Source organism: Gadus macrocephalus, chromosome 1 (genome assembly GCF_031168955.1).
Source record: "Gadus macrocephalus chromosome 1, ASM3116895v1".
In the NCBI taxonomy this organism is placed as follows: domain Eukaryota; kingdom Metazoa; phylum Chordata; class Actinopteri; order Gadiformes; family Gadidae; genus Gadus; species Gadus macrocephalus.
Window position 1 is genome coordinate 6,911,962 of NC_082382.1, and position 72,089 is coordinate 6,984,050.

The following is a 72,089-nucleotide window of genomic DNA, read 5'->3' on the forward strand; positions in this document are numbered from 1 at the left end:
TGAAGCTGACATGCAGCCATATAATGCACTCCTTTCTCAACCACTAAAACCTGTACCTGCACACCGAAACGACTCTGAGATCCATTGCAGATCACTGTCCTGGTTGAGGATTTGAGGAGGTTGAGGATGACGGTCCTATACCAATGCAAAAGAGGAAAGGTCCTTTGGCAATGTTGATGGAGGAAATGGAACAGGAGGAAGGTGAGCAGGAGGAAATGGAACGGGAGGAAGGTGAGCAGGAGGAAATGGAACGGGAGGAAGGTGAGCAGGAGGAAATGGAATGGGAGGAAAGTGAGCAGGAGACCCTGACCAAGAGTGGTCCTGATGGGACTGTTCCAGATCTATTATCTGATGTAGTTGCGGAGATTGGCTTGCACTCATTTATGACCAGAACTGGTGGTTTGCAAAGGCTGTCACTGTGGACGCTCATCATCAAAATGTGGAAGTGGAGTTTTTCCACCCTCCACCCACACGATTCTATCCAAAAGGAGGTGGAAATGATATGTGCTTAATACCATTTGACCATATTCTGGTCAAACTTGTGGAACCGTCATCACCAGGTCATGCAAGCAGGACGAGGGAGATATACAACCTGTCTGCTGAAGTCATGGACTTCATAGAGGAGAAACATGTACACCATATACTTCCTGGTAAAGCTAAATGAGTGGTGGAGTGACCATCTCACAGGAGTTCACATTTGAATTATTATTATTTTCATGCCAGATGTGTTTTGTGGTATTAACATAGAATGCTTTCTGTATTTTGAAACATTTCAGTCCCTTTTCCTAAAAAGTTTGTTAATTAGCCGCTTCTTAATTTAAGTATATTTTAATTAAGTTTGAATGACCCGGTCGTGTTTAACGAAGGATGGAGAAACACAACCCTATATTTAGTTGCTGCATTTCTGCTTCTGTCCCACTTTAGATCAAGGTGTAAATTCTGTCAGACTTTGTACAATGACAGCCCCGGGGCTACTTCGAGCCCCGGGGCTTAGGCCCGAGGCTGTCTGCAGGTCCGCCTAATGCCGCGTTTCCACTGCAGGGTGCGGTACGGTTCGGTTCGCCTCAGTCCGGGAGGGAGGGGGCGGTATAGCTTGTTTTCAATCACGTGACTTTTATGACGCGGGAATTTCAAGTGGAGGGCAGGAAGTGGAAATTCTAGGCGCAGCAGACTGATGGAAATGGAGGACAGGAGTACGTGAAGCACCGCGACGAACCTGCCCGCAGCAGGTATCGCGAAAAAAATCGCTGCACGTATTGGATATGATCCATACCAACTGAAGAAGGGTGATTTTTCTCGGGATTTAGCTGATTTGCCCGCCGTCGAAGCGATGGACATTACTAACTTCCTCATCCTTCAGACCTATTATACGGCGAGCCAAACGGGAAAATGGCGGTGGAGACACCTAAAACAAACCCTAGGTACCCTAGGTATACAAGAGTCTGGAGGCTTTTAACTACTTTGTGTGTGGATGGGTCAATGACCTCGGCACCAAAGAGGCATTTGATAAATGTCGACTTGTTTTTGCCCGGGTGAGTAAATGACTCGACCTCTTTCCATAATAATCAGTGAACTGAGCAAAAAGGCAGAAAATAATTGGCTAATCTATTGTTCACGTCCTTCTCAATGTGATTTTAGTGCCCACACTCTCGCCAAGAGGAGACCAATCTGCGTTTGTGTGCTGACAAAAAGGGCTTCTGCCTCATCAATGATGGGGATAACGTCATGCTGGACCGGAGTCATGAGTACTACTACCAAGTTCAGGCACAGCTTCACATTGTAGATGCTGAGTACTGTGACTTTGTCGTGTGGAACCGCAATGACATTTTTGTTGAAAGGATTTTGCCTGATCTTGAATTTTGGGATGATGTGATTCCTAAAGTTGAATGCTTTTTTAGAAAGAGTATACTTCCAGAAATACTGGGACAGCAAGTAACAAACTTGCATGTGTAATGTGATGAAAGGATATAAAAATATGAAATGCCCTTGAGAATACAGAATAATACATGGTGGTTTATTTACAAGATTAGATGTTTTAACAATTGTTATAATAAATACAATATGTGCAATAATACATTGGAATCCATTTCATTGTATAAAATACATATCGCCAGTACAATTGGACTAGTGGAGAAAAATATTATTAACATATTTACAGTCTGATGTGTGTCAGGTGAAACTACTACTACTGTATACTCCTCCCCTCCCCCCCCCTCCTGTGAGCCAAGCAGGTGCTCTAGACCAACATGTTTTAGGGCTCAGGTACTGGACTGATTGATTATCCCTATCCCCCTGCCTCCTCTCTTCACCTCGTCCCCTCCTCCTTACTCCAATGGGACGACAGACTCTGAAAGATTAGACAAGACACAGCAAATAACCCCAATCTTGTCAATCAATGCTAGTGCCTCACCTGATTTGGTTGCCATGTTTTCTATGGGCATAGCCCTGCTTTGCAGAATCTGATATTCTCTTCTGACTAAACCTATGACTCTCTCAACATGAATACGCAAATTCGCTATTTTTCTAGTTTCTGCCACCTCGTACGCTGACAGCTGTCTTTCTTTGGTGAATGCAGGTATCTGTACAGAAGCACAGTAAAATCCAACAATATCACCAATATTAAACCCACGGTCTGCTAGGACAACATCCCCGGGTAACAGGTTTTTAAGGAGGCCACTCTCTATTGTGATCTGTTTATCACTGACTCTCCCTCCCCAGGCACAAGTTATGTAAGTGACATAGCCTTGGGGTGCAATACCAATCAGAAATTTTACAGTATGGTGATGCTTGTAGTTCGACCATGTCTGTGCCTGGGCAAGTAAATTAGAGGGCCTCTCAATAAAAACTTCGAAACAGTCAATTATCACAGCAACTCTACGTCCAAATGACTGTCTGAATCCCATTGGCATTGTAGAGCGGCATGAAGTACATGTCGCTCTGGCCACTCAATTTGAAATTCTAACCTTTCATGAAGTATGTCCATTATTTTATGCCAAACTCTAGAAGCAGTGGGCACAGAGATCTTGAACCTGAAAGCTAAATCTTTCAGCGGGAGATTTAGTCTCAGCCTCAGCAAAACTAAAACCAACTGTTCAAATTTAGACAACACAGACATAGGGCCAAAGGTGATGTATGGCTCGCACAGCTCAAAAATCTGAATTAAAACTAAGAAGTTGGGGAGCCCTGTGTAGAACTTAGTCTTTTCTTCATTTTTTTCAAAGGACTCCTTGTTGAACTCTGTGTCCACAGTGCCTTGGTACGAAGATCTCCCAGCTCTGTTGTGTTCTGTCTCAGAACATCCTCCATCTTCTCGATTTCATCCATCGTTAGCTCAGTCTGGCATCCGGCATCTGCATAGCCTGCAATATTGCAGTGGGGAGCATAATTAGTTCATTCATGAATTATATGACTTAAGTGAATTCTTGTGAAGTTATCTTTTTTGGCAACCTTTTTACAAACATGCAAGTTCTCTGGTCCAATTATACAGGGTGTCCAGTGTCCACAAAGTCTCTTTACCATTTAAAAAATGTATCCTAAAAGCAGTTGATATGTTTATCAGATTTGTTCTATGTATTCAGTGGTTATCAAAGTTTTTAATCACATTGCACTTGTGTATTTCAATGAGTATTGTGGTTTATTGAAACACAATTGGATACGCAGACTCAGATAAACTACAGGATTAAGTATGGCAGACATCCTAACCAATAGGTGCATCCCTGACAGACAGGCCACATACTAACCCTTAACATTAACTTATGGCCTGTCTTTCAGGGATGGACCTATGGGGGAGGAAGGCTATAGGGTCTATTTTGAAAACCTAATTCGAGGTTTGCCTATATTTTCTGATAATCACATTTGTATTATGTAATAATATGCTGGTTACACATCTTAGTACAATAGTTTACCTTGATAAGTTAATGTTCCATTCCCAGTGATGTCCTCTGATTGTGGGTTGTCAGCTGGCAGCATCAGATCTGGGCTCATACCTGGGCTCTCAGCTGTCTGTTGGAGATCCAACATAGCCACTGCACATGCCGAACGTCTTTGTTGGTCCTCCTTCAGCTTCATCCTTTGCTCTCGTTGAAGAGATGCCTCCGATTTCGGCTGAGTGGTTTCGTAACCGAGCTTGACCGTCGGAGCCCAGTCTACCGACTCAACGTCACCCAAAGCACTAGGGACGCCTAAAAAGTCCCAATGAAGCCCATATTAGACTACTGGTGACTTAAATCATTACTATTACAACACCCTAATGCTATATAAACACAGCCACAAAAAACAAAGTTAGTTAGCTAGCTGCTAACATACCTCTGACGAAGTGGTCGCTGCAGACACGAGAGTAAACAGACTGCTCCTCCCGACCGCAGACGTAGGTTTAAAATCCACTTTTTACGGCGTTGTTCTGTGAGCTTTTTACATTTCTCACCTTTATGGACGACAACCTTTGGTACTCTAAAAAAACTCTTGTCTTTTTCACGGGTAGAATGATTTGAGCAGCCGTAAACTGCACAGAACATAGGCATCTTGACTTATTCACACAGCAGTTCTATGGGCAGACTTCACTTCCTGCCCTCCATCTGGATTTCGCGCGTTCGCGATACAGCAACGTGACGTCACGTGAAACCCACCTGTAGCCCAGCTCAGTTCCGAGGTCGCGTATCCAACGCCGACAGTACCCTTTATGGTAAGCCGGATGTCGATGGCCGCGGCAGCTACGTAAACATCGTAAACAACGTCTTCCTCCCCAAGAATGCAGAGGAACGTCTCCACCTCCTTGTTCGCCCAAGCAAGTGTAATACGTGACATGTTCATTGAAAAGAATAATACCTCGAGGCTACTGTCTGTTTGTTTTTATCCCCACGTTGCCCGGAAGTGACGGTTCTGTCGACCAATCAACGGAGGGGGTGTGTAGCTCGAATTTTCCGGTACCCTTTCAGGCGTCTCGTCTCGTTTTCTTGCGAACTGAACCGTTCCGCACCCTGTAGTGGAAACGCCGCATAAGTCTCTGCCCTCCAATCTCACTCCCGCGCTGGTTTGTATCAAGTGGGCGTGGCCTATATGAAGTAGGCGTGGCCTGTGTGACGTATTGGCTCCGCCCTCCTCACCTGTCTAAAGGTGCTGCCATCTGTGGCTGGAGGAGAGCTGTCCCAAACGATTATTTTTCAAACGATTAATCTAGCGATTATTTTTTCGATTTGTCGACTAATCTAACGACTAATTTTACAATTAATTTAACGATTATTTTTTCCGTTACCGATTATTTCACATTACTTCAATGTAACTTTTCACACAATATGGATATCAAAACATTTGTTGTTAAAATATCAACATTTATTAAACATTTCTTTAACATGCCACTTTTTTGTGCAATAACATTGTGCAAACACGGCACTTAAAGTGTGCAAACTGCAAAATAGTGCATTTTGATGCCATATGTAGTAGCTAACAAATGAACAAAATAAGTCACTCAGGAGGAGGAATATACCAAAAATAAAAATACTCTTCTACTCCCTTCTAGTGTGTGTGTGTGTGTGTGTGTGTGTGTGTGTGTGTGTGTGTGTGTGTGTGTGTGTGTGTGTGTGTGTGTGTGTGTGTGTGTGTGTGTGTGGAATTCAAGATATAATTTGACAGTTGGAGTGGAGGAATGTTAACATGTCAACATGAGCCGGCGTCAGGCTTGCCCTTTTTTTCTTGACAATATTTCCAGCATCTGAAAAAAGACGTTCTGATGGAGTGGAGGTTGCAGGCACAGACAAGTAGGATTTGGCTAGAACAGCCAGGTTGGGGAACCTTCCTGTATTTTCCTTCCACCATTGAAGTGGGCAAGTATCCCTTGAAATGCAATTATCCCCAAAATACAAAAGAACCTCATTTCTGACCGTTTCACCCTCACCACTGTCCTCCTGGCAAATACCCTCTGTGCTGTCCTCCCCCTCAGAGTCCGAGTCAAGAAGAGTGTCCAGTAGGGGTGTGACGATACACTCAGCTCACGAGACGAGACACGATATTGGGTACACGAGAACGAGACGAGACGAGATTTTAAGAAAACTACAATGACAAAATATATGACTGGACCAACAGACTTTTATTTAACCAAGTCGCGCATGCATTTTGAAATGTTTTATTATAACTCTGTACATGCATGAAATTGAAACTAAAACTAAAATTTATAAAAGTTAAATTAAAATAAATGAAATTAAATAATTCTCTTTTTTTCAAGTGCAAACAATGTTATGTGCAAAACCAAATCAAAGTACCCAAAATGTACTTTGATTAAATGTATTCGTTTTCGCGGTTATTCAGCCTCTTCTTCTCCTCCGGAAAAACACGACCGCATTGCATTGTGGTATACGGGAGTAACATGTAGGCTACATCGTATGTACACTCAAATTTTGGGTATTTTAAGTGCACTATATAGTGCATGAAATTAACCACTGAGAATTCGAACACCACTACAAAATGGCGAGCACCCTATATAGTACACTTTATCCGTGATAGGGAACGATTTCGAACACAGCTTATGGCTGCTTTCGATGCTTCCCCTCCTTCTCCTCCTCTTCTTTTCCTTCTCCTTCACGGAGTTCTGGCAGGCTAGATGTAGCAAAGGCGCATTACTGCCCCCACAGGCGACAAATAGAAGTTTGGATAAATCACAGATCTCATGGCACGAGATCTCGTCACACCCCTAGTGTCCAGCAAAGACTTGGACGTGTTCTTTTGCTGGGGACTAGCCGAGACCCCCTGCTCAATCCTTGCCAGTTGTTGCTGGGCTCTTTTGACATCAATTGCCAGAGCCTGAATTTGTACTTGCACCTTCAGAGCGTCATCGGGTGACAGGAACTTCATCTTACGAAAGCGGGGTTCAAGGGCAGCAGCAATGATGGCCAAATGTTGTCCATCCTCCTTAAAAGCAGACTCGGACTCCCACCGTGCCTGCATCTGTTGGTCTGCAGTAATTTGCAAAGAATTCACAGCAGCAGACTCGTATGTGGTTTTCTTTGTCGACTTATGTACACCCTTAAGCAGTGGAGGTAAAACAGATATTGTCACATAGGACTCTCCACTGAGAAAAACAGTGGCCTGTTCAAAAGTCTTGAGCACCTGCTGCAGTTCCTCCAGTAAGATCCACTGGTCATTCCTCAGATCCAGGTACTGCTTCCCCCGCAGTGTGACTTCTGGGTCCGAAAGTGTTGCGACCACTGGCCACCGCTGTTCCAAAAGGCGACTCGCCATGTAATAAGAGCTGTTCCACCGAACAGAGACATCCTGGATCAAGGTATGCTCAGCAGTACCCCACTGTTTCTGTTTTAGTTTCAGCTTGCTGCTAGCCAGCTCACTTTTCTTAAAGTGCTTCACAAGACACCGTGCAGCATCGAGTGTCCTGTCGATCATGGGGTTCTTCTTCAAGGCATGGTTTACCACCAACTGAATCGTATGGCCAGCACAATGATGTGATGCTACCCCATGTTTCTCCTTTAGGATGCGAAGAGCTGCAACAACATTGGCTGCGTTATCATGCACAATCGCCAGGACATTATCTCGAAGGGAGAAATCAAATTGATCTGCCACCCTTTCCCCCCAAGAGGCAATATTTTCGGCCGTGTGGCGCTCCTCAAGCGGCATTGTGGTCAAGCTAAACGAGGTCAGCTCCCAATTTTCATTTATGAAATGGCATGCGACACCTAAATATGCCACAGTGGCCACATTGGTCCAAGCATCTGTTGTGAGTGACAGTTTGGAATTGCTTTTTTATAGTTCACTTTGTCCATGGTAGACATGTACTTATTCTCCATCAAATCTGTGAAGTGGCGCCTGGATGGAAGGGTGTATCCTGAGTGGAAAGTGTTCACCATTTCACGGAAGCCTTCTCCCTCAACGATAGCAAGGGGCCTCATGTCCTTCACAATCATAGACACAATGCTATTTGTGTACACAGCAGCCTCCTGCGGTGTGCAAGGTGCCTGGTTCTTTTTGTGGAAAAAAATCTTCCATACTGCTTTGCTTACTCCTGTAAAGACAAAAGCATAAAGCATCTAAATATTCACAACAGTAAATCAGAAATATAGCATAAGTCCACATGATTGTTGTTGTTATGCTATTTGATAACACAGTATACTACTACTACTACTGCCACCTCAGAGGCTCAACTTCGAAAAGGATTTATGTAATTTAAATTGTCAAATTGTAGTGCGTGTTTACTACTTAGAACTGGTTGATAGATCGTGGAATTTTGACAGTCAACAGCTAGACTAGAACTACATAACATGACAAAAGTTCTCTTACTACTTAGAACTGGTTGCTAGATCGTGGAATTTGGACAGTCAACAGCTAGACTGGAACTACATAACATGACAAAAGTTCTCTTTTCACCAGAGTATAAAATCCGAACCCGACAAAGTCTATTCATAATATTGTAATGACCACGGAAGAGGCAGTGAATGAAGTGATTAGACAGCTTATTAGATACCTAATAAACCGTTGGAACACAGACCGGTCACCATAGCAACGATGGTAAACAAACCCTCGGAGCTCGGCTTTTGGCCGAGTTTTATACCATATAAAGGATTGAAGGCATTTAATGGTCCAAATATTATTAATAAATATTCGAATATATTCGAATATTAATAAACAAACAAACTTTTATCTTTGGTTTACTACTGCGACAAACGCGATACAATTGCGATAAACGAACATTCCAGGGCGGGGAAGGGGGAAAATCAACAGAACTTACGGTGGTTTGCTGCCATCCTAAACCAGAGCTCCAGGGTGTTTTCTTTTTAAATGCTTGTGCATTGCCGTAGTAGGGGAGAGTGAGGTAATGTGAGACACCGGGTAATGTGAGACATCCCTTGTAGCTAGGCAACGCAACACATTTGTGGTCATTTTTTCAAGCCCCTCCCTTTCCCCCATTGCCAAGAAGGAGAAGTTGGTGCATGTGCTGTGGTGAGTATTTTATTTACAGAAATGTGTTTTTAGCATGTAAAAGTAAATTTTCTTGCTGTGAACTTAATCAACTGTTGTGTCAAAGCAAATTGATTCAGGTAGAAAAACTTATATCATACATGTTGATGAATTTCCAACATATAAAACCATGTGATTGAAACTAGCTAAAGATTAGCCTGAATTGCTAAGAGATGGGTTTTTTGTTAAAATGGTGACTGTGGGGTAAAGTGAGACTAGTGTTTTGGGGTAAAGTGAGACACTGTCTCACTTTACCCCACCATGAAGCACAACTTAAGTTTAGTCTTAAACATATTTTATTGTAATATTACATTGCATATGTTTTATTTTTAATGTCATAAACATTGTAGAAAACCGAGATCATGCCGAGGCAGTACCAGAGGAAGACTTCCTGGGGCCAAACACCCCTGGCAGATATGGAGAGAGCAGCAGATGAGGTTATAAGAGGGCAAACGTCCCTTAGACAAGCTGGAAGGGACAGCAACATAGATAAATCGACCCTGATGAGGTTCATTAAAAAAAAAAAAAGGGGGGAAGTGAAGTCAGTGGCCTGGGGTGCCGTAGCCGAGGCAAAGAGAGTGTTGAGTGATGAGATGGAGGAGGAGCTGGCAAACCACCTTAAACAACTGGCTGCCCAGTTTCATGGCCTTGCTCCAAACAAGTGCCGTGAACTGGCATTTGAATTTGCTCAGAAAAACCTTGTCAGTGTCCCTGACAATTGGACCAAGAAGCAGTGTGCAGGTAGGCTAGGGTGTTTAAGAGATCACATGATTCTGTGGGTTAACTTTGGCCAACTGATCTTGCCACAAAGCTAAATCTTATAATAATTAATTCTCTACTCTTTAGGAGAGGATTGGTTTGGCAACTTTTTAGCGCGTCGCCAACTATCTGTACGGACCCCAGAGGCAACGTCCCTTGGAAGGGCTACGGCCTTCAACAGAACTACAGTGGGGGAGTTCTTTGATAACCTGGCAACAGTGATGGACAGGTGACAGAATTAATTCTTTAGTTGCAAATGTTTATTTGCTTTACCTGTAAGATTTGGCTTTGATTTTGATATGGGTCTTCCCTTGCCTCTCTTATTTAACAGGCACAGATTCCTGCCACATATGATTTTTAATGTGGATGAAACGGGGGTATCTACTGTTCAAAAGCCACGGCAGGTAAGCTACACATGATACACTACAGAGCACCGGACTAACACTCACTATGATGAAGGCGTGCAGCTCCGGGCTTCTAAACATTCTATTTGATTTAGGTGGTGGCAGAGAGAGGCAAGAAACAAGTTGGATCCATAACATTGGCTGAAAGGGGAGAACTTGTCACTGTGATATGTGCAGTGAATGCAGCGGGGAATAGCATACCTCCAATGTTCATCTTCCCCAGGGTGAGATTCAAGGATGGCTTCCTGATTGGAGCCCCTCCAGGAGCCAAAGGTACCTCCACCCGAACAGGGTGGATGAACGAGGACACCTGGCCTGAGTTCCTGGACCACTTAATAATCCACACAAAGTGCACTCCAGAACACCCCATGCTGCTAGTCCTGGACAACCTGAGGGCGCACATCTCCCTGAAAGCCGTTGAAAAGGCCAAGAGCAATGGCATTGTGCTCCTCACCCTTCCACCTCACACATCACATCGGCTGCAGCCTCTTGATGTGACAGTGTATGGGCCGTTCAAGACATTCTACAGCAGAGCACTTGATGGGTTGATGCGTGACAACCCTGGCAAAACGGTCTCAATATACCAAATTCCAGGACTGGTAAATGAGGCCTTCTTGACAGCAGTGACACCAAGGAACATCACCTCAGGGTTCAAGTCCACTGGGATTTTCCCATTTAATCGTGACATTTTCCGTGAGGAAGCCTTTGCACCGTCCATGGTGTCAGACCGGCCAAATCCCGAGCCTCAGCCTGCACCCATGCCTGGTCCATCTGCTTCTGACAATCCACCCCCTGCAGATGAACCACCTTCTGCAGATGAACCTCTCACTGATGGCAATGCACGTCCGTCGGGAGATGATGGACCTGTGTCATCACATGCATGTGCCTCACCAGCTGCATTGGAAATGCCACGAAATGCCAGAGATCCTGGATATATCTCTCCTTCTGAAATCTTGCCACTTCCCAAATGTCCCCCAAGAGCACAAACAAAAAGGAAGCGTGTTAAGACAGCCATCCTCACTGATACTCCGGAGAAAAAGATCATTGAAAAGGCTTATGAAGAAAGACAACAGAAACTGGCAGGGAAAAAACAAAACAGCAAAGAAAAGGGGAAACCAAAAAAGAAAGCACCCAAAAAGAAAATCATCATAGACAGCAGCTCTGAGGATGGCGATTTACCTGTCCCACTTGAAGATGACATAGAGAGCTCTGAGGATGAGAGTGATCCCGGAAACACACATCTGTCCGTGGGTGACTTTGTCATCGTTAACTTTGCAACCAAACATAGGAGTCTCCGTTATGTTGGCATGGTGGAGAAAGTTGAGGGTGAGGAAATACTCACTCAATTCCTCAGAAGGATCCAGGGACACAAAAAATGGGAGAGACCGACATTTGCCATCAAAGATAAAGATGTGGCACATGTCCCTAAAGGTGATGTGGTGAAGAAGCTGCCTCAACCTAATAGGCCTGGAGGAACCACAAGGAGAGAGCAACTCTTCACCTTTCCCTGTAATCTTCAGGGCTGGGATGTAGAGTAGGCCTTGTTATATTTTTGTATTATGTTCAAATCCAGGTGTCTAGTCCTGTGTTCAGAGTCAGAGGCTGTTCTTGCTGGTTCTGTGTTCTAACCTAACTGGTTCTATCCATCATTTGAATGTTTAAAAATGTTGAATTATATTATGTTGATTTGATTTTGTGACACTGCTTCCTACATTACTAACACATCCCATCACATTCCAACTGCTAAACAGCACATGTTATAGTTAACCATGTAATTTGTTAACTAGCATAGATTATGTCCATGTTTATAATATAACCGCAAGTGTGGTAGAAATTAGTGAGTATATTCTATGGTAAACCATGATTATTAATAGGCTTTATATTTTAAATGGTGGAAAGCACATGGTGCTTGCAGAGTCTGGGTTCAGAACATTTGGAGCACAGGAATGTCCAGGGAACTGAGGGGTCAAGTCATGTTGACCTCCGCCTTTCAGCCTTGGGTCATCTTGGCTAACAAGGTTAATCCATGCGGACCTCAGACCAGGGCACGGTTGATAACACGCTGAGACGAAGATTGACTGGGCGGAAACCCCATTGGGACAAAGGGAACCTCCATTGTAGCAAAGAAATTCCTGTATGTGTATAAAGTAAGGCTGGGACCGAATTTCAAGCAGTGACTCTATAGATCCACTCAGGCTTTTGTCGTTGTTGTTTTTCTGCACGATAAAGTCTTTTGTCAATTCTTGCTCCGGACCCCTCGACTTCTTTTACACTCTCTCTCTTAAATTAGTCTAAGTGTTTTAAATCTCGATTAATCTCCGACACAAGGCGGCATCAATTAAATATGCACCCGCAATAACGCATTTAAAGCATCAACGACTGATAACAACATAAACTGAACATAGCATGACTACGCAAAACAGCATTATAGATACTTACAGGTACCTGAACCCACACAATTGAAATAATAATCTTCAAACTGAAATGTTTGTCTGAACATCATCTGCATCGCCACTCCTGTGCTCTGCTTTTTGCGCCGCTGGGTACCATCAACTCAATTATCCCCAGACTCTCACTCTGATTGGCTGTACAAGAGTAGCCATCAGGGGTGCATGCACTCACGTGTGGTTGTCAGGAGTTCTTACCGTTAAAACACGTGTTATGGTAGTTTTAAAGTGGAAAAGGTAAGTGGTTCACTTTACCCCATTGATTTCTCTGGTCTGTCTCAGTTTACCCCTAAGCTGGGGTAAAGTGATAGCCTGGCTCCGCCCGCCTAAGTACTTCTGCTCAATTTGAATTTCCCTTCAGTACTAGGTCTGGACCTGCTGTATGTAATTTGTTTTTCTGGTGCCGCCACAGTGGCCGCCAATCAGCGAACAGAGGGCGTGTCTGAGAACAATGACGATAAAGTCGTACGCCAGTTTGAGTTGTTGTTGTAGGTCGGTAGTTGATTTACAATGTGCAATTTTTCCCTGATAAATTAAATTCGACGAACAAAACCTGCAGCTGTCGTTGACGGACATTTTCGTGCAGACGCGCAAGGTGTTTGGTTTGTGTACAACCTGCGCGTGATTCCCGGCGCATGACATACGTCACAACCAAACGTTAGCGATTGGTTATGGCAGATCCAGAGTGGCACTGGGCAGATCCAATCATTTTAAACTTCAACAGACACCCGCCTTCAAGTGAGTTAACGTTTGTCAATTGATTAGGTCCAGACTCTCTGTACAAATGAAATGAAATGAAGTGAAGTACGAGAGTCTGGTAGAACCAGGCTAGTAAAGTGAGACACAAGACCATAAAAAGTAAAACAATCATATTTTCACTGCCATTTGTCCTGAAGACATTCTGATAATTTCCATTACAAAGAAACATCCTGAATTAATGGGAAATGTGTTAATTTTACTGATATATTATTTTAGCTCGCCTAGAGGGAAGCAAATGTAAAAAGTGTCTCACATTACCTCACTCTCCCCTACTGCTGTGGTACGCTAAAGTAAATTTGCATAGTCTGCAAACAACAGCCTTGTTGGGAGCGTTGAGAGTGAAAAATGCCCACACTTTTGAACACCTCAGCCGTGTTTTTTTTGCTGTTGGAGCCTCTGTGCTCCCGCTACTGCTTGCCGCCGCCATTCTTATGATTTAAACGATTGGCGACTAACGTTCTGGTGCATATTTACCGCCACAACTGGACTGGGGGGGGGGGGGGGGGGGGGGAGGCGACGCGTCAACGCAAATTATTCATGTCGACGAATTTTTTAAGTTGACTAGTCGTCCCAGCTCTAGGCTGGAGTAGTTATTGGAGCTTATGTGTTCGATCCTGCTTCCTAGTGGCTACGTGAGGGACGGTAATGCAGCTTGTGTGTTCGATCCTGCTTCCTAATGGCTATGTGAGGGTAATGCAGCTTGTGTGTTCGTCCTGCTTCCTAGTGGCTATGTGGGGGCAGCTTATGTGCTTAAAATACGTAACACCAATTGAACCTATATGTTTCTTATTGAATGTTTGCCACAGTGCTCACAATGGGGGATTATCACGCTGATACGTATTACTTCCGCTTTTGGTGATCATTGTGCACTGTGGCATCCGGTGAATAACTCATCACTCTGGCGAACCGATGAAGGACCGGCAGTTCACTTTCACTACATCCCTGATAAATGTATCCAAAATCACGTTTTCTGACGTTCACAGACTCACCGAACAACATTCCATTACAGCCTGCTCCAAACTGGCCAAGGGATACAGTTTATTTTTCCGAGAAATATATCTACGAATACGAAGGTGAGTGTCTAGCTTACGCTAGGTAGGTTGGCATGTTAACGTCAGTTTGGCGTCAGCTCAGACATTTCATTTTATTATTCTGATGTTAGCGTTTGTCAGTGTCAACTAACTAACGGCAACATACAAGTGTCCCTTTGCTAGAATGAACAATCCACAGTACATGCATTCATTATGTTTTTTTCTACCAGTGTCCAACATCATTGATAGGGAGGTGGCTATCAGGTCTAGGTGTTACAGGTCGATGAAGAAGCGAGAACAGCCCCACTATTAGCTAAGCTAAGGCATAATGGCAAGAAGTTTAACCCCTTACACTCTTACTGGTTTACATCAAGTCAGTCAACAGCCATGTGCAAAAAATTGCTACACCTTTTGTGACATATGTGTGTAGGTGTACACTTATGCCGCTTTTCCACCGCACATGTAGCTCGACTCGACACGACTCGACATGACTCGACACGGTAGCAGCACGGGTCGTTTTCCACCGCAAATAGTACCTCCTGGGCGGGGTCGGCTGCGCGAAAGGGCCGTGACGTATTTTTGTACGCGACGCAAACAACACCTACGCAACCCACACATGGACAGAACCCACATAACAACAATGGAGGACATCGATAACATTACTATTATTAGCTGGCATGTTGAAGAAGTGGAATATGTTGGCTGCGGCGCTGCTATGGCTGTTACCAGCATGGTTGCCATGTCGCTCTCGTGACTTCGTCACACTCTCTGGTGTTGGGAAAAACGGTCTGTCTAGCTACTGGACCAGATAAAATGAGACGGAGAGGTAATAAAGTCTATCGGCACGAGGACCTTGGATTTATTAAGTAAAGTGGCAACGGTTATACAGAGTCATAAAGCGTGAGAAATCGAATATGTCTAAGTCCCTAATCAGCGCTGATGGTTCGTCTGGAGCTTCGCCTCTGTTGGGAAAAACGGTCTGTCTAGCTACTGGACCAGATAAAATGAGACGGAGAGGTAATAAAGTCTATCGGCACGAGGACCTTGGATTTATTAAGTAAAGTGGCAACGGTTATACAGAGTCATAAAGCGTGAGAAATCGAATATGTCTAAGTCCCTAATCAGCGCTGATGGTTCGTCCAGAGCTTCGCCTCCGTGGAAGGTCTGCTGCAGAAGAAGGAATGAGTTCCTGTGTGATACACTCTTATGCTGTATCTTCCTCTCGATGAGGTGTGTGCGTTTAAGATGTGTATGGTTCTGTGTGTCTTTGGTTGACCTTGCCTCCCAGGCTCTAGTGTATGCATGTATATCTTCTTGTGTTCCTCCTGACGGGGGAGAGTCTCACAGAGTCTCCTGCTTGTGGCCCTCCCGTTCTGAGGATGAAACGGTGCATTGTCTGAGTGTTTACCATTTGCCGGGAGGAGAGATGGGGCCTTGGTTCTGGCCTTCACCTGACTATGTTCTCATGTGTGTGTTATGTGTTAAAAATGGACTATATTGTAACGTGACAGCCATGTGTTGTGCTCCTCAAGCTAGGGTGGGAGTTAGCTATATTTATAATGTACATGTGATGTGCTCAGCAGGTTATTTTGCCCAACATATCCCCCTCAAGTCGTCGCAAGACGACTTTTACTCAGGGGTACGAGGGATAGGACTTCAGCGCGGGACTACCATCATAACACTTTTTAAAAACAACAGAAAGAAGGCAAAATGATCATAAAAACAAACAACCATGAGCATGGGACTAAAATAAGTCGCTGGACCGGGTGTATGGGGAACCACGTGGGAGAAACGCCACCCATGCTTCAAACATGGGTGTGCCATACACACCCCACCTAGGGGGTGGCATCCACCCCGGCCTTACATCACGAACAGACAATACCAAGTAAAGTGGCAGCAGGTAATACACAAAAAACAAACATACCACAAGCATACAATAATACAAAAAACAAATATCAAACGATACCCAAAAACAACAACAACAACCAACAACAAAACTAACACCAAACCCTAACAATAACAAAAAAAACAAAAACAAATGTCAAACGATACCCAAAAACAACAACAACAACCAACAACAAAACTAACACCAAACCCTAATAAGAACAACGAAATGCAACAATAAAACAAACAGTAAACAATAAACAAAAAATGCAACAATCACACAAATACTACCCAATAACAAACCCTAAGAATAACAACGAAATGCAACAATAAAACAAACAGTAAACAATAAACAAAAATGCAACAATCACACAAATACTACACAATAACAATCACCGGAAAGAAATGCAACCATGAAACGTGTCCCTAAATAATATTAATAATAATAGAAAGATATGAGGTAGATAACGAATGGCAATCCCCCTCAACCCATCCCCAGATGACCAAACACTAAGGATGTGAGGAGGAGTTAGCTGGTCGTGTAACAATAAGCAATCACACGCACGGGGTATTCGGGGCAGGCCCGGGGCACGGGAACAACTGAAACCACGGAATAGTCCTGAGCGTCATCATGGGCAGGTGGTCGCAAGGCGCCACCTGAGCGTTAAACCCTTTTATTCAACTGCGCTCAGGACCTCAGCTGATAACCGGGCAATCAAGGCCCCTGGAATCTCGCCCGTGTGTATCCCCGAGCTCCATCTAGTGGGACAGCGATATACACAACAACATTTATGTTCCCGGCGTCGGTTGCGTAGACGCGGGCATAGATATGGGAGCGGCTAAAAACAGTGAAGCGTACAGAAGCGAATACAGCCAGGGGCGCCCTCAAGCCTTAAGGGAACGGGCCGCAGCCCCTGGTACCGGAACGCAGATCCCTGGTCCGGGCGACGTGGGCGCATCAGGTGGGAGGGGGGGTGGTGCCGTTGGCGGGGACGGGAATGGGGCAGCCCACCTGGAGAGGTTACTAGCACGTCACAGGCGGGGGTATGGGAAGGGGGGTGTGGTGGTGGGGTTTCAGCATACGGTGGTGGAAACAGGACGCCGGGGCCGTGCACCTGGAGAGGCCACTAGCACTCACGGGTAGGCGTCCGGCTCGGCGGGGACACAGTCGATGGTGGGGGTTGGGAGTGTGTAGGGGAACTCGTACTCAAAGTCAGGGGTTGCAGGGCGAGGGAGGCCATACTCACAGTCAAATTTGTCAGGCACCATCTGGTCGTCCAGGGGAAGCTCGTCCAGGCAATCCAGAAGGGGCATGAGGGGGGCTGCTTCGGAGTAGGGAGGGGGCTGTTGTTTCTCCTTCTCGAGGGCCGTGGTGATGAGGCGTGAGCAGAGGGTGCGGGCACAGGGGATGCAGCAACACCCGCAGCAGACCACAATCCCGACAAAGCAAGCCAGGGATGACAGGACGGCCATGAGAAGGCCTTTCCACTTGCCGAACATGTCCGTCATCCATTTCTCCATGGGGTTGTCGATCCCAGAGTCCTCTGCCATCTGGACGGAAAGAGCTCGAAGGCCGGCCAGGGCCCTTGTCACCGACCCGTCAGGGGCCGTGTTGTTGGGAATGAAGGTGCAGCATTGAGCCCCAAACATCGAACAGACCCCCCCTTTCTCGGCCAACAACATGTCCAGGGCTAGACGGTTTTGATACGCCATTAGAGAGGTGGCGGCCAGTTGTGAGGCCAAGCCTTCTACCGCGTCGCGAGTCAGGTTGGATAGGCGCTGGACGTTGTAGTGAATGTAATTAATGCGATCTACGTTTTTGTTGGGGGTGATTGGAATTATGGCAGAGATAAGGGGTATGTTCTCGAAACCCGCGGCTATCTGGTCTGCTAACTTAAACTGGTTTGGAACGCCCCGGGGAATGCCTATGCTATCCATGTACGTGGGGGTGTTCTTGGTTAGGTCAAAGTGGTCGGTGAGAGCGGTGTCGCGGCGGTGTCGAGAGGTAGTTTGGTCGGGCCCGGTCGAACCCCGGGTAAAGAGCGTGACGGGCATAAGTAGGCGCACTATAATGCAGGTTCCGGACCATTGTGCCGGGAGTGTAAGTCTAAGGGTGAATTTGTCACAGGACCAGAATAGGTCTTGGCGTCCCAGGCCCGGTTCGGTCATGTTGGGCCAAAGCGTAACGTTCGTGATGGAGTGGCACCACGACGGTGGTACCGCCCCAACATTTACCGCACCGACCCTGGTGATGCAAGAGTGGGTGTACTCCCCAGGGGAGTACACCGGGGGAATCGAGTCGTTAAGGCCGGGCGGAAACAGAGAGCTAAGGAGGCCGCAGCCGGCCGGTTTGGGGGTAACAAACAGAGCTAACATGCAGTGAGAACCGATGGGGTCACTGGTAAAGTCGAACAGTACTGGGGTCGAGATTAGATGGGGGCGAGCTGACGCACAGGCTACGCAGTCGGACAGCCCCTGGAATCGGACAGTAGCAGCAATCCAGCTAAGCCATGCATTATCGTCTGCGTAGCCGGTCGCGAGCGCGATGGAATCGTGGGTGGGGAGCCGCCCCACGGAATCTAAATCAAAAATCGTAACCGGGCCGTCGCGAGTCATTATGGGTCGGACCGGGGGTTTAGGAGTTGTCGCGTTGGCCCTGGAGGCTGGTGCGGTGGGTGTGGTGGGGGCCTTTCTGAAATTTATTTTCAACAACGCCGTCGTGTCCGGGCCGGACTGGGATACCCCGAACACGAGATAGGCAGAGTCCGTATTTACCCCGCACGCCCGGGTCGACCCTAGCGTGGGTTTGCCCCAGCCTTGGTACGGGTTGCTGGTAATGTTCCTGAGGGTAAGGGTGATTCTGCCGTTGCCTCCCGAGAGGAAGCCGTTCGCCTGTAGTGCGGCCGTTACGACCGGCCTGGGGAGAGTCTGAGAGCGGTTAGTCACATAGTACCCCTGGTGCCTCCCCGTCATCCATAGTACATTTCCCCATCCTCGACACCAGCTCTGGCTGTTGTCCGGGGACGTCATTACCCCGTTGCCCTGGACTCCCGTGAAGGAGCCCTTGGGAGCATCGCAGATGTATGCATCGTACTTCTCCCAGGCTGCGGGTCCGCCTACGCACGGAACGACGTCGCATAGGAGGAAGGTATAGGCGGCGCTGGAACCATAAGTATAGGTTAGGGATAGCCCACCGTATTTGTTGAGGCAGGGGTCGCCGGGGGACTTGGCGGCTTGCAGGGGTGTCTGTCTCTTGCGGCGGTGTGGACCCTGGGTTGGGGGTCCCGATGAGGGTTGTATCGTCGTAGACGGGGGCGTGATGGTGGAGGACCTCCCCGGGATGGCTGTATGGAAGTCCATTCCCCACAGGATGAAGAAACCCATCATGGCCCCGGTTATTCCTACCATGCCGATGATGCAACGTCTATTGGTCCGGGCCTCCTGTGGCGTCAGTGGTGGTCTCATGGTGCAGCCGTGCGAGGTCGCGTTGAACGGTAGCCAGGGTGCGGTCATGCGGGTTGTCGGCCTTGCGGGTGGTAGACAGATGGTGCCAGCGGGCGCCGCTCCTTCCTGAAAGGGAGACAGAGAAGGGGGTGGCCAGAAGTACCTTATAGGGGCCTTCCCACCGTGGCTGAAGGCATTGTCTCTTGTGGACCCTGACCCAGACCCAATCCCCGGGATTGACGAGGACGGGGTCGGGATCCGCGGGGTTCGGGAGGGAGGTGACCTGTGTGTACAAGGCTCGGGAGGCGAGAGTCAGGGTTCGAGTGGAGAGGGGTGGGATTTCATGGTTCAGGTCCCCGATGGTGGATACTGTGGCTCCGGTGTCGACCATGAAACGAATCGGGGTCTGGTTTACGAGCCCGTCCACCATTGGGGCTCCCGTTCCCAGGTTCACCACCTGGGTCCCTTGTCGTCCTTGGTCTTTTTGTGCAGCTGGGATTTTTCGGCTAGCTCCTTGATCTGCATCCTCACGAGTTGCTTCTTCAATTCCTCGTAATCATCATCCTTTTCAAGTCGTTTGTCTTTCTCGAGTCGGTGGTGGTGATCAAGGTGATCCACCCATTCCGTCCATGGCTCGGAGTGCAGTGCCACCACTGTCCTCAGTCTCCTCTGGACCGTGGGTGGCAGTCCCTGTATTATTGCCCGCTGGAATGTCTGTGTCGCCAGTTTGCTACTGTGTGGGGGACAGTCATTATTATCCGTCCACAATCCTTCTGCCCTTTCTATGTACTGAAAGATAGATTCTTCAGGTTTGATGGTCAGGCCGGAGATTCCCATTCTGCCTGCGTTGGCTGGGAAGAGCGCCCTGAGACTCTTCCAGAAGAGGTTTCGGTAGGCGTCGAAGGGGGTGTTCTCAGGTAGGGCCTCAGTCTTGGTCAGTGTCTCCAGTTCAATGATTCGTCTGGCACCGTGTGCCCTGCCGATGATGGCTCGTATGTCTCCCAGGGTCAGGAGATCGCCAGACGTCTCAGTTTCAAATCTTCTGATCCAGGCCGAGGCTCCTGCCGTGAGCGTTGGCAAGCGGGCGACTAGGGTGGTCATGTCCCGGTGGCTCCATGGTGTGTATGCCGCTCTTCCCTCCGCATCTATCAATAGAGGTGCCATAACAGCCTCTTGTATACCTGGCCGGGGGCGGCGGGGCTCGCTCTTATTGGTACGGGGGTCCCTTAAGTGATCTGGGTCAGGGCTGAACTGGGAGGGGGTCATTAATGGGGAATGTAGGGTGTATGAGGCGGGGGCTTTTGGCTGGGACTGAACTGGTGTTGTCGATTCCAGGGGACAGAACAATTTTGGGTTGGATGCCATGGGTAGGTGAGCCCTCTCCGGGGAGGGTGGGGGTGAGTGGCTGTCAGTGGGCCGGGAGGCTGAGAATCGCTCTCTGTCTTGGCTTCTCTGGTGTTCGTCTTGCCAATCCTCTCCGGGGGCTCTTCGTCGCTCGTCCGACATAGTGGGCGCGTTCGCCGCTTCTTCTGACAACCGCCTGGTATGGGGTGGTCGGGGTTGTGGACGCCTTTACACTGAAGGCCGGATGCGGGGAGGTCTGTCTTTTTAGCTTTATTAGTAACTGGGATAATTCTTCGAGCAGGGGGTGTCCTAGAGTCGGGGTTGGGTTGGTATTGATGCCGTCCAGTAGGGGGCGCTGTAGTTGGGGAAGGGCAGAGTCGGAGTGGTCCAGTAGGGGGCGCTGTAGTTGGGGAAGGGCAGAGTCGGAGTGGTCCAGTAGGGGGCGCTGTAGTTGGGGAAGGGCAGAGTCGGAGTGGTCCAGTAGGGGGCGCTGTAGTTGGGGAAGGGCAGAGTCGGAGTGGTCCAGTAGGGGGCGCTGTAGTTGGGGAAGGGCAGAGTCGGAGTGGTCCAGTAGGGGGCGCTGTAGTTGGGGAAGGGCAGAGTCGGAGTGGTCCAGTAGGGGGCGCTGTAGTTGGGGAAGGGCAGAGTCGGAGTGGTCCAGTAGGGGGCGCTGTAGTTGGGGAAGGGCAGAGTCGGAGTGGTCCAGTAGGGGGCGCTGTAGTTGGGGAAGGGCAGAGTCGGAGTGGTCCAGTAGAGGGCGCTGTAGTTGGGGAAGGGCAGAGTCGGAGTGGTCCAGTAGGGGGCGCTGTAGTTGGGGAAGGGCAGAGTCGGAGTGGTCCAGTAGGGGGCGCTGTAGTTGGGGAAGGGCAGAGTCGGAGTGGTCCAGTAGGGGGCGCTGTAGTTGGGGAAGGGCAGAGTCGGGGTGGTCCAGTTTTGGCGGAGGGGGAGGTGTGGCTTGGGACTTAGTGAGAGAACTCAAAAAATGGCGGCTGTGGTGCTATAACTCTGTGTGACCTGTCTAACACACGAGAGCGGATGAGAGGCTAGGGGGCAACTTGGAGGAGGAGAAAAGGAGGAAAAAAAACAGGGGGGGAAGGAAGCAAAAACAACAACGGGGCCTAGAGACGTTATTCAATACATCCAGATATTCCTCATAGCCAATAATCGTTATCTATCTTTATTGATTAATCTGTTTCAACAGGCTAAATCGCCAACCAACGCGACAAAGAGATGTTGTTTAGTATCGTAGTTTATCTATGCGACAGGTCCAGTAGTAATTTTAAAGAAACACAGTAAAAGATATATCCTTTATCTTTGTCGACTTATCTAGGTCTGGTTTTAACGGGTCAAACAGTAGATTGAAGCAACGCAGTAAAAAAGTTATTTATCCTTGTCAATTTATCTAGGTCCGCAGGTTAAGCCATAGACCGAAGCAATACGTCAGAGAGACATTATTCATTATTATCAATCTGTCCATTCTTTCCTTTACCCGTTTTAACGGGCGACGATAGAGCGGACCACGCATACACTCACTGACTCACTCACAGATCCTCTCTTTCACGCAGACGCACACAGACACACATCAACAGACCTTTCGTTCAGTCTCTCGCAGATGCACACAGAAACATATCAACAGACACTGCAAAATAGCGTTGAGCACAACAAAGCAAGCAAGCGCTGCACACATAGCGTTGAGCATAACAAAACAAGGGAACGCTGCACACACACACCCGGGTTATCATTGAATGATTTATTTCTATATTTAGCCGGCTCACAGATACGCTTGTTCTCTTTTTTTTTTTTTTTTTTTTTCTCTGGGCCTCTCACACACACACACACACACACATAGTCTCTCCGTCTCAACCTCTCCCTCACTCGTGCATACACACACTGTCTCTCTGTCTCGCTCTCACCCATGCTCTCCTATTCTTCCACCCACGCTGACTCTCGTTCTCGACTCCATACACACGCACTTGCTCTCTGGTCGTGAAGGTGGGGGTGAGAGGTCTCTGCTATCCCTAGTCTGCGTCAGTTCAGGTGTCTGTCCGTCAGTCCCCGCATATGCAATGAATATATAGCTTACCACATAGAATTATTTAATATACAGACAAAGAAGGGGACTCTAACCCCCTCTGGGGGACTCCAACCCCCTTAATACACAGGTGGGGACTCTAACCCTCTTTACACAGGTGGGGACTCAAACCCTCTTTACACAGGTGGGGACTCTAACCCCACTCTGGTGGGGACTCTAACCCTCTTTACACAGGTGGGGACTCTAACCCTCTTTACACAGGTGGGGACTCTAACCCTCTTTACACAGGTGGGGACTCTAACCCCACTCTGGGGGACTCCAACCCCCTTAATACATTGGTGGGGACTCTAACCCTCTTTACACAGGTGGGGACTCGAACCCTCTTTACACAGGTGGGGACTCGAACCCTCTTTACACAGGTGGGGACTCGAACCCTCTTTACACAGGTGGGGACTCGAACCCTCTTTACACAGGTGGGGACTCGAACCCTCTTGATACACTGGTGGGGACTCTAACCCTCTTTACACAGGTGGGGACTCTAACCCTCTTTACACAGGTGGGGACTCGAACCCTCTTTACACAGGTGGGGACTCGAACCCTCTTGATACACTGGTGGGGACTCTAACCCTCTTTACACATCAATAACTTGGCCATCGGTAGTCTTGTATCACTATGCCCGATTCTTATAGGCCCTATGGTCTCGAGGGTATTCTTTCACCATGCAACGAGCCGATATTCGATGTGTCACGCGTTCAGGGTCAATCGGGTTTATGGGGGAATGCTGGGATGGAGCTCTATTCGTCCCCACGAGATATCCCGTAGCGAACCGCTCTCACAGTCTCACCTCCTAATGTGGTTCCTATATAACTATGCAGAGTTTGGATTTTATCAACAGGTTCTGCCTACCTTTTGTTGGGCCCGAGGTGAGACTGCAGGAACCGGTCCGGTGCTCCGGGGTCCCGAGGTCGTGCCGCTCTCCGTCTCTCGTTTCCCAGTTGCGTGTTCAATTCAGAAAAAATTCACGTCGGAGGTCACCAAATTGTTGGGAAAAACGGTCTGTCTAGCTACTGGACCAGATAAAATGAGACGGAGAGGTAATAAAGTCTATCGGCACGAGGACCTTGGATTTATTAAGTAAAGTGGCAACGGTTATACAGAGTCATAAAGCGTGAGAAATCGAATATGTCTAAGTCCCTAATCAGCGCTGATGGTTCGTCCAGAGCTTCGCCTCCGTGGAAGGTCTGCTGCAGAAGAAGGAATGAGTTCCTGTGTGATACACTCTTATGCTGTATCTTCCTCTCGATGAGGTGTGTGCGTTTAAGATGTGTATGGTTCTGTGTGTCTTTGGTTGACCTTGCCTCCCAGGCTCTAGTGTATGCATGTATATCTTCTTGTGTTCCTCCTGACGGGGGAGAGTCTCACAGAGTCTCCTGCTTGTGGCCCTCCCGTTCTGAGGATGAAACGGTGCATTGTCTGAGTGTTTACCATTTGCCGGGAGGAGAGATGGGGCCTTGGTTCTGGCCTTCACCTGACTATGTTCTCATGTGTGTGTTATGTGTTAAAAATGGACTATATTGTAACGTGACAGCCATGTGTTGTGCTCCTCAAGCTAGGGTGGGAGTTAGCTATATTTATAATGTACATGTGATGTGCTCAGCAGGTTATTTTGCCCAACACCTCCGTGGAAGGTCTGCTTCAGAAGAAGGTGAAGAGTTCCTGTGTGATACAGTCTTATGCTGTATCCTCCTCTCGATGAGGTGTGTGCGTTTGAGGTGTGTGCGGTTCGGTGTGTTTTGGCTCCCAGGCCCTGAGAGAGCTTCGTAACGGGGAGAGTTCCTCGTGTCTCTGGTGTGATAAATTAAAACGGGGGAGTGCCCCCCTGAAATGTCTTGTGTGTGATAATTTAATGTGGCTCTGAGGCCCTGGTATGGGCAGGTGTATCTCTTGGTTCCTCCTAACGGGGCAGAGCTCTCAAAATGTCTCCTGTGTGATAAATTAAATGTGGCTCTCAGGCCCCTAGTATCTGCATGTGTTCCTTCTAGTGGGGGAGAGCTTCGAGGTGTCTCCTGTGTGGTAAATTAAATGTGGCTCTCAGGCCCCTAGTATCTGCATGTGTTCCTTCTAGTGAGGGAGAGCTTCGAGGTGTCTCCTGTGTGATAAATTAATGTGGCTCTCCCGTTCTGGAGATGATACTGGTGCATTGTCTGAGTGTCCACCATCTGCCTGCCTGGGAGATGGGGCCTTCAGCTCCGGCCTTGACCTGACTATATATTATCATGTTTGTGTTATGTGTTCGTTGGGTTTAGAGCAAGAGTCGACTATATATTAATGTGCCTGCCATATGATGTGCTCATCAGGTTATTTTTCCCAACATATCCCCCTCAAGTCGTCGCAAGACGACTTTTACTCATTTGGGGTACGAGGGATAGGACTCCAGCACGGGACTACCATCATAACACCATTAGAAATAACAGAAAGAAGGCAAATGACCATAAAAACAAACAACCATGAGCATGGGACTAAAACAACTCGCTGGACCTGGTGTATGGGGAAACCACGTGGGAGAAACGCTACCCATGCTTCAGACATGGGTATGCCATACACACCCCACCTAGGGGGTGGCATCCACCCCGGCCTTACATCGCGAGCAGACAATACCAACAATACTGGCAGCAGATGATACACAACAAAACCAACACCAAACCATAACAACAACAACAAAATGCAACAACAAAACTAACAGTAAACAATACCGATATAAACAAAAATGCAACAATCACACAAACACTACACAATAACAATCACAGGAAAGAAATGCAACCCTGAAACGTGTCCCTAAATAATAATAATAATATCAGAAAGATATGAGGTACACAACGAATGGCAATCCCCCTCAACCCATCCCTAGATGACCACACACTAAGGATGTGAGGAGGAGTTAGCTGGTCGTGTAACAATAAGCAATCACACGCATGGGGTATTCGGGGTAGGCCCGGGGCACGGGAACAACTGAAACCACGGAATAGTCCTGAGCGACATCACGGGCAGGTGGTCGCAAGGCGCCACCTGAGCATTAGACCCTTTTATTCAACTGCGCTCAGGACCTCATCTGATAAACGGGCAATCAAGGCCCCTGGAATCTCGCCCGTGTGTATCCCCGAGCTCCATCTAGTGGGACAGCGATATAAACAACAACATTTGCGTTCCCGGCGTCGGTTGCGTAGACGCGGGCATAGATATGGGAGTGGCTAAAAACAGTGAAGCGTACAGAAGCGAATACAGCCAGGGGCGCCCTTAAGCCTTAAGGGAACGGGCCGCAGCCCCTGGTACCGGAACGCAGATCCCTGGTCCGGGCGACGTGGGTGCATCAGGTGGGAGGGGGGTGGTGCCGTTGGCGGGGACGGGAATGGGGCAGCCCACCATGTTCTCCAGCCGGATCAGGTCGGGCCCCTCTGGCGGTCCCGCGTCCAAACTCTCCGGTATATACTCGATCCCCAGGTAAGCTTGGATGGCACCTGCTGCACCTGTAGCGCCCATCGCTCATTGGGCTCTCCATCCATCCTGTGAAGGGGTCATTAATACCGGAGCTCTCTGCCAAATCTAATCTGAGGGACTGTAACCCTGCCATCCGGTGCTGTGTTATTGGGGATAAAAGTACAACATGTCGTCTTTATCATCCCACACACCCCTCCTTGCTCTGCCAATAGCATATCTATATCTATATAGTCCCTTGACCTTATCCGTGGAAAAATTGACAAAACGTTGCTGATTATAGTATATATTATTTATCCAATCAACATTTTTGTTAATAGTGGACCACCAAAACAGGACTGATTTAAACCCTGCCGAAATCTGATTGCATCATCCTTGGGTAGTTGGTCGGCTCCGGGCGTGTCTGCATCTGGCTCCTCCTCTGGCCCAGGAACTTTGTGTTTCTCTTGCTGGAATTACAAACTTATGTACAACAGTTAGATGTTCAAACATATTTTCCTTAATTCTATTTCTAATTACTCTAATGGAAGTCCCTTTTGGGACCCTTGAATGTTAGGTGAATGCATGGGTCGACCCTTAAGCATTTCATGCGGGGTTAGATGCGTCGTTCTGTTAGTTTTCATGCGATAACTCATTAGTGCCAGTGGTAGTGCATCAATTCAATTTAGTGCTTGCACAAATGTTGTTAATTTTTGTCTTGAGCGTCCCATTCCTCTCTCCACCATACCTTGTGGTTTGAGGAATGTAGACACAGCCTAATCTTTGTTTGACATGCAGATGTTAAATCACTTGTTTGAGTGTTTTCTGAATAAACGCTGCCCTATTGCCTGAGCTAATTTGTGACGGAATTCCAAACCTTGGCATGACTTCTCTAGTCAGAACCTTGATTACCGTAACCGCATTTTGGTCTTCTGATGGGACTGCTTCTACCCATCTGTTGAACACTGTTTTTTCAAATATTTCACACTCATTTAGCTGGATGTCAATCATTGTTTGCAAGTATGGTGAAGAAAAACCTTGTTTTCTAATTATTATTATTATTATTATTATTATTATTATTATTATTATAATTATATATATTTTTTATATATATATTTTTTTTTTTTTAATTCTCCTCAATACCTCCCCCCTTGGGCAATGGTCAAAACCATACACATTAAATGATAAGCAAATCTAAGAACGCCGTTGGTGCAACCAACGTCGAAACGTCTAACCTTAACCATCAGCAAACTAAAACCAATCTTTTGGGAAGGGAAATCGAAACCAGTATGTCCAAAACCAAAGCCCAATATGGGTGGGTTTACCATCAGCCGCCGGAAACCACGCTGTTCCAAAGTCATGCACTAAACCGAAAAACGTACATGCGTTAGTGGCCTTCTATACCACAAAGGTAAAATAAAATAAAACGCGACAAGCCCCGTTCCAAGACCACCTCTGCTGCCAGAGCTGACATATCTGACTCCTGTTCCTCCTCCACCCTACACCCCAGACGGGACTTCCCATGATTGTTGCCGCTCGTCACTTCATGATCAAGTGAGCCAGTGCCCACAGCGACTCTGCCAAGTAATCGTGACTGTGCCTGCCTTAGGTCGTCCCGGGTGTCAAAGTGGGATCTTACCCGTCGTTGGCTAACCAGCCTTCCATACTGGCTCGCTGCAGGATGCCGTACCTGGAATACAATCAATCCCCACCTATATGGTGGTATAGATCGCAAAGTGGAGGGATGGAGACAGAGTCTTCAGCCCCATCTGTTCTATGCAGCCAAGTGTGTGCTTATTGGATACACATCAGGGAAACTATAAAACAAAAGGTAATTTATCAGAGTTAAAATTATTGCAGCAGCAGTAGTGGCATTTGAAAGGTAAACCCACTACTTCCGAATCCAAATTGACAACATAGCATGTAGGACCCCTTCCCAGCAGATGTGGCTTCAATCCACCTGTCATCCTTGACCAAAGAGATACACCCCATATTTTAATAGGTGTAGTCCTACTTGTACAGTTTATCAAGATTACTTTATTTTATTTTATTATTATACTCCTTCTTTATCATATCCATATTTATTCAATTATTCTTTCCTGTGTGAAAATAATATGAATCACTTAGTTAATAGCAACACCTTCTTTAGTCCAATTGCATTAGATTATCATCACTGTTGTCCTATTAAAGTATCAACGTTATTGTCCTTATAACCTCCTCATGAACTTTGATGTTCTTCATCCTGAATGGTAACTGTGTCAGGATGTTCATCATCCTTAATAAAAAACAAAACTAAAACTAAACTTAAAGAAAAACAAATTAGCCATAATGTGAATATCCGCTGCGTGTCTCCCTGTGACTCTCTCCCTCCTTCGGGAGAACACGCTCTCTCTCCCTCCTCAGTACGGGGTGCTGTTTGGTGCAAGACAACAGATAAGGGTGGAATGTGGCTTCTCTCTCTCTCTGCGTGTCTCCCTCCCACGTTGGGTGCGGCCATAACGCCTTGAAAGCGAGTGTGCTCTGGGGGCTGGGTGTGAGAGAAACCATGGGTAGTTCCTTTTCTCGGCCAGCAGAGGGGTTGTTCAGGTGAAACCTATGGACAGAGACTACAAGGAACTTCAAACATGGCAGACAGGGAACTACAAATTTATCAAAGCCTGAAAACTCAACAGAGCTCTACCTGCATTCCTTGGATATGTGGTATTTTATGGCGTATGGCCACCACACGCTTTCAGTTGAACACACTCTATTTCCTTTCTCTGTACTGTGTGTTAGTGTGTCTCTCTGTACTGCCTGAATGGTGTAGCTCGACAAATGGGGGGGGAAATGTGTTCTCTCTCTCTCACCCTTCCTCGCTCCCCTTAGGGTCAAGCAGCAGCTAGGACCGTTAACAGATAAGCCTGGAATGCAACATCCTCAACTCTCCATCATGGAACAAGGCCTAATAACTATCTCTCACACACAAAAAGATCCTTCTGTCCCTTCATTCACGAATAACTTTTCACTTTATTATATATATATAATAATAATAATAATACATTTTATTTATAATGCACTTTATATTCAAGAATCTCAAAGTGCTTAGATATAAGCACTATATATCCGGATTAATTCCCGGATATATAACTTAATACTGCTCCCCCTTTCCAAATTTCTATATACACAAAACTACGAAGCTGACCACCGAAATTGGTACAGGCCTCGTCAGGCCGAACCAAAACACCCTCACAGGTTTTAACTTCCATACAATTCTAGGGAGGGGAACTACAACATGAGGTGGAGTAGAGGACTTCAAATATGGTGGACGGGGACCTCAAATGGGAGGACTACACATATGGGAAAGGGGATTACACTCTGGGCCTGAAAACCATACAGAGCCCCTTCTCGTGGTCCTGAAACAACCGTTCATTGTTAGAAAAACACGCACTCTATCGCTACCTCCAACTGTCTAGAGGGAAAATGGTCCCTCTCGATCGTCCTCCGACTTTAGCTCTCCTTGCTATCTCTCCTTGCTATCTCTCTCTCTCCCTCTCACACCAACACACACACACACACACACACACCTAAACAGACCTTTCTCATTCTGTCTCCTCCAAACGCACACACAGAAACATCACCTCTTGCGTACACGCGCACAGAGACGCACACAGCCTTTCTCACTCTGTCTCCTCTAAACGCACACACAGAAACATCACCTCTTGCGTACACGCGCACAGAGACGCACACAGCCTTTCTCACTCTGTCTCCTCTAAACGCACACACAGAAACATATCAACAGACTTCTCGTTCTGTCTCCCGCAGACGCACACACAGAAACATATCAACAGACCTTTCGTTCTGTCTCTCACAGATGCACACAGAAACATATCAACGGACCTCTCATTCTGTCTCTCGCAGATGCACACAGAAACATAACAACAGACTTTTCATTCTGTCTCTCACAGCCTCTTACACACACAGAAACATCACCTCTTGCGTACACGCGCACACACGGAGTCGCTCACAGCCTTTCTCTCACTCTCACGCGCATACACACTGTCTCTCTGTCTCTCTCTTTCACCCATGCTCTCCTATTCTTCCACCCACGCCGACTCTCGTTCTCGACTCCGTACACACGCACTTGTTCTCTGGTCGTGAAGGTGGGGGTGAGAGGTCTCTGCTATCCCTAGTCTGCGTCAGTTCAGGTGTCTGTCCGTCAGTCCCCGCATATGCAATGAATATATGGCCAAGAAATCGTTGTGCTTCTTCGGGCGCCTCAGATTCACTTATCAAGGGCGGCGAGCCTTAGGCCTCGAGGGTGTTCTTTCACCACGCAACGAGCCTAGTTTATCTTATTCTCTCTGTGTGTCACTCATGCCCTAGGCACCGTTTCCTCTGCAAAGGGACTCTAACCCTGATAAAGGACTCTAACCTTCTTACCACATAGAATTATTTAATACACATTCAAAGAAGGGGACTCTAACCCCCCTTTAAGACATAGGTGGGGACTTTAACCCCCTTACCACCGAAATTATTTAATACCTAAACAAAGAAGGGGACTCTAACCCCCCTTTAAGACATAGGTGGGGACTTTAACCCCCTTACCACCGAAATTATTTAATACCTAAACAAAGAAGGGGACTCTAACCCCCCTTTAAGACATAGGTGGGGACTTTAACCCCCTTACCACCGAAATTATTTAATACCTAAACAAAGAAGGGGACTCTAACCCCCCTTTAAGACATAGGTGTCTCCATTACACATCCATTACGTGGCCATCGATAGTCTTGTATCACTATGCCCGATTCTTATAGGCCCTATGGTCTCGAGGGTATTCTTTCACCATGCAACGAGCCGATATTCGATGTGTCACGCGTTCAGGGTCAATTGGGTTTATGGGGAAATACTGGGATGCAGTCCTATTCGTCCCCACGAGATATCCCGTAGCGAACCGTTCTCACAGTCTCACCTCCTAATGTGATTCCTATATAACTATGCAGAGTTTGGATTTTATCAACAGGTTCTGCCTACCTTTTGTTGGGCGCGCGCGAGGTGAGACTGCAGGAATCGGTCCGGTGCTCCGGGGTCCCGAGGTCGTGCCGCTCTCCGTCTCTCGTTTCCCAGTTGCGTGTTCAATTCAGAAAAAATCACGTCGGGGTCACCAAATTGTTGGGAAAAACGGTCTGTCTAGCTACTGGACCAGATAAAATGAGACGGAGAGGTAATAAAGTCTATCGGCACGAGGACCTTGGATTTATTAAGTAAAGTGGCAACGGTTATACAGAGTCATAAAGCGTGAGAAATCGAATATGTCTAAGTCCCTAATCAGCGCTGATGGTTCGTCTGGAGCTTCGCCTCCGTGGAAGGTCTGCTTCAGAAGAAGGTGAAGAGTTCCTGTGTGATACAGTCTTATGCTGTATCCTCCTCTCGATGAGGTGTGTGCGTTTGAGGTGTGTGCGGTTCGGTGTGTTTTGGCTCCCAGGCCCTGAGAGAGCTTCGTAACGGGGAGAGTTCCTCGTGTCTCTGGTGTGATAAATTAAAACGGGGGAGTGCCCCCCTGAAATGTCTTGTGTGTGATAATTTAATGTGGCTCTGAGGCCCTGGTATGGGCAGGTGTATCTCTTGGTTCCTCCTAACGGGGCAGAGCTCTCAAAATGTCTCCTGTGTGATAAATTAAATGTGGCTCTCAGGCCCCTAGTATCTGCATGTGTTCCTTCTAGTGGGGGAGAGCTTCGAGGTGTCTCCTGTGTGGTAAATTAAATGTGGCTCTCAGGCCCCTAGTATCTGCATGTGTTCCTTCTAGTGAGGGAGAGCTTCGAGGTGTCTCCTGTGTGATAAATTAATGTGGCTCTCCCGTTCTGGAGATGATACTGGTGCATTGTCTGAGTGTCCACCATCTGCCTGCCTGGGAGATGGGGCCTTCAGCTCCGGCCTTGACCTGACTATATATTATCATGTTTGTGTTATGTGTTCGTTGGGTTTAGAGCAAGAGTCGACTATATATTAATGTGCCTGCCATATGATGTGCTCATCAGGTTATTTTTCCCAACACTGGCCAATCAGTGGCCGGCCGTCTGCCGACGTCACCTTTTAGCATCGGCTCAGCTCGCTTGGAACCTAGAGCGAGGCGGTACTAAAAAAAGCAGCCACTTCAGGTACCAGATACCATGTTTTCGCGGTGGAAACGCAAAAAATGCGAGCTGAGTCGAGTCGAGTCGAGCTGGTACCATGCAGTGGAAAAGCGGCACTAGAGTGTGCATATATTTCTTGATATGTAGCCCCTACGATAACCTTTCCCTCAAAATAGCCTCACCCAATCGCACCACTGAACTTGGCCATAGGCTCGGCCAATCAATGACTTGCATGCAGGTGCCCTGGCGAATGGGAGGAGAGGAGAGGGCGGGTCAAGAAGAGGTCGGCGGGAAACACGGAGAGGAAGACGGCGGTTGGGCGAGGTGCCATGGCGGACGGAGATTTCGAGATAATAGATTGTTAAAGAACAGTTTAGCTCTTAGTTATTGCGTGTGCGACATGTTTTAATCTGAGCTACGGAACCTTTACGGCTTGAGTGGCGAGTGGAAGAGTGGAAGACTCCACGCCATCAGTGCTGAAGATTCATCCGGTGTTAACCAGTATAGTTTGCATAGTGCGAGGCGACCGTCCTTGCTAGGTAGTGCAGTTTGTTTATTCATCTATATTACTAGCCCGTCGCCAACGTTTGAAGCCTTGACGCCAGAGAACGAAGAGCCAACCAGTTCACTGCTTCAGCCCGGGACGTATCTGTGGCATGTGACATGTGAGGTTCATCTGCAGTGTATGGTATTATTAGAGGACAAGGTACCTGCTGATAGTGGATGTTGTTGATATAAGATTTTGGACGTTATATGGTGGTTACATACATTTGATTTATCCATTTATTATTTTATTTCATTTTATTTTATTACTTTCCTATTTTATTTTAGTACTTAGTATAATAAATAACCACTCGTTTTTCAACTGTTACACTATTGCTTTTATTTTTCCATCTTCTCTGAAGCAGGGGCGTCTCATCCTCTGTCCATAAAGTATAGGCCTAGTGGTTAGGGGGAATACAGGGTAAGACACACCGATACCTTCTGATATTCCGTCCTTTAGGTCTTCACCGTGACAGGTTAAAATCCTAAAGCCTAAACTATTGTATTTCAACTGAGCAGGTAGAGCAGACACGAGACTAATAGGTCTGGGGGTTAGGGACCTAGATCCTCTAACTTCCAGCCATTCAGGGAAGAGTGATTTACCCCTACCAAGCGGACATAGGTCCCGTCCGCTACATGTACAGTATACAAATATCAATATCATGATAATGTAACTTTCCATTTAAATTCTTTAATATCCTGTTTGTCCAACATGTTAATGGTGTAAGGGTTTAACTACTCTACTGCGGTTGCAGATTTCCTAGAATTTTTGGTTCATTGCAATGCTCTTCCTTACATTTCTATATAATTTGCAACAATCTGTTTATTTTAGTTTAACTTTATCAACTTAAATATTTGTAGATTGTTTTCCAAGCTGACGGCGCCAATCTTCAAGAAACCACATGCAGCTGTACAGCAGGCAAGGTTCTTTGCAACCATCTAGTGGCCTTGTTGTTCCAGAGTGCCCATTACAGCATGTTGCAGTCGAGGGCTGAGGTCTGGGATGATGTTCACATGGGCAGGTTGATTGAAGTGACACTGGTTCTAGAGGTCTGCCTTCGATTATTAACAAGCACATCCTCAATCCCGGTTTGCTCTTCTATCTCTTGTTCTGCAGGTGAGAGCTGTACCACCACCTATGGCCTGCACAAGCTCTCTGCAAACATGGCATCGACCAAGGACTAAGGTAACATTGTAGCTGTGCGGAGCTGCACCGCATTGAATAGACTTCCAGGCTATTTTCAGCCGCGTCGTACCCCGCCCCGCGTGCCACGCTTCGCTCTGCGAGCAGTGTGTTACAAACGTTACACACTGTTCGCAGAGCGAAGCGTGGCACGCGCGGCGGCGTACGATGCGGCCGAAAAATAGACTGGAAGTCAATAGGGCTGTGTTAAAAAAATCGATCCGTGATCCGATATCGATTCACGCTCAAAAAGCACGATATCGATCCAAAAATGTCTGGATCGATCTTTTACAGGTGACTAATGGCGCATTTCCACTGCAGGGTGCGGAACGGATCGGATCGCAAAGGTGCGGGTCGGATCGCGTTTCCACCGCCAAAAGTGGGCGTGACCCGGACTTTGCCGTACCCGTTCCGACCCCATTCTAGGGACTCCTCCGTTGCGGTACCCAAAACGAGACCAGACGCCTGAAAGGGTACCCTGGAATTCTAGCTACACCCCCCCTCCGTTGATTGGTCGACAGAATCGTCACTTCCGGGTGACGCGGGGATAAAAACAAACAAACAGTAGCCTCAAGGTATTATTCTTTACAATTAACATGTCGCGTAAAAAGCTTGCTTGGGCGAACAAGGAGGTGGAGACGTTCGTCTGCATTCTTGCGGAGGAAGACGTTGTTTACGATGTTTACGTAGCTGCCGCGGCGATTGACATCCGGCCTACCACCAAGGGTACTGTCGGCAGTGGAAACGCGACCTCGGAACTGAGCTGGGCTATACTGCCCCCTCCCTACCGCACCTTTGCGATCCGATCCGTTCCGCACCCTGCAGTGGAAATGGGGCATAAAGGCACTATTTTCTTTGACGCGCAAGGCGCACTATAAAAAGCGAGTGCCGGCTAAACGAAACCGAAACTAAAGCTAGCGAGATGGCTAAAGCGGCACCACTAAAATCACCTTCTGGAATGAAGGCTGATGTTTGGCAAAACTTCGGATTCAGACGTTACGAGGACAAAGACGAACTAGACAGAACAAAAGCAGTGTGCAAACTGTGTCAGACAGAGGTAAAATATAGTGGCAATACCACGAATCTCCGCAACCACTTATCCAGGCACCACGGCGACCTAGCTAAATCTGCCGCGAACCAAACAGCACTGGAAAAGGCATTTGGGGTTAAGTTTCCCTCGAATTCTACGCGTGCCTTGAGCATAACCGAGGGTGTCGGAATATTTATTAGTAAAGACCTCCGACCCTACAGCGTAGTGGAAAATGCTGGATTTAAACTACTGATCAAGAGGCTTGAACCACGCTATGTCCTGCCCAGTCGCAAACATCTGAGCGAAACGGTGATTCCACGAATGTATGCGAAAACAAAAGATGCCCTTGTGCATTCACTGAAATCTGCCGAGAGGGTGGCGTTGACATGTGACTGCTGGACCTCGAGAAATACTGTGTCCTACCTGACAATCACTTGCCATCACATCGACGAGGAGTGGAGACTAGCCGCTAGCGTCCTTCAGACCAGAGCAGTTGAAACGAGCCACACTGCAAGCAATCTCGCAGACCTGCTCGCTGAAGCCATAGAAGAGTGGGGAATTTCCGACAAAAACCCCGCTCTTGTTACGGATAATGCAGCCAACATCGTGAAAGCGGTGCATTTGATGGGTCGTTTTCACATGGGCTGTTTCGCCCACCTCCTCAACCTGGCATCCCAAGCAGGACTAAAAACTCCTGCTATCGCACGCTTACTGGGGCGGGTACGGCGGATTGTTGGGTTCTTCCACCGAAGTCCCACTGCGAGCCACTCACTGAAAGATAAGCAACAGCTACTTCAACTGCCGCAACATAAACTCGTGATGGATGTCACGACCCGGTGGAACAGCTCACTGGATATGCTGGGCCGTTTCCTCGAGCAGCAGCCAGCCATCTCAGCAGCGCTGCTGTCCCCCGACGTCCGCAGGAGGGAGAATGACCTCTGCACATTGACTGAGACGGACATCACCACTGCAGAGGACGTGGTTAGATGCCTCGGACCCATGAAGACCGCCACCCTAGCCATCTCTGAGGAGGAGTCCCCTACCATGTCAATGGTTGCCCCGCTGCAATTTCAACTGCTTAATCAGATGGCATGCACTGCCGAAGACACGTCCATCATTAAGGAGCTCAAAACTGCTGTCCACCAGAACTTGAGTTCAAGGTATGTTCATTTAACATGGCTGTGTAGTAGTACGCAGCACTGAAATGCATATGTAGTTTTTAAATAGATTTGTCTCTGATTTTGTTCTCATCTTCTCATAGAATAGAGCAGTGATTTTTTAAAACTGAACTATTCATAATAGTGTTTGCATGACTGTTCCTGCATTTACTGTAGACCTACCCTGCTATCTATCTAAAGTGATATATGTTCCTCTATATAGATATGAAGGCCTGAAGGAGACCTTGTGTGTAGCATCATCCTTGGATCCACGTTTCAAGACCCTACCGTTCCTGTCTGATGAGGCACGTGATGCTGTCTTATTGAAATTGACCTCTGAAGCTGCTCATCCAAACCCATCAACCGATGTAAGTTTGCAGATTATATAGTTTGCCCATTTGAATATTTAGACTATTTTTTTCTTAATTGAGCTGCAAAAGACTGAATTCAGGTTAATTAGTGTATTATTTTCTTTTGTAATATTATTCTGCATCAGAATACTCCACCAGAGCAAGAGAACACCCATGGTTCAATGGATGTGGCTGCACCTGCACCAACTCAACCAAAGAGGCCCAAAGACTCTGCTCTGATGGCTTTACTGGGGTCGGCGTACACACCACCAACTCCACTACAGAAGAAAACAACAACTGAAAGGGCAGAGGAAGAGATCGCCACCTACAGGAAAGTGCCAGCTATTCCTCTTTCACAAAATCCACTGACATGGTGGCAGGTGCATGCAGAGGATTTCCCTCTTTTGGCAGGCCTTGCAAAGCAATATCTTTGCATACCTGGGACCAGTGTCCCATCTGAACGAGTTTTCTCTCTCTCTCTCTCTCTCTCTCTCTCTCTCTCTCTCTCTCTCTCTCTCTCTCTCTCTCTCTCTCTCTCTCTCTCTCTCTCTCTCTCTCTCTCTCTCCCCCCCTGTATGGCATTCCACAAGTCTCTGGTTGTCAAAGACTGGGTACAGGGGTTCTTGTAGTTTTCTAATATAGAGGGCCACTTAATTTATTTATATTTTATTTGGTCATTGTTGTTTAGTTCTGGTCATTGTTTTAATTCTGCCATGGATATGTTACTTAAATTTCAAATAATACTTGGATTTTTGTCTAAAATAAATACTTGATTCTTGACTCTTCTCTCTCTGTGTCCCTCTTACACGTACACAGATACAATCACAAACACATGGAGCTGTTTTGTCTATGGGACAGTATTTATTTGCATTATGTCTGTAAATAGATCGATATCGAATCGGATCGAATCGTGGATCGAATCGGATCGTGACCTTATGAATCGGAATCGGATCGATTCCCAGCCCTAGAAGTCAATTTAAAGTGGTGCAGCGGATAGGGCTGCGCAGCTGTACGTCTGGCTACGTTGGTTAACATGGGAGTGAATTGGAAGCGGCGCCGCTCCACGTGGCTACGGCGAGCAGTGTGTTTATACTACTACAAGCAAGATACTATTACAATCATGGCTACTTGTTGATATCATTCCCAGGGGATCCATGCAGAGCCGGTTCCGGACTTGGTGGTTAGGAGACCAAAGCCATCCCCCAGGAGTGTATGCAAATCAACACTCTATCGAGCATACACAGGTGATGTTACTACTGTAACTAACATCATACTGTTGGCTGCTGTATAATACATAATTGTAAAATAACACTGCAGTGAGCTATTCTCCAGAAAGACTCTTGACATCAGAATTGAAAACCAAAACAAGAGATGTGTGGATAATTTCACACTAACAGTTTTTCATTTTATGTTTCATGATCCCTCCCTGACCCGCAAGTCTTGTCTCTTGGGGAAAGACCAAGAGACAAGTCTGGCCGCAACCACTGATATCCTCAGTGCTACATGGCTTGTCTGAAGTCTCCATGGTCGACTCCAGCTTCGGACCTGTGCCGCAGGGTTCACCCCTGTCTTACCAGTGTCCTCCTGTGGTCAAACTCAGAAATGATGTTCAACATCCAGATGCACCAACATTCCCTAAACTGCCTTTAGAGGGGTCAACGTGTCCCACTACTTTTCCTAAATTTGCCTCAAACTCCCAACAGTTTCTCCATTTGGACAGCTTAACTGTGACACATGAGATGGCAGCTGAGAGAGAGGAGCAGACACGTGAGCAGTCTGAGTGCCCATTATGGCAAGCTTTACGCAAGCCTAGAGTGACAGCTAGTAGGTTCTATAAGGTTAGCCATGTGAAAGGACCGTCTTCTGGTCAGACCCTGGCAGGGCGGATACTTAAGGGTGTACGCCAGACACCCGCAATGAAAAGGGGCCTTGATCGCGAGCCGCAGGTGCTGGAACAATATTCAAAACATTGCAATGTAAATGTGTCACGCTGTGGATTTGTCATCCATCCCGATGCTCCTCACCTCGGGGCTAGCCCCGATGCGAGAGTATATGACCCAAGTGCCGTTCCGTGTTTTGGGCTGGCTGAAGTTAAATGCCCAGACATCTCTTGACATTTCTGAGGCAGGACATGTTAAAATGGTGAATGGTCAGGCAAAACTGAAAAATAATCATAAATACCACTGGCAGGTTCAAGGTCAATTGGCAGTTACTGGATTGATTTGGTGCGATTTTATAAGACACTGAGGGAGACTTCACAGTCGAAAGAGTCTGGAGGGATGATGAAATGATAAAAGAGATGAAAAATAAGGTAGACTTGTACTTCTTTGGTACATATATGAATGTGTATCTTCAGCAGAAAGTGAAATGAAATGAAATAATAAAAGGATTTAATTCATTCCCTTTCTGAGTACATAATTTACTACATTACATATTAACATTTTGAATACTTTCTGGATAGACTGACTGGACTTTAAAATTGATTATAGATGCAAGACTTCTCATTCAATTATATATGTGTCGTTCAAAATCTATACAATGTTTTCAGCATACAGAATTACAGCTCCGGAAAAAATGAAGGGACCACTCCAAATGTTCAGTGTCTCTCGTTTTAATATTTATAGATATGTTTGAGTAAACACTATTCAACAGGGGCCGGATTCACAAAGCATTCTTAGGAAGAAAAAAGTTCTTAAGCAGCACTTTTTTCTTAACTATGTTCTTAAGACAAAATTTAAGAAGATTTGATATTCTTGAAGAATTTCTTAGTTTTTTCTCAACTTTCTTCTTAAGTTTTTTCCTAAGTTCCTACGTTTTTTCCTAAGAAAGTACTTAAGAACAAATGAGATTCTTGAAGACAAAGTTCTCGAATTTCTTCACAACTTTAAGATAACCCTTCACCAGTCTTAAACCAGCTGAAGTGAAAAGGTAAGTCTTTCTTTAAACATATCTATATGACATTTATATTAATTCATTAATATATTGCTTAAACCAAGACTATATGTTAAGCAATGTTGTGAATTTAAGCTTGTCATACTAGTTTTAATATATCAAAAAAGCCTATTTTGACAATATTAAAAGAAATGGGCCTAAACTCTGTCAGTTACTATTGATAATACCAGACAGTGTTGAGAAGTAATAGTTATCAAGGATGTTTGATTATACTTGAATGTTCTCTTAAGTATATCAAGAAGGCAGTTGTATTTATTTAGATTATTAGATAATTTCAGTAGGCCAAGTCACTGAAAACATATTACTCTTTTTTTTTTAGATGGAAGTTCTTTGGGTGGCAGTTAGGGAGGAAAATCCACCAAGGCCATTGAGAGACAGAATGGATCCGCTTATACTCCCTGATCACATGTTGATTCGACAATATAGGCTCCCTAGGCCTGCAATTATTTATTTGGCAGATATGCTATCAAATGACCTGAAAAGGAAAACAAGGCGATCGTCACCCCTTCCAGTTGTAACGCAAATTATGGCTGCCCTGAGTTTTTTTGCCTCTGGGTCTTTTCAAATGGTGGTGGGGGGCACCCTGGGTGTGAGCCAATCATCCGTTAGCCGAGTGGTCAGAGATGTTACAAATGCACTCTGTAGAAGAGCACGGCAGTTCATCAAGTTTCCAGCAACAGACGCAGAATGCATTCGAACCAAACAGCAATTTTTTGATATAGCTGGATTTCCAAACGTGCTGGGGGCAGTTGATGGGACACATATTGCAATCAAAGTATGATACTGTACAAATATCCTATTCTTGTTATTTTGGATCCATTATGCTTTGTTATATGTTGTTTATAAAAATATTGACTTGAATATATATATATATATATATATGTGTATACAGGGCTCCAGAGTGCGCCTAATTTGGGCGCACATGCGCCTAGAATTCGGGGTAGTGCGACCAAATATTTTATTTGGGCGCACCGGTGCGACTGAAAATGTATCTGGTATAATTATTATTATTATTTATTTTTACAGAGCAGTCTATTCATAATATTGTAATGACCACGGAAGAGGCATTGAATGAAGTATTGATTAGACAGCGATTTATTAGATACCGAATAATCCGTTGGAACACGCAAGACCGGTAACAATAGCAACGCCGGTAAACAAACCAGCGAAGCCCAATCCAGGGGCCTGTACTACGAAGCTCGATTAGAGGGTTAGCGAGGTATGTTGAGCTGAAAGCCTGGGTTAGCTGTACCATGAAAGTCGATCTCTTTAAGCGTCGCTGTATCACCATGGTGACTTACGCTCGCAACCAAACCTGGTCGGGAGCAGCTTTTCAGCGAGTCTACCCGGAGATCGGCTAATTATATCGGCGTGCGCAGCTTCCTAGCCCCTCCTCCGATAATGACGTCACTATTTGTGGGTGTTCCCATGGACCTCGGCGCACCTACCGTACAGGCGTCTCTCCGGAGACAGAGGGTTTTTCGGGACAGAACCGATCCCTTGGCATTGTCTGACGATATTCTTTATGAGAGATACAGATTCTGCATTTATTTAAGGCATTTATTTAATGGTCAAAATATTATTAATCAATGGCGTAAATATCGACGTACCCCCCCCCCCCCCTCAACAACTCAAAACTTGGTTGCACCATAAATACGTGCTGGTGCACCCAAATTTAAAATGTAGGCGCACCAGTGCACCCAAGGAAAAAGTTAGTCTGGAGCCCTGCCTCATGTGTTCCTGGCAGATGAGGCATTTCCATTGCGCCAAAACATCATGCGCCCTTACCCAGGCCACAACACTGGGGAGAACGTTTTTAATTTACGTCTTTCCCATGTGCGGAGGATGGTGGAGTGAGCCTTTGGTATACTTGCATCACAGTGGAGGGTGTATCGGAGGGTGCTGGGCGTGTCTCCTGAGGTAGCGGAGAACATCGTGAAGGCCACCTGCATGCTACACAATTTCTTGCGGTGGGATGGCAACCCAGGCCTACCTGGTGGAGCATCTTTCGGCCTTCAGAGTGCACCCCGGTTTGGTACCAACAATGCCACCAGAGATGCAGTGGCTGTGAGAGAGAAATTTGCTGCATATTTCATGTCTCCAGCTGGGCGAGTACACTGGCAGGATCGCTGAGGCACACCAACAGCTTCTGCAAACCAACAGCTCTTTTAAGAGCTACCCAAAACCAATAAAAGCTATTCCTTTCCATCACCATCCAACACTTACACAAACATTTCACAATGTATTATTTTCTTTAATGCAGCTTGACAATTTATCCAATCTGAATATACCTCATGTTTCCGCTTGTTGTTTGTCTCTGCAGGTTACAGAGGTTCTGACTGCGCTGGAAGATAACCTGAAGACTAGAAGCCCACCCTCTGATTCCTTGCCACAGCCCCTACAGCCCATCATGCTTACAATTGAATTATTGACATAATAAAATAGTGTTGGCAATCTCAAAATGTTTGAAATAGTGTGATTCGGATACCATAATAGGAAGTTAAAAATCTATAAAATATCTTTGGTACAAAAGGAAGCAAATACATATATAACAGTGTTTTGATTTATTGCGATCACATGAATTAAACAATGTACAAATATTAACTTCATTGGAAAAATGTGGATGTTATTAATTTAATTCATTTATTTACAGCTATTTCATTACAACTAACTATTACTACTAATAACTATTATCTAATTAACTACTAACTATTAACTTAATTCATTTATTTACAGCTATTTCATTACAACTAACTATTAACTAACTATTACTACTAATAATTATTATCTAATTAACTACTAACTATTAACTTAATTCATTAATTTACAGCTACTTCATTACAACTAACTATTAACTATACTATTAGCCTACTACTAATAACTATTATCTAATTAACTGCTAACTATTAACTTAATTCATTTATTTACAGCTATTTCATTAACTACTACCTAACTAACAAAAAAATAAATATCCTATTATATTATATGATCCTATTGTTCACCAAATTCAATTTCTAAAAATAGGGCTTGCATCCTCAGCCTTGCCATTGCCTGTCTGTGAAAATCAAGCCTTCGCAGTGCAGGGGCAAAACTTAATAAAAATAACTCTTGCTCGTCCTGCTCCTTGTTCATAGCCTCCAGCACCAGTTGCTGGTAAGGCGTCACAGTGCTCTCCTGCGACCTCCTCCTCCCTGGGACTCGTGTAGCTCCTCTTGGTGGTGGTGGTGGTGGTTGGGGCCTAGGACTTGCACTGCTGTGCAAGTCCACACACACACTGCTGTGCACAGAGTCATCCATTGCAGCCTGTCAGGGACCAGAAAACACAATTAAATAAATTAACCTTCACGGCTTATACTATTACCATACCAGGTGAGACTTAACAGATATAACCCTTCAGTGTCATAGCATCACAGCAGGCTACTGTCTTAAATCACCTACTGCTTCAGCTACATTTGACATAATGACTCTTGATTTAACCTACTTATCATTACCTCACTCTCTCCTGCTGTTCCTTCTCCCCCACTCTCGTACATGGAATTTAGTAAACTCTCTGCTGTCTCTGTCATTTCTTCCTGAGATTTGGAGTAGTTTGAGGTTGTTTCTCTGTCCTGGACGTGGGGTTCCAAGAAAGACAGGATCCCCATATACTTCCACGGACGTTTGGTGCCTCCCTCTGATCCACTTTTTCTTTCTTTTTGCTCCTTTCTCTGCCTCCGGTACATGTCCCTCAAATACTTCCATTTAGCCTGACAGGCCTCCCCTATGTAGATAGGTAAACAACAGTTAGCTCCGTCTGGGTCTAGGTCTGCTTGTTGTGCACTGTAATCAGATAAACTTTATTTGTTTGAACTATCTCCCAGAACACATTTATCAACCGTCTCCAACGACATAACCTACCACTCTAAACGGCTGTGTGCTACCAACCGGAATAGTTGAAAATATTTTATACTTACATGGACATTCAAGGATCAACCCGATCTGCTTCCATATCGACTTCTTGTGGTGGGTGTTGTGGTAGAGCCCATTAGACATGTCGTATATCTCGATATGTTCCGTTATTAAAACGATTAACCGCTCCACCGGCACTTTCCCGACTGATATTTTCGCCATTGTTTCTTGTTTTGACAGTTTGACAGTTGACAGTTTGACAGCTGACAGTTGAGAGTTTCGTTCGTGACAAAGTGTCAATGTTCCGCTTGTGATTGGTCAGTTGTCCAAAAGACGCCTGACGTCGGCCGCTTTCTTCTTGAAAGTTGAACTTTTTTCAACGCTCCGTATGGCAGAAAAAAACGCTGGGAGAGGCGTTTAAAAAAGCGGCCGTGACTTTTTCCAGAAACGCTCTGCTCCATAGGGATATAATGTAAAACAAGCGCTGGCAGATTAAAAAGAACGCTAGATGTGAACGCGGCCTTAGGTAGTGAAAAAAAAAAAGCTTCATCAACAGGATCAACGTAATGATCAATAGCCAACAGTTAGTGACAGTAGCTTGTGAGCTTACCCGTTTGTGTCTGCTGTAGCAACTGCATACAGCTGTTGTCTCCAGTGTCCACCCCTCCTTGAACTCCTACCAGCGATTCCCCTATCATACCCAAAATCTTCTCCTCCAAAGCGTCGAGTTTAACAGAGGACGTCCCTCCTCCTGTCTTCCTCGTCTCCCTCGCCCTCTCAGCAGCTTTTTTTCTTTACGAGGGATTTTACGTCTGCCCATTTTTTTTTTATTGCAATCGCATCGCGCTCCGTCTCCCCTACTACGGACTCCGATTGGGCAACTTTCGCCCACGCCCTCTTCTTATTATCTGCAGTGACTACGTTATCCAACTTCCCCATTAATATTCTTTGCCTTGAAACTAGAGCCCGACCGATATATCGGCAGGCCGATATTATCGGCCGATATTAGGCATTTTTCAAACTATTCGTTATCGGCATTATAATGGCCGATAAATGAATATAAAAAAATAAAAAAATCATGTTCGAAATCATTCCCTATCACGGATATAGTGCACTATATAGGGTGCTCGCCATTTTGCAGTGGTGTTCGAATTCTCAGTGGTTAATTTCATGCACTAAAATTTGAGTGTACATACGATGTTCCCTACTTGTTACTCCGTATACCACAATGCAATGCGGTAGTGTTCTTCCGGAGGAGAAGAGGAAGCTGAATAACCGCGAAAACTAATACATTTAATGATGGAGTCTCCGGCTTTCGTTTAGAGATGTCAACAATTTAATTGGGAGTTAACATAGAAAATGTAATATTCAAAATTAATAAAAAAAACTTGATCAAGGAAATGTTGCATTCAACATCAATACAAGCTCCAGCTTTCCTCGGGATTGCCCGGTTTGTTTACATGATGTGGGAGCATCTGTCTGCGTCACACAAATACCCGGCGCATTTACTGACGCAAATGACGCTTAGAAATGTTCAGCGTAGTGTCCGAATTCTCGTTTGTTCGTTCCCTATATAGTGCACTATATCATAAACACTATATAGGGAATAGTGAGGGAGTGAATAGGGAATGATTTCCAACACAGCTCATGTGTGCAAGTGTGTTCATGGTAAGTTGGCAACTGTCACAAGACATACATTGCTTGAATAACAATTAAAAGAACATCCCCATCAATTCTCTAAAGTCGATAAGCATGACTTAATTCATGACTACCATGTCCAGTTTTGCTGTTGTTACGTGTTAGTTGAGAGTGAAAAGGATTTAAAGGATAACTACAAATAACCAATGTTAGGGAAAATCTGTTTGTTTTGTTGCGCGTTTCTGGATTTTTATTTTTTTTATATATATCGGCCGATATATCGGCATATCAGATTTTTTTAATCACAAAATATTCGTATCGGTATCGGCCTTAAAAATCCTATATCGGTCGGGCTCTACTTGAAACCACCTCCTCCACCAACACCTCCAACTCCTGTTTCGAAAAGTTCTTGCTGCGCTTGGCACTGTTGTCCTCCATTTTTTCGGTTTATTAATTGACGGTTTATTCTCCGTGAAAACCAAACCATAAACATCAACAAAGTACAGGTAACATAGCAACGGGGCCAGCCCCCACCGCTGCTCCAGCAACAACAAGAGCGCACAAGGACGAACATTAACTCTGCAGTCCCTCCGGTAAAGGAGCCAGGCCTCAACAACCGTCAAATCCAGCATATGGAACACAAGCCTGTGATACCACTTTCTGGATCTGATTTTTGTGCGGTACAGGGTGATGAGGGAGTCGAGGAGGTCAACTCCCCCCATTCTTTTATTGTATTTTGTCACGGTGCTTGGGCATTTCACCTCAACTTTGGTCTTCTCTTTCTTGTCCCATCTTTCAACAGCAGTGGTTGGGTTTGCTGAGGCAAATGATGAGAGGAGAGTGACTGGCCTGTTGTCAAACCACTTCACCGCTCTAAGGCTGACCCCTTTGACCAAGGCCTCCCTCTCCTCAAAAGCTCCTCTGCCTCTCCTCTTCAATTCCTTGTCTGTGGAGAAGTTAATCCCTGGCAGGCGGTTTGCTCGGACTGTGCCCACACAGTAAATTTTGCGCTTCGCCTCGATCACCTGAAGATCCACACTGGTAAACCAGTTGTCAAAGTCCAACTTGTGTGCCATGTTGCCAGGGACGACGCTGGTCAAGGACAGCACAATGTTGCCACTTGCTCCAATGTCAGGAAGGCCATCGCATGGGAGGATTTTCCCTGTGTATATCTCGAAGTTGTACACGAGGCCCCTGCTAGTACAAAGACCTTGTACCCCCAGCGCTTCGGTTTCCTCGGGTTATACTGCTTCATAGGATGCTTCCCTTTGAAAGGAACTATCTGCTCGTCTACAGACAAATGCTCCTCCATTGGAATCTCTTTGAACTTCTCCAAAAGGGATGTAAGAAGCGGGCGTACTTTGTACAGCTTGTCATATGCAGGGTCTCCAACAGGCGGCTGGATTGAATTGTCAGAGAGGTGCAGATTGCGTTTGATGGCCTCCCAGCGGTGCATGGACATGGTATCAGCCACACAGTCCACCCTTGTAGCAGACTTCCAGTACATTCTGGTTCCTGGCAGCCCAAAAATCGACATATAAAAACATATCCCGAAAAACTGCTCCATTTCTGCAGCAGTAACGCTGAGTGGTTTATTTGGATCCAGCTGAATTGCATACAGATTGGTTTGCTCAACCATGTTCTGAATGCAGCTTGCAGAGAGAAGGCCTCGAAAGTATTGGACTGGGTGTTTTACATATGCAGCCTTGGGTAGTGTGCCTTTCCATTGTGGGACTGGAAGGATGCTTCTACAGATTCTCCAATTCAAATTATTTTCTCTTTGATATGGCTCTGTGAATAACATAATAGGGAAAATATTAATTCATATTTATTTCATATTTAATATTAAATATCTAAGTGCTTATTTATATATTTATCATGAAATAGTCAGTCATTAACTTCTTTTATCCTATTCTGAACCAATCCACTAGGTTACCTCCATCCCCGTGCTTACCTTCCTGAGGACTGTCTACTCTTAAAGTCTCCTCATCACCATCTTCAACCTCCTCCTCACTCTCTCCCTGCAGGGGTTCTACCACCACTTCTTCCTCAGCATCACTATTTATCTCACCATCCTCATCCTCACTGTCATCTGGTGGCAAAGCAACCTGTGCCTTGTATGTCTTTGCCCTCCCATAAAATACACTCGGATTCATTCCCTGTATTAAAACATTTATTTTAAGTGAATGAAACATTTCACTAATACATTTTTAAATAATATATACATGGGTTATTTGATATAATTCCTTTAAATCATCTTTCATCTTCCATTCTTTCTTACAGATTTCCTGTACTTTTTACTTGAACCCTTATGGCCAGCAGGGTCAAAAATGATTCCGTAATGATACAGTGTTGCCTCAGGGCAACATACCCTTTTTTCGTTATTTACTAAATAATGAATGTTTATAGTTTTCCTGAAATGGTTGAAAATACTTCTCTACTCACCAGTGAATTATGTTCAGATTTCTTTGAGGGGGTTGGATTAGTGAAAAATGGTGAAAAACACACTTTCAGACAGGAGAAATATGACTATCTGACATGTGGCCGCATGGGCAGTAAGAGAACTCAAAATCTCTTCCTGTAGAGCATGTGACCACCAATCTGCATTTTCATTGGTTTCTCAAGGGTTAGGAGATTCTTAAGGTTGTATAGACCACCTTTAAAAATGCCTCCTTTTTTTCTTACAAGGTCAAAAAGTCAATGTTGCCTCAAGGCAACACCTTACCATATTGTATCTTAAGAACACTTTAGTGAATCCGGCCCCAGGGATGTAGCCTTTTAAATCAAGAAGTCCCTGGAAGTTGGTCATCACACAGCAGACGGTCCACAGCTGGTTGACTGTCCCAGACAAGGTGAGAGGGACAGTGCGATCCCAGATGCGGTACTCCCTTGACTCTGCGTATTGCTCTTTCCACGAGGATTCGAAGTCGGGCGATTGCTTGCGTTTTCAGAGCATCCTCTTCGGTGAACTGCGCTGTGGTTAGAGATAAGTTAATTAGTATTATTTCACATTTGGGTCAGTTTTAATTTGAAATGTTCATTCCTTTCATGCCTACCTGTCATCTTGAAGGGTGGTATAATCAGCTTTGCCCCACGGTCAGCTAGCAGCTTCTCAATGGTGAAACCCTTGTCTGCCATGCAGCCATCTCCTGGCTCCAGTAAATCCAGCAGTCCACAACGTTCGGTCAGCTCTCGGTCAGAGATGGAGCCGGTGAAGAGACTCGACCGACACAAGAGTCACAGCACTACACGGGGCAATCCCAATCAAGGCTTTAAAGGTTGTCGTGTTTTTGAGAAAAGAGAAAACCTCAGACTGGAGAGTGAAGGGTGACGGATTCTGGCATCGCACCTCGGTGCAGTCGATGATTACCCGAACATCGGGACTGTACTGCACAAATTTGCGCGGCATGGTGTTCTTGCTGTTTGCTCATCCAGATGGGGAGGGAGCCAAGGAGCAGGTAAAGGTAGTTGGCCTACGTTATAAATACACGGGAGACAGTGGACACACTGACCTGAAACATGTCAGCCAGTACCTTCTCTTGCAGGCCTGCAGCAACCCGGCAGCAGAAGAGAAAGAACTCATCAAACAGTTGCAGTCTACGTGTTGGACTGGGAGAAATGGGTTCAAATGTTTGTTGGTTCTGGAGCTTTCGACCAATAAACTAACATGGAGGCAGATGGTTGAATAGCCTCCCAGAAGTCACAAAAAATCTTGATGTGAATCTTGTGTAAAAAAAAAAGTCCTTGTCTGAGACACAAAATCTGTGAAATGGCACTGGACCCACTTTCAGCTGTGACAGCTCTCTTGTCAGCTCCTCTACTGTTTCCTCTAATTGCTGTATGCGTGCAGCAGCAGCATCCAGCGCACCTGTATGAGATGAGAAAAAAAATTAACACATCTGACCCAGATTTTGACTGTGACTTGCATATTGGAAGTAGTTTGGACCTTTTTTATAGCTCAATATTGCTTTTAAAATTTACTTTTTATAGCTCAATATTCACCTTCACAATTAAGTAAGATATAAAATGCAACATTTGAACTTCTAATGAAGCTTTTCACATTGTGGTATTGGTCAAATGCTGGGACATCAATAAGACTAAACATTTTGTGCCGAGTTCTGAAAAGTTGACCTGCCTCCTCGGTATAACCTACTAAGAGCCCATTCTGTGATTAAACCATTGGTAGCACATCCTGTCAGGTAGGTGGTGTAAGAACAGTATGGGGTACTAGTAGGCCAATATTTCAGAACACTAACAAACCTGATTTAGGAGCAGAACCGTAATCATGGTCTGTCATCACCACCGAAGCTGCAATCTCCTCCACCGGCTCTTCACACGGCAGCGATTGCTCCAGAGGAAGGGCTGGGTGAACGTTATGGGCGAGTTGATGCTCTTTTATATACGGACTCCCTTCTTGGCAGTCCCCAGTTGTTCCACTGGAAACGGGAGGGTACAGACCCGATTTTACGTCGCTTGACATGACCTAGGTTGGTTGCTATCCTGCTCGCTGTAGCGTTGGTGTAGTCTGAATCACTGAAGTGCCAGCTACAAACAAACGTGCTACCTAGTTTTATTTTAAAGTTTGGCCCTTCATCCCGGCGAACCGCTTGGATCCACTTCTTCCTGAGACTAGTATCAGTCGGGAATCCATGAAAACTCAAGTATGGTTGGTGTTGTTTGTTCGATGTACAAAGTGGAACAGAGCAGTGACATCTAGCTTTTGTTTCAGCCATTGTTGAACTGCGCTGGAAGTGTTCATGCACAACGAAGACAAATCCCGCCACCGGAACCCGGAAGCGTGATAATCTCCTATTGTTATTTGTTAGCTGTTCTTCACGTCCAATATACAGTTTACAGTCCAGTTTACAGAAGATCATAATGTATTATTTTATGAGTAGGGGGCACTAGATGACAGTTTAAGATGATGTCAGTGATGCATTATACGTTATTCCTACTGGTAATGACTTTATTTTTTGCTATGATTTGATATTTTATGACATGGGGATGGGGTACTTTTAATGATGTTGTTTAATTGTACCTTAAATTCCTTGAAAAATGTCTATCACAGTGCTCAGGATTGTTATTTTTTGGACCTAAAGTTGTTGAGCAAGAAGCCATTGACTAGAGTGGTATACATTTTGGAATTGTATGTTGTAATGAGGCCACTGTCACCACCGTCAGATTAGTGTCACCACCGTCAGTTCTGAAGCTATTCAGTGCTGTTGACTTATTCAAGTAATAGTCTCTTTTAATACAAAAATATTTTACTTAAATAAAAAAACATAATTTTTTCTATTTAGACTTAAAGTAAACGTTGTGTGATCTTAGATCTTGCAAAGGACTGCAAGTGTAACAGTATAAAAAAAATAACAAAAGTGAATATTCATCATTTAACAGCATATATGTGTACTAAGAATACCTGATAATGATAAAAAAAAACGAAATTCATATTGGACCAAATAAATAAGAAATTATTTGCTTTTTATTGTGCGGTGTCGACAAAAACAAAGTAAAAACTGGAAAACGCCCATTTTATGAAAACAATACAAAATGGGGATGTGGTGCCAGTACATTGCTGAGCAGCCAAGACCTTGGTCTATAATGATATACCTTCAGGTTTTGTAATTTAACTCACTTTTCAAAATTAAAACCCGTTTTATCCAAATTCCCAAGAATCAGTCTACAGCAAACACATATTTTCTTGACCCAGACATCGTATACAAGCCCATAACTTTTAGGATTGATGAGTATTTGATCGTGAGCAAACATAGTTTTACCACGAGTGAGTGTTTAAAAGATGATGTTGTTAAAGTATTTCGGTATGGTAACTATGAAGCAAAAGGGAGGGAATTGTATCCAACACTCGTGGAGAGAGATACTGAAAAACTACTTCGAGCCCCGGGGCTTAGGCCCGAGGCTCTCTGCGGGTCCTCCTATGTCTCTGGCCTCCAATCTCACTCCCGCGCCGAATTGTATCAAGTGGGCGTGGCCTATATGAAGTAGGCGTGGCCTGTGTGACGTTTTGGCTCCGCCCTCCTCACCTGTCTAAAGGTGCTGCCATCTGTAGCTGGAGTAGTTTGATGACCTACCAGTTCCGCTCACTCCTCAGGGCCCGCGACGCTGCCTTCAGGTCAGGGGACAGAGCTCTGTATAGAGCTGCTCGAGCTGACCTGGAATAAAAAAAAGGAATAAAAGGAGCTAAGGCGGCCCACAGGTTGCACATCCGTCTCTCCGAGTCCCATCTGTCCAGCAACAATACACAGGAGGTGTGGCGGGGCATAAAAGACCTCACAAATTTCAGTTGCACCGTAGTTGCACCGTTGCAGACAGGGCGAAGCTCCACAGAGTTGTGAAGGCAGCACAGAAGATCATTGGCTGCCCTCTCCCCTCCCTGATGGACATTTACACCTCCCGCTGCCTAAACAGAGCAATAACTATCACCAAGGACAGTTCCCACCCTGGCTTTGAACTTTTTGAACTGTTGCCCTCAGGGAGGCGCTACAGGTGCATTAGGTCTAAAACAAATAGATTCAAGAACAGCTTCTTCCCAAAAGTAATAACCCCCCTGAACTCTCACATGAAGCACTCCTTTTATCCCTTTATGTCCTGTGTTTATGTGTTTGTATTGTATATCTATGTATGTATTTCTGCACTGCTTGGAGATGGCTGTTTTAATCTCATCGTACATGTGTACAGTGACAATAAAGGCATTCTAATTCTATTTACAATGTATTGGTCACCAGGATTCGTAATGTTGATCACGCTTGGGTTGATACATATCCCGCTCATTACATTGACAAGTTACCGGACTTGCGGAGTGATACCAAAAACGTCATTAGAGGCAAAAAAAAAATCATTTGTTATTAAAATTAACCCTTTCCTAGGTTTGCACTGTTTCGAAGGGAGGAAGGGGCAGGACCCACGCGAAGCAGCAGGAGGAGAAGACCACGGAGGACACATTTGACAATAAAGGTCTCCGTCCTTAAGCAGGACACTGCGGTGTACCGCTGTTCCAGGGCTCCAGACTAACTTTTTTCTTGGGTGCACTGGTGCGCCTACATTTTAAATTTGGGTGCACCAGCACGTATTTATGGTGCACCCAAGTTTTGAGTTGTTGAGGGGGGGGGGGGGGGGGGGGGGGGGCAACCGGGCAGCTGCACCGGTTGCACCGTCGATATTTACGCCATTGATTAATAATATTTTGACCATTAAATAAATGCCTTAAATAAATGCTGAATCTGTATCTCTCATAAAGAATATCGTCAGACAATGCCAAGGGATCGGTTCTGTCCCGAAAAACCCTGTCTCCGGAGAGACACCTGTACGATAAGTGCGCCAAGGTCCATGGGAACGCCCACAAATGGTGACGCCATTATCGGAGGAGGGGCTAGGAAGCTGCGCACGCCGATATAAGTAGCCGATCTCCGGGTAGACTCGCTGAAAAGCTGCTCCCGACCAGGTTTGGTTGCGAGCGTAAGTCACCATGGTGATACAGCAACATTTAAAGAGATCGACTTTCATTCTACAGCTAACCAAGGCTTTCAGCTCAACATACCTCGCTAACCCTCTAATCGAGCTTCGTAGTACAGGCCCCTGGATTGGGCTTCGCGGGTTTGTTTACCGGCGTTGCTATTGTTACCGGTCTTGCGTGTTCCAACGGTTTATTAGGTATCTAATAAATCGCTGTCTAATCAATACTTCATTCACTACCTCTTCCGTGGTCATTACAATATTCTGAATAAACTGTAAAAAAAAAATTCTGTCGCACCGGTGCGCCCAAATAAAATATTTGGTCGCACTACCCCGAATTCTAGGCGCATGTGCGCCCAAATTAGGCGCACTCTGGAGCCCTGCCGCTGTTCACAAGGTGAGTGGCTGCAGGGGTTGAAGAAGACTTCCCCTTAAAAGAAAAGGGGACGTTTGATTTGATGATTTTATTATTGTACACGTGTACAATAATGAAATCACATTACATATACAGTACATATTCTGAAGGCGGCGTTTCGGGCTCTCAGGAGTGACTGGACTTCACTTGTCATCCAGGGCTTTCGGTTTGGATATACTTTGATGTTCTTATCAACCGTCACATTGTCAGTGCAGTATTTGATGTATGACAATACGGTGTCAGTGAAGCCCTGTAGATCCTGTTGTTCAAGGATACTCCAATCTGTGTGAGCGAAGTGTGACCGGTTCGTTCTGCGTTGTGTTTCTTTCTAGCAATAAATGACGTGACCCACGATGTGTCTGGACTCGGGCACTCCGACGTCCATTTATTCGATCTGAATACACACATACACAAATAGCTTCCTTAGCCCTTGTGCCCTTACTCCAACTCTCTTCCCAAGGGTATCGCAACAAAGGGACAACTACATACAATATTACCACAGAAATGATTGAAATAAAAGGAATAATAAAATAATAAAAGACATACCTGAATACACACATACACAAATAGCTTCCTTAGCCCTTGTGCCCTTACTCCAACTCTACGAAACACACAGGGGGGGAAGGGGAACTAGCATGACTACACGAGGGTCAGTTATATGCTAGTACATCACACAAAACACAAAGTTCCCCATAACACAGAAATCTATCTAATAACTATGGATGATTATAAACCCCAGACTTCCAATTAAACAATATATAATCAAAATAACTAATATAAATAATGATAAATTATAAGATGGTCAAAGATTTGATTACAATATAAATGTACACACCTCTTCCCAAGGGTATCGCAACAAAGGGAAGAGGGCAGGGGGCGCGGGAAACTTATCGGGTTCTCTGGAATGTGGGCGGGAGTATAGAAGGAGGTGGAGCCAAATCAAATAAATAAATAAAATAGAGCTTAAGGCGGCATGGAAAGCTAAACTTCAGGTAATACAGAAAAACAAAAGGCAATTGTGTAATTATAATTTCAAGGATATAACACACCCTGTTACAGAAGCAGTCCTGCAGTTGGGAGAGTGCACCCTCTGGCCAGGTTTTTACAGTCTTTATGATCGGCTTGGTCTTCCTCCTAAGGGGAGTGTATGCTGGGATGAGGAGCAGCGAAAGATGGTCAGACAGACCCAGATGTGGGAGGGGGACTGCTCTATAAGCATGCTTTATGTTAGAATAGACACGGTCCAGTGTGTTGTTTCCTCTGGTGGAGCACCGTACATACTGTATAAAATTGGGAAGGACTGTCTTTAGGCATGCTTGATTAAAATCCCCAGCGATGATGTGTACCCCATCAGGATGAGCTTGCTGCTGTTTATTGACACTATCATGTAGGTAGGTAAGAGCTATGCTAATATTTGCATCTGGTGGTATATAAACAGCAGTGATAATTACCACTGTCAGCTCTCTGGGCAGATAGAAGGGTCTGCAAACTACTGAAATTGCTTCTATGTCCGGGGAGCAGTAAGTGTCTGCTCTTACTGCTTGCGCACCAATCATTGTGAACATAAACACACAGACCCCCTCCTCTGCTCTTTCCGGATTCCTTGTTCCTGTCGGAGCGGTGGATAGTGCGTCCCGCTAGTAGAACTGACGCATCCGGGATCAGCTGATGTAGCCAGGTCTCCGTGATGATCATAACACAGCAATCGCGAACAAAGCAGTTGGTTGCTAGATGCAGTTCCAATTCGTCGATTTTGTGAACGATTGACCTTGCGTTAGTCAGGAAGATGCTGGGTAACGGGGGTTTGTGTGGCTGTTTCCGTAGCCGGGCTAGAAGACCCGCTCGGCAACCCCGCTTCTGCTTGCGCTCCTTGCGCCGCCTACGCCGCTTGCTGGGGCCAACGACAATCCAAGGGGACTCCGGTGGACGCGCTATGTCGAGCGGGATGTTGTGATTCCGCTGGAAGTCGCTCGTAACTGCAACCTGACAGCGTAACCCGATGTTCAGGAGCTCTGTGTGGCTGTAAAAATGTTTAGCTTCACACCACGTCCTAAGACACACTAAAAATACAAAAAACACGCATAATACACTTAAATAATACACTAAATCAGAGAGCCAAGAGCCGCTGCGTCCGTGCGCGCCGCCATAGCAACCGCTATATGCATATGTACCCACTACAGCCACCACAAGAAAAGGGGGATCTGTAGTGGGAGTCAAATTGTAATTGAGGAGTCCGACAGCGACCCCCCGCTCACCGTCAACATATACCACAATGGCACTGTCATGTTTCAAGGCAGTCAGGCAAGCCTCAGCTCCGTTAACAAAAACTTCAAAATAATAAAAAGCCTGACTGAGACCACAAATCAGACCCCAACAGACATTAATAATAATACAGAGATAGAGAAGACCCAAGAAGAGGAGAGCGTCTCCACACTGGACACACCCCCTCAGAACGATGCCACAGACGAGCCTCACCTGATGGACCACTCACTCATGGAAATGAGGGATCGCTTCACCCAGATGGAGATAAGGCAAGTTGAGCTTGAGCAACAGCTTCACACCCTCCAATCAGCACAGACCACAGTCCAGCCTACCACACGCAGCAAGAATGGAGAAAGAGACATGTCTGCTCTCTGGACCCTACTGAGAGAACTCCAAGACAAAGAGGAGACAAGGAGAGCAGAGATGAGCCAGCTGAAGGAGGTGGTTCAGAAGCGTATGGAGGAAGTCAGGAATCTGAGCTGCAACAAGCAACCTGCAAGAGGGCCCTCCACCTCCCCTGAGGGGACCCTGCCCCAGCAACAGGTTGATGACAGCCCCAACACATCAGCAGAAACAACACTACTGCCAGATGCCCCGAAGATACCCCCACATCCAATGAGGAGACACAAAACCCACAGATTGTGCTCCTCATAGACTCAAATGGGAGGTACATAGAGGAGAAGAAACTCTTCCCCAAACACAGAGTGGCTAAACTCAGATGCAGGAACACCCAACATGCACTGGAGTTGCTGACTGAGGACAAGCTTGGGTCGCCCAGCCACATCATAATCCACACAGGCACAAACGACCTTCGGAGCAAGGAAGAAGGTGTGTCCACAGCCCTTAAGAGGGTGATGGAAAAAGCTGCCTCCACATTCCCTGACGCAAAAGTGGTCATCTCTACCCTGCTGCCCAGACAAGACTTCCACCCTGCTCTCATCCAAAGGGTGAACGCCTCAATATCCAGAGACTGTGCCTTGAAACCCAACGTTTTCCTTGCACACCACCCCACCCTGGAGCAGCACAGCCTCTACGACGTGTACCTCTACGACCAGGTACACATCTACAGGTCAGAGGTCCCGACCTTTGCAAAGAGACTAAAGGACGTTGCTCTCAACCGCCAGCCCAACACATCGCACAGGACTAGCAGAGCCATGGGCATCCCACCCAGACCCACGTCCAAGAGGCCCCCCTGCATCCAGACCGCCCCCTCGCCCCAGAGGACCCCTCACTCCAAAAAGACCCCTTCCCCCCAGACCACATCACCACGAGCCGTCCACCCACACTCACACACCCTGGAGTAGGGCTGGGCGATATGGGCCAAAATGAATATCTCGATATTTTTTTACTATATCTCGATACACGATATATATCTCGATATATTTTGAATCTCCTCTAGAGCACATCATAAATGCTCGATTCAACCATGTCTGCCATAATGTTACGTCAGTAATAATTCTGGTATTCCTGAAATATAAGTCTGCATGTAGATTACATGAAACAACATATTGTTTAAACTCATTAGTGCTTTGTATTGGAACAATTTAGAACTTGCACATAAGAAAAGGAAAATCACAGCAAGTTAGATTTACCAACACAGCATTTATTCAAACCGTTAATTATTTATTAACTGTTTGCATAATAATTATTATATATACACTGCCAGACGAAGGATCCAGTGCTATTCTTTTTCAAAACCAAATCCTCAGCTTCAATCCTTTTTTCTCTCCCTCGCTGTTCTCACTCACCGGTCGGAGGTACACACACCTACAGCAGCGCGCCTTCCAGACTACGTCACACACGCGCGTCCATGAGAATCTCGCGGACTCGCATCGGGCGGGGGGAGTGAGTATGTTTGTGCCATTGCATGTCTTTACCTTTTGTGGAAGAGCGAGAGACGTCGGAGGCGCACAGAGCTTTTGGCCGTGGTATTATACAATTATATTATATACTATTATATATAGAGCTCCGGGAGTCGCAAACGGCAACAATCACTTTCTCCTCCATGCTGCAGTTCACCCCGGACTGCACTGCAATGAGTTTGACAGTTGAACGCTGATTGGCTGTTTACGTTACACATGTCACTCAGTGGCCACGCTGTTGAACGCTGATTGGCTGTCATCACGAGAAATTAAAATACATTTCAACTCGAGCGAATTTGTAGCGCCACAAATCCTCGTGAACGCGCTCGCCTGTGCACGGCGAAAGTGTGGCGCGACAAATCAAAACTTGTTGCCGGTTTTCTCTCGCGAAGAATTCGCCCGATACGCGTCTACGTTCACTTTATATGGGATTTTGTCGCCCCGTCGCGTTTGGTGTGAACGCACAATGAGTATGCCGGCGGCGGCAAAAAGAAACAGATTACGTGCCAATTTGTGTTCGATGTTCGCGACAGGGGCATTTTATACATCCCCATCGAATATATGCGATACATCGCATATATTCGATATATCGCCCAGCCCTACCCTGGAGCCACCAGCCCAGGCCCACGCCCCTTCTGCCCCTTCTGCCTGCCTCACACCTACTCCCAGGCTGTCAGCAGGGGAAACAGCCCATCCCGAGACCGTAGCATACACGGGATGCTCAGTGAGCTCTACACGTTCCTGATCCAGAACTAAACTACTGGACCATCAAACACAAAACACCATGGAACACAAAGCTTTTACTATTTCATCCTGGAATATACAAGGCCTGAGGTCGACTGCCTTTGGAGACTGCCTTTACAGACATTGTCATCCTCCAAGAGACCTGGGGCCGTATTCACAAAGGATTTTAGGGCTAAAAGTAGGTCCTAACTGGCGAATTTAGGAGTAACTCCTAAAAATAATGGGCGTGTCACTCTTAAATTTAGGACTCCTAACTTTTTTCACTAAGAGCAATTCACAAAGTATTTTAGGCCTAAAAGTAGCACCTAAGTCTAGGAGAGCTTAAAAGTCCTCAAGAGGACTCCTAACTCAGTAAGACCTATTCACAAAGAATCGTAAATGCCTGCGAGACAAAATGTTAGGGTATTAAACTTGTTGTGGAGTTAATCGCAATGCAATAACATCCCCGACTAACAGGAATAATCAGATTAGTCCGGAAATAAAATGTTATAAAAATTATAAGTTATAAAAAAAATATATATAACTTATAAAAAATAAAAATAATTGCCCCATCAAAAGACGAGGACGTGTTCGTCAATAGGAAGAAAGTGCATTCCATCAACACGCAGGTTGTTTTTGATGCAAATTTTAACATAGCCTACTGGATGTTGTTGCAAAGTGGCCTGGATCTTCAGCTACCCATGATTCGCGCATTTTAATGGTGAGCGGTCTGAGGCAGCTTTTTGAGATGTACCAGTTGGGTGTCACTTGCTGGGTGACAGTGACTATCCATGCAAGACGTGGCTCTAGACACCCTACCTTAATCCACAACCGGGAGCACAGTTAAAGTGTAACATGTAAGTGATTACGCAGATTACGCTTAGTCCTATGCGTAAAACACATCGTATTGGCTCTTTGCGAGCACACAAACATACACGAAATGTTGTGGAGAGAGGAATTGGGCAGATGAAACGTCGGTTTCATGTCCTCCACGGCGAAATACGCCTCACCCCAGAGAGGGCAAGCACAGTAATCGTATGTGCCATTCTACACAACCTTTGCAAGCGGAGGAACATTCCACAGCCAGACGATGATGATGATGATGATGATGATGGCGATCAACATTACAAGGAATTTGGCCGTGTGGAACCGAGTGGACAGGCATTTAGGGATCACTTTGAAAACACATTTTAGGTAAACACCTTGGCACAAATCAGTCAACACTTGGGTAGTTCGTAACATTTATTTTATTTTAGATTTTACGTATTTTTATTGTTTGCTTTCTCTCTCTCTCTTGAACGTGCAGGCTACAACGTCATTATCGTGGTCTGCACAAAATTGTCATCATGCGTGTATTCTGCTAACTGCACTATAACTACTTAATAGGAATTCATTTCTAGCCTAGGCTATTTCCTTGTTTTTCGGTGATTCAGTGGGCTCGTCTGAACAACCAATCACCGAACTGACTGCTTCTAAACTCGTGCATGAGAATTGACGTAATCCATAGCAACGGCGCGTCACTCTTAGTTCACTCTTTGTGATTTATCCTTAGTAAGAGTAGGTCTCAGCGGCTTTGTGAATAACTTTTAAGAAAAAACTCCTACGTAAAATGTTTTAGGGCGAGTTAGGAGCACTCCTAGCGGTAAGATAAAATGCTTTGTGAATACGGCCCCTGGTGTAGAGGAGATGGTCCCACTGGCTGCCCTCTAAACTACAGAGAGCTGGTGGTACCATCCACCAAACTACCAGGGGTGAAACAAGGAAGAGAATCGGGAGGTATTTTAATTTGGTACAAATCCGAACTCACCAACTCTGTTAAATTAATCAAAACAGGGCAATTCTACATCTGGTTAGAGATAGACAAGGGACTTACCGCATCAGAAGAAAATATCCTCCTGTGTGCAACATATATCCCACCACTAGAATCCCCATACTACAACGAGGAAAGCTTCTCTATACTAGAGGAGGAGATCAACCACTTCCAGGCCCATGGTCATATTCTAATCTGTGGTGACCTCAACGCCAGGACGGGACAGGGGCCTGACACCATCAACACACAGGGAGATAAACACCTACCAGGAGACGGGACCATCGCCTCCCCAAAGTGTCCTGCCAGATATAACTATGACAAAACTACAAACAAACATGGACTACAACTATTACAGCTGTGCCGCACCCAGGGACTGTACATCGCCAATGGTCGATCCCGCGGAGACCCCTATGGAAGGTACACCTACAGCTCATATCTCGGCAGTAGTACTGTAGATTATTTTATCACAGACCTTAGCCCTGGGTCTCTCAGAGCTTTCACAGTCAGCCCCTTAACACCACTATCAGACCACAGCCAAAATCACAGCCTACCTACATAGACAAACACCTAACCAAGATGCATTAAAACCAAACAAACTACACACTATAAACAAATGCTATAGATGGAAGAAGAGCAGTGTCGAAACATATCAGAACACCATAAAGCAAAAACACATTCAGACACTAGATAACTTCCTCGACAAAAACTTTCACTGCAACAAAGAAGGGATCAACATGGCAGTAGAAAGCCTTAACAACATATTTGACACCTCAGCCTTACAATCAAACCTGAAGGTCTCAAACAGTCAATCTAGGAACAAAAACAACATTAACGATAAGTGGTTAGACGACGAATGCAAAAACACTAGGAAAACATTGAGAAACCTGTCAAATCAGAAACATAGGGACCCAGACAACAACAATATCCGTCTCCATTATTATGAGACCTTAAAACAATACAGAAACACAATAAGGAAAAAAGGGACCAACATGCTAGGAACCAGATAAACCAAATTGAGGAATCCATAGACTCAAACCATTTCTGGGAAAATTGGAACACACTTAATAAACGAAAAAGGGAAGAGTTAAGCATTGAAAATGGAGATTTATGGGTGAATCACTTCTCCAATCTCTTTGGCCCCATTGTAAAGAACAAAGAACAAACACATATACAAGATAAATTACAAACACTAGAATCAGTTATTAAAGATAATCAGAACCCACTAGACTCTCCAATCACATTAAAAGAACTACAGGACAAAATAAGTTCTCTTAAACTAAAAAAGGCATGTGGTGTTGATGGTATTCTAAATGAAATGATTAAATATACAGATCTCAAATTCCAATTGGCAATTCTAAAACTGCTTAACACTGTTCTTAGCTCCGGGATCTTAACTTCAAGAATAACTACAGAGGGGTCTGTGTCAACAGCAACCTCGGTAAAATTCTATGTATGATTATAAATAGCAGACTCCTTAAATTCCTGACTGAAAATAATGCCATAAGCAAAAACCAAATTGGCTTCTTACCAAATTATCGTACAACAGACCATATATTCACATTTAGCACCCTCATTGACCACCAAATAAACCAAAACAAAAGCAAACTATTCTCCTGCTTTGTAGACTTTAAAAAAGCCTTTGACTCAATTTGGCATGATGGTCTGTTGTTTTATTAGAAAAATTATTAGAAAGTGGTGTTGGAGGAAAAACTTATGACATCATAAAGTCCATGTACACAAACAACAAATGTGCAGTTAAAATAGGAAAGAAACCCACAGACTTCTTCCCACAAAGCCGGGGTGTGAGACAGGGATGCAGCTTGAGTCCAACCCTGTTCAACATATACATTAACCAACTAGCAAGGACATTAGAACAGTCTGCAGCCCCCGGCATAACACTGGTAGACACTGAAATCAAATGTCTGCTGTTTGCAGATGACCTGGTGCTGCTGTCCCCAACCAAAGAAGGCCTACAGCAGCACCGAGATCTTCTGCACAGCTTATCTCAAACCTGGGCCCTAACAGTGAACCTTCGTAAAACTAAAATAATGATATTTGAAAAAAGACCCAGCCTCAACAAATACACATTCCACCTAGACACTATTAATCTGGAGCAAACAAAAAACTATACCTACCTCGGCATAAACATGAATGCCACAGGAAATTTCAACAAAGCTGTTAATGACCTGAGAGACAAGGCAAGGAGGGCATTTTACGCCACAAAATAGACATCCCAATTACAATCTGGCTAAAAGTATTTGACGCAGTGATAGAGCCCATTGCGCTCTATGGCTGTGAAGTCTGGGGCCCACTCACCAACCAAGATTTTATAAAATGGGACAAACATCCAATTGAAACTCTCCATGCAGAATTCTGCAAATCCATACTAAAAGTCCAAAGAAAGACACCAAATAATGCATGCAGAGCAGAATTAGGACGATATCCAATCGTTATTAAAATTCAGAAGAGAGCCCTAAAATTGTATAACCACCTTAAGGAAAGCGACAGCAACACACTCCACAACAAGGCTCTTACCCACAGAGAGGTACACCCAGAAAAGTGTCCCCTTAGCCAGCTTGTCCTAGGAATCTGTCCAACACACAACAACCAACATATCAGGCAAAACCAAATTATAAGAAAACAAAAGGAAAAGTATTTGGCACATTGGAAAGAGTCCACCAAAAACCAGAGTAAATTGGCATGCTATTTGTCACTTAACAGAGACTACACTGTGGCAGAATACCTGACCACCGTGACCGACCCAAAACTGAGGAAATCAGATACAGACTCAGCGAACACAGCCTGGCCATTGAGAAGGGACGCCACAGACAGACCTGGCTCCCAAGAGAAGACAGACTGTGCCCTCACTGCACACACAACCAAATAGAGACAGAACTGCACTTCCTGACTTCCTGCCAGTCATACGAAGACATCAGGAATACACACTTCCCACGGATTACGAAGGCAAGCAAGGACTTCAAAGACACTCCAGATGCTCACAAACTGGGCCTGTTGTGATGAGAGAAGGACCTCAAGCTCCCCATAGACTCATCCCCCATGGAAACACTCTTCACAATAATTGCTACTTTATGACTTTATTTATAACCCTACTTTTTTGTTCACCTGCCTTGGCAATGCAAATGTATATTTCTCATGCCAATAAGGCTTTATTGAATTGAATTGAATTGAGAGACAGAGAGCGAGAGAGAGGGAGAGACAGAGAGCGAGAGAGAGACAGACAGAGAGACAGAGCGAGAGACAGAGCGAGAGAGACAGAGAGAGAGAGCGAGAGAGAGACAGAGAGCGAGAGAGAGCGAGAGAGACAGACAGACAGAGCGAGAGAGACAGAGCGAGAGAGAAGGAGACAGGGTGAGAGCGAGAGAGACAGAGAGCGAGAGGGGGAGAGTCAGCAGAAAAGAGATAGCAGGAGAGATAGGTGGAGGGCTGGGGGGGAGTGGCGAGATAGTGGGTTGTGTATCTTGTCATGATTTTTTTTTTTACCATCTACAGTAGTAGGCTCTAGCTCTATTGATTTCAATACCTAAAGATACAGTATTTCTATTATAAAATGTATTGCACCATGAGCCATAACTGCGACCATTATATTGTAAATTTTTTAGCCTTAAGCCTAGCTCAGTCATTATGCCAACCACATCACCTCCTGCTGTGTAATGAGCAGTGTTGGGCAAGTTACTTCCAAAATGTAATATATTTCATATTACTAGTTACTTGCATTTGAAAGTAATACGTTTCTTTACAATATTACCTTCTGTGTAGAGTATTAAGTAATAAGTTACTTATTACTTTCACCAAAATAAACATTCAGGACAAGGCGGAGGGGGGGGGGGGGCAAACATTAAAGTCTAATGAGGTCTGTATTGCATCTGCATGTAGTGTGTACCATGAATAGCTGAATTACAATAATGTTATGATATAGAATAATTAAACAACCAAAACCTTTACACGGCACGACACAAACTCTTTTTCTATGCCTCATTTATTAGCTCCTGAGTTACAAAGTGCAGCCACACAAACATTTAACAAAAAAGTTGCATTTCCAGGAAATCAAACATGTTAATAGTTTATACTATTTCAATAATAAAATAAAAGTGCACTTCAAGAATGACGTCTAACAGCCACCAGACAGGGAATGTTTTGTAATTAAGTATTTTAGAACCTGAGCATATATCCTGCCCTGAAATAGCCGTAATAAAAAAGAGCATGAGAACAGCATAAATAATGAAACACATTCAACATTTGCAGCTTATGTGTTCGATCCTGCTTCCTAGTGGCTATGTGGGGGCATCTTATGTGCTTAAAATACGTAACAATACAAATGGTATGACCTGTACCTGTTGCCTTTCAAACACAAATAATGCAGTAGTCAAATAATATCTGCAAATAAATAAATAATAAACAAAAAGTATTTTTGAAATTAAATATAAACTATAATCTTTAAACATCCATGTCAGTATTTCCCTTTGAACTATGGGAATCAAAGGCTACAGGCTCTCCTGAATAATTTCAACGTTATCAGTTTACAATCTACAGTCAAACATTGGTATTCTCAGACCCTTTTCCCAGAAAAGGGTCCTATGTTCCCCGCAACAGTGGGGACTGTTGCGTAGGACCCTCCGCAGCATAGGACCCTTTTTCAGAAAAAGGGTCCGATGCTCCCCGGTATGTATTGTTGCAGGGGAACATCCCTTTTTGGGAAAAACGGGGAACATAGGACCTTTTTTTAAAAAAAAGGGTCCTATGTCTCCGAGCGGGGAACATAGGGATGACCCCGTTCCACGCTATCCACCCGGGCACACTGAACAAAGCACAGGATGACGCACTTCCCCAGGACGCACAGCGCCTCGCGGACCACTACAGCAGGGATTTATCCTCAAGTTTCCCTGACCAACTCCTTGCATTCAGAGCCTGCTTTAAGTCTGAAATAGCAAAAGAGCCAACTGTGAAGGATCTGGCTAAGATGCTAATTGTGGAAAACAGCACCATGGCAGCATAATTTACTGACGTTTGCACTGCATTACTGTTATTTCTCACCATACCTGTCACTGTCGCGACTGCAGAGCGCTCATTCTCCAAACTCAAGTTGATAAAGACTTATTTAAGGAGCATGGGACAAGAAAGACTGTGGACTGGCTATACTCTCTATTGAGAACGGCAGAGCGAGGACTTTAGACCTGAGCAGTGTCGTAAATGACTTTGTTGAGCGCAAGGCCCGTAAGATGAGCTTCAAATGAGTGAGTACAGCTTCTCTTTTTTATGAAGTGGAATGTGTGTAGCTTTGTTAGTGTCAGCTATATTTTAATGTTTGATCGTTTGGAGACATCATCAGGCTGAGCCCAGGTCAGGGCAGGCTGTTAGATAAGTGTTGATTTGAAGCTTCGGCCGCAGTCCGTGGTGCTGAAAGGATGGCTTGCAGGATGATGGTGCAGTGGTGGTGCAGTGGTGGTGCCTTTATCATTTGTTTACCCATGTGCGATTGTGTTACGTGGCTCAAACGTAACAAAGAAACGGGGCTGGAGACAGCGCGAACAATCAACGTTTCTTCATTTAATTGCGTGAAAAGCATGAATCAAACAGATCTTGACAATCATAGTGCAAAGCACAAATGAAATCACCCGCCCCCTGTCTCTCTAAATTAAATGGCTGAAAAAAAGAGCCCAGCGCATCAACCGCTGGTTGGGGTTCTGAAGTGACTGTAAAAAGGTCAGAGGATTATGGTCAGAATAGACCACCAGAGAAACAGCACCCCCTACATAAACATCAAAATGTTGAAGTGCCCAAATTAACCCCAACGCTTCTTTTTCAATCACAGAGTAGCTGGACTGATAGGAGAGAAACGTCCTCGAAAAAAACTAACTGGGCGATCGATGCCTTGCTCATCTTCATGGAGCACCAGCTCCCACTTGGCTAGTGTCCACATACAGTTTGAACGGCCGGTCCAACTGCGGCGCGGACAAAACAGGAGAAGATGAAAGGAGAGCTTTTACTCTCTCAAAAGCAGACTGGCATACCGGAGTCCAGTCAAGCTTCTCCGAGGACTTCAAGAGATCCGTCAACGGCGCAACAACAGATGAAAAACTAGGACAGAAACCACGGTAAAACCCCCCCATGCCCAAGAAACGCATCACGTCCTTCTTACTCGTGGGCGATGGGTACCGGCCAATGGCCAAAGTCTTTGCCCGAACAGGACGCACCTGCCGTTTTCACCACAATAGAGATTACTCTTGTAAAGGACAGCCAACAAGGCACTTCCTCTGGTTTTCGCCACAATAGAGATTACTCTTGTAAATCAGCAAAGGTTTATTGCCAAATACATTTACACATATAAGGAATTTGTCTTGGTATTCGTATTCGTTGCGCACGATCTTAACAAACAATAAAGAGTAAACGATAAACAATAAGCAAGTATTGAATAATAAGTACTGAAAAAGATAAGAGTAAATAAAAAATAAATAAATAGAGATACTCTATATATGCACCGTAATAAGATAAGAAGATAAGATAAGAAAAGAAAATAATATATGTACAATTGTGCGTGATGGCGAAAGTAGTGCAAAACTTGTTGTCATCATAGGCAGATGACTGTGGGTGTTGATGGGGGAAGGGGGGGTAGTGTGCGTGTCAGTGTTGGTGGGGGTCCGGGGCCGTTGTTGATGAGGCCAGTTGCAGACGGGAAGAAACTGTTTTTGTGGCGGGAGGTTTTGGTCTTGACAGACCTCAACCTCTTACCAGAGGGCAGTGTTTCAAAGAGTATATGTCCGGGGTGGGAGGGGTCCAACATGATCTTCCTTGCACGCCTCAGTGTCCTGGAGCCATGCAGGTCCTGGTGGGACGGCAGGTTGCAGCCAATCACCTTTTCAGCATATCCGATGATACTCTGCAGTCTGCTCCTGTCTTTGATGGTAGCAGCAGCGTACCAGGAGGTGAGGATAGCCTCTATGATGGAGGTGTAGAAGTGCACCATCATGGCCTTTGGCAGGTTGAACTTTTTCAGCTACCGCAGGAAGTACATCCTCTGCTGTGCCTTTTTGGTGATGCAGCTGATGTTCTGCTGCCACTTGAGGTCCTGGCTGATGACTGTGCCCAGGAAGCGGAAGGACTCTGCGGTGTTGACTGGGGAGTCACACAAGGTGATGGGGGAGGGTGGGGCTGCGTTCCTCCTGAAGTCCACAACCATCTCCACTGTCTTTAGAGCATTGAGCTCTAGGTTGTTTTGGCCACACCAAGTCACCAGGTGGTCAATCTCCCACCTGTAGGCAGACTCATCTCCACCAGAGATGAGCCCGATGAGTGTGGCATCATCTGCAAACTTCAGGAGCTTGTCCGACTGGTGACTGGAGGTACAGCTGTTGGTGTACAGGGAGAAGAGCAGGGGAGAAAGAACGCAGCCCTGAGGAGATCCGGTGCTGATGGTCAGGCTGTTGGAGGCGTGCTTCCCCAGCTTCACATGCTGCTTCCTGTCAGACAGGAAGTCAGTGATCCACCGGCAGGTGGAGTCGGGCACGTGCAGCTGGGAGAGTTTGTCCTGTAGCAAAGTGGGGATGATGGTGTTGAAGGCAGAGCTGTAATCCACAAACAGGATCATGGTGTAGGTTCAGGGAGTCCAGGTGCTGGAGGATGAAGTGGAGGGCCATGTTTACAGCATCGTCCACAGACCTGTTGGCTCTGTAGGCGAACTGCATGGGCTTCAAAGGGCAGCCAACAAGGCACTTCCTCTGGTTTTCACCACAATAGAGATTACTCTTGTAAAGGGCAGCCAACAAGGCACTTCCTCTGGTTTTAATTCACACGCCCGCAACACCGAAGCTTTCACAATGTCATAATCACGAGCCTCTTCAACAGTTAACGCAGAGAAAGCCCGCTGTGCCTTCCCTGTGAGACGGCTCTAAAGCAGAAGCGCACGTGTGAACCAGGCCAGTCCTGGAGGATTCTTCAACAAACTTTTCAACAAGTGACGTCATCCTTCTAGCGATTAACGCGTCACACCAGCTGATCAAAATCAGCCAAGACTCCCCAGCTGAACGAAATCAGACAAGACTCCACACAACCAGACATTGAAAACTAAACAGGGAAGCCCAGGGATAACATAAGCAAAGACCATTCCAATTTGAACCAAATTGTATTAACTAAAAACAGGCCCAAACAGGCCCGTGGTGGGATGAATTAAGCACTAAGCCCGTAGGTATCGCAAAACAACCAGAAAACTGGCGATTCCACCAATGCCTCGGAGTGCCCCCGAGACAAATGCTCTAGCCCAGTGGTTCTCAACCTTTTTTGAGCAAACGCCCCCCTGACCTTACCTTGATCCTCTGGCTCCCCCCCCCCCCCCCCCCCCCCCCCCCCCAAAAGAAATATAATAACCCTGTTTTATTAAGCAGATAGGAGGCTGGTTGGATAAGAAAGAAAACACGACCACATCAGCATTGGTTGTAATGTAACTTTTTTTAAAATCAAAAGGAACATTAAATGTAGGCTACAAGACGTGTCAACAAAAATCATGTGCGCATCACGTGAACAACATATGCACGTCACCTGAATAATCAGAGGAACAGTTAACTGTCACGAGCCAATCATGAAACAGATCGCGCGCGTGAGTCCTAATTAGGTATTCTTAATGCAACTATTTGTGGAGAATACGGAGCAGCTGGAACTGAACAACAGCAAGAGGAATGACGAAAACGGGCTACAAAAACAAAATTAGTGAGAGCCCTTTGCTGGGTGGCCCGCTGCCAGCATCTTGACGTCTGGACATTGTGAGGTCAATTTCAACCGGAGAGCGCCAGAGCTAACCAGGTCTAGGCGGTTGCGGTACTTTGACTGCATGTGCAGAGCTTGGCTGAAGCCCTGCTCCACAAGATAGGATGTGGGGAAAGCGAGGAACTCTCTCTCCCACAACTGAGGGAAACGCTGGCCCTGGGTTAGGGCTGCACGATTATTGCCAAAATGATTATCACGATTATTTGGATCAATATTGATATCACGATTATTTACCACGATTATTCATTGATTTTAGTGATACATTTTTTTATTGAACATTCACGGAAACTTGAATACATAACATAACACAATACATAACATAAACTTGAATACATAAACTTGAATACATAACATAAACATAACACCAACTTAAAACAACAGGTCAAAGATTCTACAATGTTTAGATTGTAAACGATTTATGTTGAACTTGTAAAATAGGTTATTATTCACGTGACCTCCTAGAAGCGAAAAAAAATAAATCAAAACAATTAAATGCAGGACTATGCAGAAAGGGCACTGCCTTAGAGTTTACAGGTTTTTGGCAAGAAATACCAGCCTGTCAACATTTTCTGGCTTGAGGGATGAGCGAAGGCAGGTCACCACATTTCCCCCAGTGCTAAAAACCCTCTCTGAAGGGGAACTTGTAGCCGGGATGCACAAGTACTTTTTTGCCAGCTTTGCGAGTCGTGGGTAGAGTCGCTGGTGTTCCCTCCACCAGCTCAGCGGGTCCTCCTCAGTGTCTAGGTTACCTGACTGTAGGTAAGACTGTAGCTCAGAGGCTATAGCCTGTTGTTGCTGCTCGGGAGAGGGTCTCGGTGTGGTTCCCTCAGTGGTCTTGAAGAAGCTCCCCAAGGTCTTTTTCTTTTTTGGATGTGTGACATCCTCAGCAGTCTCACCATGGGGATCAGTTTGGCCCAACTCCTTGAAAAGTGAAAAATATGAGTATCAATGATCTAGAACAAAACAAATTTAACATTGCTTGATTATATTCATAAATTTAATCCATTTAATATAATTAATTTGTATTAGATGTTGTATTTATTCATTATAAATACCTACTGCCATGGCTGCATGTGCAGTCCTCCCCATCTCCAAAATCAGCCGGGTTTGGATTGGTCCAACATCGTCCTCACTGGTGTAGCTTAGCTTGAACCGGGGATCCAGCGAAGAGGCCACATTTAGCAGTTCCTGTGTGAGAGGGTCGTTGTACTTGTCGTCCAGGTCATGATTTTATTCTTGATGGTGCAGGTGAGATCTGACTCATCATCCTGCACTTTAAGGATGGAGGACCTGAACAGGTGGAGGACAGGCTTCACAAAGGAAACACTGACGTACTTTTCGCTGGAAAGTGCATCAGTGAACTCAGTGAGAGGTTGAAGGGCTTTACTGATGGACTCCAGGATGTCTGTGTCCTGCCAGCTCGGGATGAGGTGTCTGGCCTTTCGGTCATCGGACAAGACTTGAGCAATGGCCTTGTGCTGCTCCAGGACTCTAGAAATCATAGCCTGCCTTGATCCCCACCTTGTGGGACACTCGGTCTTGAGCGTATGCTCTGGCAGCTTCAACTCCCTCTGTGCCTCTGCTAGCTGCCTTTTACGCCGCCAGCTGTAAGAGAAGCTGCTTACCAGCTTCTTGCAGAGACCCACTGCTCTGTCAATTCAAGGGTCTTTCATTGCGTTCTCTAAAAAGAAACATGAAATATACATATACCTTTTTATAAATATATTATTCAACTCACCTATTGCTAGATGGAGCCTGTGGCCAAAGCACTGCAGCCTAGTCCAGTTATTGAGAGAAGCTGCCTTGACAACATTGGACCCATTGTCTGTTGTAATGCAGACAAGTCTCTCCTCCTGCAAGCCCCAAGAGGCCATCGCTTCCCTCAGTCCCTGGGCAATTAACTCTCCAGTGTGGTCTTGCGGGAAAAATGCAGTTTGCAGGCATCTACTCTGCATCGCAAAATCATCATCGGTGAAATGAACTGTCAAGCTCATGTACGGTTCCATCGTTCTACTTGACCATAGATCAGTGGTAGTGGCAAAGTACTCGACAGCTGTGAGATCCCTCTCTATTTCTCCTCGGCGTTTTACATACAGCGCAGGTAATGCAACTGTGGAAAAATAATTTCGCGAGGGGATTACATACTTTTTGTCCAGTGTGTTAACCATTTTTTTAAACCCTTCATTGCTGACGGTATTTATTGGACACATATCTTTTGCCAAATGGAAAGTTATTGCATCGGTGATTTCTGTGTGTCGTTGTGACTTGGAGGCATATGGTGTTGCGCTGTACAAGCTGCAGCTGACGAGGGACCGGGACAGCTGACGTTAGCAGCCGATGCAACACTTCTGGCCTTCATGCAAACCTCATATTGGATTCTGTGGTGTGCTTTCAGGTGGCTGAATAAATTTGTTGTGTTGCCATGCGAAGCAGCCACAACTCTCCGGCACCCTTTGCACATTGTTTTTTGCTGGTTTGTATCACTTGGCCTAAATCCGAAATATTCCCATATAACGGAAGAAGATCCGCGACGAGGGACGAGCTCGTCGACCTCAACTGCTTCAGACATTGTAGGCCTAATTGTGTTTGTCTTTCAAAGTAATCAGTCTTTTCCAGGCTTCGCGCCGCCGCCGATGTACTCACGCAGTCGCAGACCGCAGGTGTACAGGGAGCGCTTGGTTTGCAGCGGAGGTAGAGCGTATACTGCATGGGCGGGGCTCGTTTCTTTTTTCGTTTTCCTTTTTTTGTGGAAGTGAGGGGAAAAACGGTCTGTCTAGCTACTGGACCAGATAAAATGAGACGGAGAGGTAATAAAGTCTATCGGCACGAGGACCTTGGATTTATTAAGTAAAGTGGCAACGGTTATACAGAGTCATAAAGCGTGAGAAATCGAATATGTCTAAGTCCCTAATCAGCGCTGATGGTTCGTCCGGAGCTTCGCCTCCGTGGAAGGTCTGCTTCAGAAGAAGGGGATGAGTCCCTGTGTGATGCAGTCTTATGCTGTATCCTCCTCTCGATGAGGTGTGTGCGTTTGAGGTGTGTGCGGTTCTGTGTGTTTTTGCTGCACCTTAGCTCCCAGGCCCTGGGTCTTCTCCTAACGGGGAGAGTTCCTCGTGTCTCCGGTGTGATAAATTAAAACGGGGGAGTGCCCCCCGAAGTGTCTCGTGTGTGATAATTTAATGTGGCTCTGAGGCCCCTAGTATCTGCATGTGTTCCTTCTAGTGGGGGAGAGCTTCGAGGTGTCTCCTGTGTGATAAATTAATGTGGCTCTCCCGTTCTTGAGGATGACTGGTGCATTGTCTGAGTGTCAACCATTTGCCTGGGAAATGGGGCCTTCGGCTCTGGCCTTGACCTGACTATATTATCATGTTTGTGTTATGTGTTTGTT

The 72,089-nt window shown here is 45.7% G+C and overlaps 2 protein-coding genes across 2 annotated transcripts; one reads left to right on the top strand and one right to left on the bottom strand.

Annotated features, from left to right (window-relative positions):
* Window positions 1-8,898: 8,898 nt before the first annotated feature.
* Window positions 8,899-11,914, top strand: LOC132467046 (uncharacterized). The gene is made up of 4 exons (XM_060064104.1): window positions 8,899-8,940; window positions 9,805-9,946; window positions 10,049-10,121; window positions 10,217-11,914. Exons 1-4 carry the CDS (start codon window positions 8,931-8,933, stop codon window positions 11,657-11,659), a joined length of 1,668 nt encoding a protein of 555 aa, XP_059920087.1. The 5' UTR covers window positions 8,899-8,930; the 3' UTR covers window positions 11,660-11,914.
* A 642-nt stretch (window positions 11,915-12,556) lies between these two features.
* Window positions 12,557-24,724, bottom strand: LOC132460181 (uncharacterized). The gene is made up of 3 exons (XM_060055245.1): window positions 23,969-24,724; window positions 17,840-19,812; window positions 12,557-12,566 (listed from the first exon to the last, which is right to left on the bottom strand). The coding sequence occupies exons 2-3, from the start codon at window positions 19,753-19,755 to the stop codon at window positions 12,557-12,559; spliced, it is 1,926 nt and encodes a 641-aa protein (XP_059911228.1). The 5' UTR covers window positions 19,756-19,812; window positions 23,969-24,724.
* Between the last annotated feature and the right edge of the window lie 47,365 nt (window positions 24,725-72,089).

What these genes read in the sequence shown, in the direction of transcription:
- LOC132467046 (XM_060064104.1), top strand. An exon ending in CTGGCAACAGTGATGGACAG is followed by an intron (nt 9,947 to 10,048) that starts GTGACAGAATTA and finishes CTTATTTAACAG; the next exon opens with GCACAGATTCCTGCCACATA. An exon ending in CTGTTCAAAAGCCACGGCAG is followed by an intron (nt 10,122 to 10,216) that starts GTAAGCTACACA and finishes TATTTGATTTAG; the next exon opens with GTGGTGGCAGAGAGAGGCAA.
- LOC132460181 (XM_060055245.1), bottom strand. Translation starts at nt 19,755, where the DNA reads ATGACCGCACCCTGGCTACCGTTCAACGCGACCTCGCACGGCTGCACC.